Source organism: Scardinius erythrophthalmus, assembly GCF_964197995.2.
Source record: "Scardinius erythrophthalmus genome assembly, chromosome: 22".
NCBI classification, from domain to species: domain Eukaryota; kingdom Metazoa; phylum Chordata; class Actinopteri; order Cypriniformes; family Leuciscidae; genus Scardinius; species Scardinius erythrophthalmus.
In genome coordinates this window covers 1221789-1280000 of record NC_138242.1, presented here as the reverse complement: position 1 = coordinate 1280000, position 58212 = coordinate 1221789, and the positions used below count along the sequence as shown (strand labels likewise).

The window sequence follows — 58212 nt, the reverse complement described above, 5'->3', positions numbered from 1 at the left end:
ACTGATTTATGTCTTTACAGATTAAAACTAAAATTAAAAACTCACTTCAGTGTCAATGACAGGGCAAACTTGCTGCTCATAAAAGTTCCTTACTGGCCATGAAACTTTATTTGCATCACTAGAACTGTCAAATTTAGAGCATTAATCTAATGTGATTAATTATTTAAAAAACCATGAAAGCATTTAACACTTTTACCCTGGGGATTAGAGCACTGGAGCAGTTCCAGCTCGAAGGCTTTTTGTTTGTTTGCTTTTTGCACAAATGTTTCGGTTTGGTGGCTTAACAACTATTCTTTAATACTAGCACGGGTCAGACTATTGTTCTTAAATTTATTATTTAAATCGTGCCATATTTAAATTTTACAGAAGTAACAATAGTTTGATTTTTATATTTTATTTATTCATTCATTTTATGTTTGATAAAGTTACATTTTGTGTACTCTTCGTTTAAAGTTTTAGGGTCAGTGATATTTTTATTGTTTTTGTCTCTTCTGCTCACCAAAAACCTGAAATATTATTCTATGTGAATATACAGTAAAGTGTAATTTATTCCTGTGATCAAAGCTGAATGTTCAGCATCATTACTCCAGTCTTCAGTGTCACATGATCCTTCAGAAATCACTCTGATATGATGATTTGATGATCAAGAAACATTTATGATTATTATCAGTGTTGAAAACAGTTGTGCTGCTTCAGATTTCTGTGGAAACCGTCATGCATTTTATTTTTCATGATTCTCTGAGGAATCAAATTTTCAAAAGAACAGCATTTATGTAAAACAAAATCTTTTGCAACATTATACATTATAAATGCCTTTACTATTACTTTTGATCAATTTAATGCATCCTTGCTGAATAAAAATATGAATTTCTTTTACTTACTTCCTGGCCTCAAACTATTGATTGATAGTGTTTATTATATGCATATGCTTTTATAAAAAGATTAATGGTCTCTTTAAAAAATTCCACAGCTTTGTAGAACCTTTATTTAGGTTTAGTGAATTTCTGAACGGAATCATGTGAAGAACATTTTTCACGTTTTCTTTCTGCAGTGGGAGCTGGAAAGTCAAATATACATCTCCTGTTTCCTATACAAAATGATGATGATTACAAGCCGCTTTGTCCAATTTGCAGGAGAAAGTCATTCGTCTTGCTTAATCAAGATTGCATACTGAGAAAACACTGGTCTGAAGTTAATTCCTAAAGGAAAATGAGCCAGACTTGCTCATGTCAACAGTGATTGTTGTGTCTTGTAATTGTGTTCATCTGAGCCACACATGACTGAGTCTCTTCAGTTCCTGTAAACCATTAGCCGGTGCAATGTTCCCTGAAACTATATCAAGGCAAATGCATCTTATTTATTATCCTGGTGGCATCAAGTGGAACCGCAAGACCAGATGATGCTTACCAAGCTTAGTTTCTTTGGCTAGGCTTAATAAAATGCAAAAATATAATGCAGGATAACCACTCAAAACCTGCAGACCAACGGCTGCTTCACGTTTACAGCAAGCTGCCGTAATTCCAGTGCCAGTAGACAGAAACTAGCAGATGTTTAACAGTAACAGCTCCAGTGTTTAATGTAATATCTGTCGACCCACACAGAGAGAGAACGAGACGTCAGATCCCTCATTACAACAACAGGAAGGGTGTCCGAATTACAGACGAGTCACGCTTTATTGGACAAAATTGCTTTTCCAGAAGCAGCCGAAAGCAAATCGCTGTAATACTACAGAAATAACTCTGATTTAATCAATTATAAACCATAAAGAGCCTTTACCTTTCTTTTGAACCTAAAAATGACAAACACAAACCTCAAAAAACACTCTAAATATATAATAATTAGCGGTGTAATGTTCCACCAAACATTTCTAGTGCGGGTCTTTGGGTTCGGTGTGAATGTGTTTTACTGCAGATCTTCTCTGTAAGAGCGTAATGTCAAACTTCAAACTAAATCCTGAACCTCCGTGGCTTGCTGTCAGATGTGTGTGTCATTTAATGCGTTTCCTCAGGAAATAATTTTCCTCAGCGCACAACTTACATCTTACAGTTGTTACTGTACTTACTGTACTTGTAAATGGCACAACATTCATGCAAGTATTTCCATCTCACAAAAAAGATGATCCTGACAGCAAGCGGGTCTGTGTTTAACTTCACAGACTTCAGTGGAGCGCAATCATTTTAACCTAATTCTAAAATATTTTGCTAACATATTTTGCATCCAAAAGCACTTCAAATTTCTTCGTCTGATTACAACTCCATAAACCGCAGTGTGTGTCGCTGCCAGTGGCTGCAATATTTACATTCACTTTTTTCACTAAAGAAAGAAAGAAAGAAAGAAAGAAAGAAAGAAAGAAAGAAAGAAAGAAAGAAAGAAAGAAAGAAAGAAAGAAAGAAAGAAAGAAAGAAAGAAAGAAAGAAAGAGAAATAAGCACGATTTGTGTTTTTCTCCTGAAGCACGGAGTGATTTGTGTGTGCCATTACACTCCTAATAATGACAGTATAATCGAGGCCAGCGTGTCAGACTGCAGGAAGTTTTAAGATAGTTTGACACACTGTTGCCATCTTTTTTATGTTGTTTTTTAATGCTGAAAATCTCTCTTTTTATAATGCAGATGTGTAACACTGCGAGACTCAATCACTCAGCGTGAAAGTCGCCTAACAAACATCATTACTTTCTGTGGTTCAGTGTATGAATCTCATAGGGCCCTATCTTTCACCCAGTGCAATTGACTTTGTACAGCGACGCATATATCATTCCTATTTTGCACCCGCGCACAGCGTGCAAAAAATCACTTTTAAAAGTAATGCATTACAATATTGCGTTACTCCCCAAAAAAAGTAACTAATTGCGTTACTAATACGTTATAATAATTTTGCATTACCTTTCCTCCCCTGGGCTGGGCTTGCTTGTTTGTTTTTTAATAACAACAAAAAAAAATCTATTTTTGGCAAATGTTAAGGCCCTTTCACACCAAAAGAGAAGTGAATGAGCCTCAAACAAACCTTTCCCATTCTGGAATAAAGAACAACAGGAGACGGGAGAAGAAGTTCAACACTCTTATTTCTAAATCTAATCTAAAGTAAATTTTGCTTATTAGTATTGTTGAATTAGATCATTGAAGGTCAGCAGCAAAGACATTGGTTAATAAAGTGAGATTTAATACATAAAGTATATTTGTGTAATTTACTATAGTTAATTATAGGCTACAAGTTATTAGTACAATTCTGAGAATGCATTTTACTGTTTTTATTCATTTTGAGGAATACTGAATGTTTTCGTGCAAGTGAGATGAATATAAATGCATGTTCACATTTAGTCTAGAACTAAAATAATCATCATGTTTACACAGCGCGCGCACACACACACACAACACCTCTTCACTTTATTTCTCTCATCATGGGGACAAGAGAGCTGTCGGTCAATAAATGTGAAAAACTAACTAGCGTTACTTATTTAAAAAAGTAACTTAGATATTTTGTTGTAAATTGAAAAAGTAATGCGTTACTTTACTGGTTACTTGAAAAAGTAATCTGATTACGTAAGTCAAGTTACTTGTAATGAGTTTCCCCAACACTGCTCACAGGGGCTCCGGTGTCTCGTGAGGAGAACAGCACACGGTGTGAAATTACTGTTATGTAACACATTTGACAATGAAAATCCTTTGAATATTGTCTGACCTTTGACCCAGCAGGGCCGGCGGGTCCTCGGCTCCCAGAGAGTCCTGATTTACCCTGAAGAACACAGATATATCTTCAATCAACCGTATTTCTCTCATTCACTCCATCAATACTCTGACTGGTATCAGGTTGTGCATGTAGTGTTGTGAATATGGACAAACGTGTGTATTCCATGCAACAATCTTCAAGAAGAAGGCTGCATATTAATGAATAGGACAATTAATCATTGTTGCGCTGCATTTTATCATATGTGAAAACTGTGTATCTTTATAAATCTGCAAATCTGTCTGGTCAGATATCGTTTCTGTGCAAGAGCAAAGGTGTTTTGTGTTGTCATATATAACATTACACTACATTACCATTGGACCGGGCTCTCCGTGAGGTCCTCGTTCTCCTCTCTGCCCTGGCTCTCCCTGTTCAACAACACAACATTTCACATGAGCTTTATTAGCATGACTGTGTATCACAATGTTGCCAAAGCATTAACATATTTTATATGAATAATAAAACAAACAAAACATATATGTATAGATCGTCATAGCATAGTATATAAATAAATAAATACAATCCATCTTAATAAATGAATGAATAAATAAATAAATCATCTTCTCCAAGTATGAAGGGCATTTTCTCAGTGTCACTCAGTTTAATGAATGATGGAATCAGTGTTTCAGATCTGGGCAGAAGCGTTTCTCTCAGTGATATATTCAGTCCAGATGAGTGGAGCGTGTTCATCATCCTCTGTAGTTTACAGTGTCTACATCTGATGCTTAATATCACAGTGTCTACATCTGATGCTTAATATCACAGTGTCTACATCTGATGCTTAATATCACAGTGTCTACATCTGATGCTTAATATCACAGTGTCTACATCTGATGCTTAATATCACAGTGTCTACATCTGATGCTTAATATCACAGTGTCTACATCTGATGCTTAATATCACAGTGTCTACATCTGATGCTTAATATCACAGCGTCTAAATCTGATGCTTAATATCACAGCGTCTACATCTGATGCTTAATATCACAGTGTCTACATCTGATGCTTAATATCACAGTGTCTACATCTGATGCTTAATATCACAGCGTCTACATCCGATGCTTAATATCACAGTGTCTACATCTGATGCTTAATATCACAGCGTCTACATCTGATGCTTAATATCACAGTGTCTACATCTGATGCTTAATATCACAGCGTCTACATCTGATGCTTAATATCACAGTGTCTACATCTGATGCTTAATATCACAGTGTCTACATCTGATGCTTAATATCACAGCGTCTACATCCGATGCTTAATATCACAGTGTCTACATCTGATGCTTAATATCACAGCGTCTACATCTGATGCTTAATATCACAGCGTCTACATCCGATGCTTAATATCACAGCGTCTACATCCGATGCTTAATATCACAGTGTCTACATCTGATGCTTAATATCACAGTGTCTACATCTGATGCTTAATATCACAGCGTCTACATCCGATGCTTAATATCACAGTGTCTACATCTGATGCTTAATATCACAGCGTCTACATCTGATGCTTAATATCACAGTGTCTACGTCTGATGCTTAATATCACAGTGTCTACATCTGATGCTTAATATCACAGTGTCTACATCTGATGCTTAATATCACAGCGTCTACATCTGATGCTTAATATCACAGCGTCTACATCCGATGCTTAATATCACAGCGTCTACATCCGATGCTTAATATCACAGCGTCTACATCTGATGCTTAATATCACAGTGTCTACATCTGATGCTTAATATCACAGCGTCTACATCCGATGCTTAATATCACAGTGTCTACATCCGATGCTTAATATCACAGCGTCTACATCCGATGCTTAATATCACAGTGTCTACATCTGATGCTTAATATCACAGTGTCTACATCTGATGCTTAATATCACAGCGTCTACATCTGATGCTTAATATCACAGTGTCTACATCTGATGCTTAATATCACAGCGTCTACATCCGATGCTTAATATCACAGTGTCTACATCTGATGCTTAATATCACAGCGTCTACATCTGATGCTTAATATCACAGTGTCTACATCTGATGCTTAATATCACAGTGTCTACATCTGATGCTTAATATCACAGCGTCTACATCTGATGCTTAATATCACAGCGTCTACATCCGATGCTTAATATCACAGCGTCTACATCCGATGCTTAATATCACAGCGTCTACATCTGATGCTTAATATCACAGTGTCTACATCTGATGCTTAATATCACAGCGTCTACATCCGATGCTTAATATCACAGTGTCTACATCTGATGCTTAATATCACAGCGTCTACATCCGATGCTTAATATCACAGCGTCTACATCCGATGCTTAATATCACAGTGTCTACATCTGATGCTTAATATCACAGTGTCTACATCTGATGCTTAATATCACAGCGTCTACATCTGATGCTTAATATCACAGTGTCTACATCTGATGCTTAATATCACAGCGCCTACATCCGATGCTTAATATCACAGTGTCTACATCTGATGCTTAATATCACAGCGTCTACATCTGATGCTTAATATCACAGTGTCTACATCTGATGCTTAATATCACAGCGTCTACATCTGATGCTTAATATCACAGCGTCTACATCTGATGCTTAATATCACAGTGTCTACATCCGATGCTTAATATCACAGCGTCTACATCCGATTCTTAATATCACAGTGTCTACATCTGATGCTTAATATCACAGTGTCTACATCTGATGCTTAATATCACAGCGTCTACATCCGATGCTTAATATCACAGCGTCTACATCTGATGCTTAATATCACAGCGTCTACATCTGATGCTTAATATCACAGCGTCTATATCTGATGCTTAATATCACAGTGTCTACATCTGATGCTTAATATCACAAATGCTTATGACAATGAATAAGGCCTTTTAACTGCTTATTTCTTTACAGTAGTATATTTACAGTAGTATTACATTGTAATACTGTATTCCAAAAATGTAAATTTTAAATAAAATGTATTACAGTATTAACTGTAAATATTTAAAACACAGAAAAAGAAAATGACTGTAGTCTGGTGAAAAGAAAAGTAATGCAATGATTTCTTATTTAAATCAGCAAAAATTAAAAGCAAGTACAACAAATGTTTCCTCTGATCTATACACTTTACAATTTAAAAACATAATATTATTATTATTATTGAGAGAATAGCACCTTTTGTCCTGGCGGTCCGGCTGTCCCGATGATCGGTCTCGTTGCTCCCTGAAACACAAAAGCAGATTTTCTCTTGGTATTTCAGTATTTTATTCGGCTCTTATAGTTTGAGCGCAGTGTGTGTGAAACATCTCTCTGCCGTGTTCTCTCTCTCTCTCTCTCTCCCAGAGGTGGACGACGTACTAAACGGACGTACTTGAGTGAAAGGACACACACTACTGGTCAAATATTACTCCGTTACAGGTCAAAGTGGTAAAGACAGATTTTTACTTCAGTAAAAGTACAGAAGTACTCGTTTTCAAAAGTACTCAGAAGTAAAAAGTAAATGTCAATGCATTGTTTTATTATTGTTGTATTGTTGTATGTAATACTGTACATTATGCCTCTGCATCAGCCTCGTGAATACACCTACCAGTCAGTAATACTGAGGAATTAACAGCTTTTAGAATTAGGTTATAAAAAACAACTAAATTGACAACAACAATAACAAAAACACAGCCATAATCATCTTCTTTTTTATTTTTTTATTTAACACTCCTACCACCCCAACAAAAGAAGTACACATCTATGTAGTGGAGTAAAAAGTATATGTGACTTTCAAATGTAGTGAAGTTATAAACGTTTCCAGAAAAAATAATGCTCAAGTAAAGTACAGATACTCAAAAAGTGTAGTTTAGTACAGTCCTCTGCTCTCTACAGGGCCGAACACCATCTACACACTCGCGTCACACACTGAGGCTGCGTCCCAAATCACACACTATACACTATACACTTCTGCACTACACACTTCTGCACTATACACTATACACTTCTGCACTATACACTATACACTATACACTTCTGTACTATACACTATACACTATACACTTCTGCACTATACACTATACACTATACACTTCTGCACTATGCACTATACACTTCTGCACTATACACTATACACTATACACTTCTGCACTATACACTATACACTATACACTTCTGCACTATGCACTATACACTATACACTATACACTTCTGCACTATACACTATACACTATACACTTCTGCACTACACACTTCTGCACTATAAACTATACACTATACACTTCTACACTATACACTATACACTTCTGCACTATACACTATACACTATACACCTCTGCACTATACACTATACACTTCTGCACTATACACTATACACTTCTGCACTATACACTATACACTATACACTTCTGCACTATACACTATACACCTCTGCACTATACACTATACACTTCTGCACTATACACTATACACTATACACTTCTGCACTATACACTATACACTATACACCTCTGCACTATACACTATACACTTCTGCACTATACACTATACACTATACACTTCTGCACTATACACTATACACTTCTGCACTATGCACTATACACTATACACTATACACTTCTGCACTATACACTTCTGCACTATACACTATACACTATACACTATACACTTCTGCACTATACACTTCTGCACTATACACTATACACTTCTGCACTATACACTATACACTTCTGCACTATACACTTCTGCACTATACACTATACACTTCTGCTATACACTTCTGCACTATACACTATACACTTCTGCACTATACACTTCTGCACTATAGACTATACATTCCTGCACTATACACTATACACTTCTGCACTATACACTATACACTTCTGCACTATACACTTCTGCACTATACACTATACACTATACACTTCTGCACTATACACTATACACTTCTGCACTATACACTTCTGCACTATACACTATACACTATACACTATACACTTCTGCACTATGCATTATACACTATACACTATACACTTCTGCACTATACACTATACACTATACACTTCTGCGCACTATACACTATACACTATACACTTCTGCACTATACACTATACACTATACACTTCTGCACTATGCACTATACACTATACACTATACACTTCTGCACTATACACTTCTGCACTATGCACTATACACTATACACTATACACTTCTGCACTATACACTTCTGCACTATACACTATACACTTCTGCACTATACACTATACACTTCTGCACTATACACTATACACTATACACTATACACTATACACTTCTGCACTATACACTTGTGCACTATACACTATACACTATACACTTCTGCACTATACACTCCTGCACTATACACTTCTGCACTATACACTATACACTTCTGCACTATACACTTCGGCACTATACACTATACACTTCTGCACTATACACTATACACTTCTGCACTATACACTTCTGCACTATAGACTATACATTCCTGCACTATACACTTCTGCACTATACACTATACACTTCTGCACTATACACTATACACTTCTGCACTATACACTTCTGCACTATACACTATACACTTCTGCACTATACACTTCTGCACTATACACTTCTGCACTATACACTATACACTCCTGCACTATACACTATACACTTTTGCACTATACACTTCTGCACTATACACTATACACTATACACTTTTGCACTATACACTTCTGCACTATACACTATACACTCCTGCACTATACACTTCTGCACTATACACTATACACTCCTGCACTATACACTTCTGCACTATACACTATATACTTTTGCACTATACACTTCTGCACTATACACTTTTGCACTATACACTTCTGCACTATACACTTCTGCACTATACACTATACACTTCTGCACTATACACTTCTGCACTATACACTTCTGCACTATACACTATACACTATACACTTCTGCACTATACACTATACACTATACACTTCTGCACTATACACTTCTGCACTATACACTATACACTCCTGCACTATACACTATACACTTCTGCACTATACACTATACACTATACACTTCTGCACTATACACTTGTGCACTATACACTCCTGCACTATACACTTCTGCACTATACACTTCTGCACTATACACTTCGGCACTATACACTATACACTCCTGCACTATACACTATACACTTCTGCACTATACACTTCTGCACTATACACTATACACTATACACTTCTGCACTATACACTATACACTATACACTTCTGCACTATACACTATACACTTCTGCACTATACACTATACACTATACACTTCTGCACTATACACTTCTGCACTATACACTATACACTATACACTTCTGCACTATACACTTCTGCACTATACACTATACACTACTGCACTATACACTTCTGCACTATACACTTCTGCACTATGCACTATACACTATACACTATACACTTCTGCACTATACACTATACACTTCTGCACTATACACTTCTGCACTATACACTATACACTTCACTATACACTATACACTATACACTTCTGCACTATACACTATACACTTCTGCACTATACACTATACACTTCTGCACTATGCACTATACACTATACACTATACACTTCTGTGTAACACTTTATAATAACTGCACACTATTAATCAATAGTTAAGCATTAGTTAACAGTTCATTCATCATTTATAAAGCATTAATAGACATTAATTAGCAGTTTATAAATACGGCTATAAATTCTTTAATCTTGATTTATAAGCATATCTATAATGTGTTTAATAATTGTATTTTCATAATTTATTAATGATCACTTTATCATTTTTAAATTAAGTATTGCATTATTTACAAACTGGTTATTTAGGTGTTGTCATTGATTCATAAGATCACTTAGAAAGTGTAAGTAAATGTAGTAAATCCAGGTAGTTATAAAGCATTTATTAATGATCAGTTCACTATGTGTGTGAGCTCATCTAAAGTGAGGACTAGTTATGCTTTGTAAAGCGTTTACAAAGGAGATTTAAAGGCTCACTGATCTTCTAAACAGAAAAAGGAAAGAAACACAACACAGTGATACAGAACATAAAAATATTTAACAGCCTTTAAATCTCCTTTGTAAATGCTTTACAAATCATAAATAGTCCTCACTTTAGATGAGCTCACAAAAATAGTTAACTGACCACTATTAAATGCTTTATAACTCCCTGAATTAACCATGAATTACAGTAGAAATACATGTTAATAAAGCATTTATTAACACACTAAGTAACTATTACTCTATGTCTAAATAATAAGATGTATGAATGTACATTTAAATAGTTTATTAATCATTTACTTACACTTTCCAATTGATCTTATGAACCACTGACAAAACCTAAATAACTGGTTTGTAAATAATGCAATACTTCATTTAGAAATGATAAATTGATCATTAATAAAGTATGAAAATACAATTGTTAAACACATTATAGATATGCTTTTAAATCAAGAATACAGCATTTATAACTGTATTTATAAACTGCTTATTAATGTCTATTAATGCTTTATAAATGATGAATTAACTGTTTACTAATGCTTAACTAATGATTAATAGTGTGCAGTTATTATAAAGTGTTACCCACTTCTGCACTAAACACTATACACTATACACTTCTGCACTATACACTATACACTTCTGCACTATACACTATACACTATACACTTCTGCACTATGCACTATACACTATACACTATACACTTCTGCACTATACACTATACACTTCTGCACTAAACACTATACACTATACACTTCTGCACTATACACTATACACTTCTGCACTATACATTATACACTATACACTATACACTTCTGCACTAAACACTATACACTATACACTTCTGCACTATGCACTATACACTTCTGCACTATACATTATACACTTCTGCACTAAACACTATACACTATACACTTCTGCACTATGCACTATACACTATACACTATACACTTCTGCACTATACACTTCTGCACTATACAATTCTGCACTATACACTTCTGCACTATACACTATACACTTCTGCACTATACACTATACACTATACACTATACACTTCTGCACTATACACTTCTGCACTATACACTTCTGCACTATACACTATACACTTCTGCACTATACACTATACACTATACACTTCTGCACTATACACTTCTGCACTATACAATTCTGCACTATACACTTCTGCACTATACACTTCTGCACTATACAATTCTGCACTATACCCTTCTGCACTATACACTATACACTTCTGCACTATACACTATACACTATACACTTCTGCACTATACACTTCTGCACTATACACTTCTGCACTATACACTATACACTTCTGCACTATACACTATACACTATACACTTCTGCACTATACACTTCTGCACTATACAATTCTGCACTATACACTTCTGCACTATACACTATACACTTCTGCACTATACACTATACACTATACACTTCTGCACTATACACTTCTGCACTATACACTATACACTTCTGCACTATACACTCCTGCACTATACATTTCTGCTAATGTTTCTGCTTGTTGACAATACACAATCACATATTCCAGACAGGAATGGCCTTAAATGAGAAATCTTTCAAGGATTATTTTGCATATAGATGTTACATTTCAATCAAACACCAGTGCAATCTTTTGTTTGTTTATTTTATAAATATATATCTATACTTATATTTTGCTTATAGTTTCTGTAATTAGCAAAGAACATCTGTGTTAAATAGGAATACATTGTAATAATGTTAATCAAGCTGACTAAATCACACGACTGTGCAGCAGTTCCAACACACTCACAATAAAAATACAATATAATTTAAAACAAAGACAAGCTCATTATACAAAGGAAATAATATTACAGATCTAGACAAATTGGGTTGCTTATAAAAGAATGTCAAGAACAATCATTTAGGCTAGATGTATTTTTCACATTTTTGGTCACAAAATATTTTTTTTATGACACGAGTCAGTTTTGATGACTTTGCAATATTGATAAAATGTTAGAATATTAATAATGAAAAATTACGCAGTTTTAATCTCCCTTTTGGTTATTTCAATACTTAATTAACGACAGAACACGACGTACATGCTCGTAGTTTCTTTTGCGTGATACAGGGCGCGCCGCATTTGCGCTTGATATCGAAGAGTGCACGCTGTGAGCACACGGCTGATACGACAGGAAAGTTTTACTGACATATAGCAGCAAAGCAGCAGCAAAGCCAAAGCACAATGAAATAAGGCGACTTATGATTTCGGGGGTTTACATAGGCTATTGTCCAGTTTCATTTTTGTCAGTCAACTTTTCAAAAAACATTCAGGGCTACACTCAAAACATTCGGGGCTGAAGCCCCGGCAAAATCGTTAACGCATGTGCTGAGGGGGTGCTAGATCATTGACAGGGGGGGGCTGCGCAATTATATATATATATATACACTCACCTAAAGGATTATTAGGAACACCATACTAATACTGCGTTTGACCCCCTTTTGCCTTCAGAACTGCCTTAATTCTACGTGGCATTGATTCAACAAGGTGCTGAAAGCATTCTTTAGAAATGTTGGCCCATATTGATAGGATAGCATCTTGCAGTTGATGGAGATTTGTGGGATGCACATCCAGGGCACGAAGCTCCCGTTCCACCACATCCCAAAGATGCTCTATTGGGTTGAGATCTGGTGACTGTGGGGGCCATTTTAGTACAGTGAACTCATTGTCATGTTCAAGAAACCAATTTGAAATGATTCGAGCTTTGTGACATGGTGCATTATCCTGCTGGAAGTAGCCATCAGAGGATGGGTACATGGTGGTCATAAAGGGATGGACATGGTCAGAAACAATGCTCAGGTAGGCCGTGGCATTTAAACGATGCCCAATTGGCACTAAAGGGCCAAAAGTGTGCCAAGAAAACATCCCCCACACCATTACACCACCACCACCAGCCTGCACAGTGGTAACAAGGCATGATGGATCCATGTTCTCATTCTGTTTACACCAAATTCTGACTTTACCATCTGAATGTCTCAACAGAAATCGAGACTCATCAGACCAGGCAACATTTTTCCAGTCTTCAACTGTCCAATTTTGGTGAGCTCGTGCAAATTGTAGCCTCTTTTTCCTATTTGTATTGGAGATGAGTGGTACCCGGTGGGGTCTTCTGCTGTTGTAGCCCATCCGCCTCAAGGTTGTGTGTGTTGTGGCTTCACTAATGCTTTGCTGCATACCTCGGTTGTAACGAGGGGTTATTTCAGTCAAAGTTGCTCTTCTATCAGCTTGAATCAGTCGGCCCATTCTCCTCTGACCTCTAGCATCAACAAGGCATTTTCGCCCACAGGACTGCCGCATACTGGATGTTTTTCCCTTTTCACACCATTCTTTGTAAACCCTAGAAATGGTTGTGCGTGAAAATCCCAGTCACTGAGCAGATTGTGAAATACTCAGACCGGCCCGTCTGGCACCAACAACCATGCCACGCTCAAAATGGCTTAAATCACCTTTCTTTCCCATTCTGACATTTAGTTTGGAGTTCAGGAGATTGTTTTGACCAGGACCACACCCCTAAATGCATTGAAGCAACTGCCATGTGATTGGTTGATGAGATAATTGCATTAATGAGAAATTGAACACGTGTTCCTAATAATCCTTTAGGTGAGTGTATATATATATACACTATTAATAAATGAGCTAAACTTGGCCACTAAATATTTAATATTCAATTATTTTAATGATCACAATTAAAGTTTCAATTTTATTAAATTGAACAAGCGCAACATTCAGCATTCAATCAAATATTCTAAAAGATGTATTAATTAATAATAATGTTATAATATGTGTGCGTACAACAAGCAAGATGTGCATTTGTAAATCCGGTGGCCGCAATTGATTTTTATTACAGTGCCGGCTGCAAAGATGAAGTTGACGATCGCCATATTCGTAGTGAACGTGCCTATAGAGAGAAATGCACATCATGGATTACATAATCAGAGAGTAGCCTTTTTCTTTTCTTTTTGAATTATTTCGTTTAAAGACATTTCAAGCTTTGTGTATTTGATGTATTTCTCATGTCTGTGTGAGGCATACACTGAGTTTCGTTAAGTTAGGATGAGATGCGCTCCAGTTCACTTGCAATGCAAGTAACCGCGCGGGCGCCTCCATGATTATTGTCTGTTATATTTGCATCTTATTCATTAAAAACAATCAATTGGTTGATGAAAAATGTATTAAAATTAAGATACAATTTATACAAAACGAAATTCACTTTAAAGAAAGGCTTTCTACAAAACAAAACTTAATGAAGTGGTCAAAATCATATAACCCGCTCCACGTCTCTCGATATATTGCGCATTCTATCTTACTCGTGCTGTTGCACTTTTCATAATCAACATAAACGAAACAAAATAACATCATAATATTTGAACAAATGTGAAACTAAATGGCTTATTTAATGGCTACAACAGTATAGCAGGCCTACAGACTCTCTGCAAATTGCTGCACATTCATTTAATTCTGAATTTTTCACAAACAAGTTGAAAGGCATTTGATCAAATCAAGTTCACGGATAATTGTGCGTGCATTTATTAATCATTATGATACTAAAATCATAACAAAGTAGGCTATGTAAATCAGATGAGCCCAGAATATGAACGCAACGTTCAACGCAACAAATGCATACACGTTAAGCATTTTCCTCCCATAGAAAACCATTATAAGAACGCTTAATGTGGCTTAATGCAGATAAGAATGTCCCCTTATTATGGCGAAATTACGAGATATTATGTCGAAATAACGACTTTGACAGATTGACGTAATACAACAGAGTTTCTATTGGCCCAAAGTTAAAGCGAGGGGAGTGCTGATGAACACAATGCGCCTGTTTAATTGACTTTTATTCATTCATTAGCTGTGAGACGTGAAGTTAAAACCTGAGGGAAATGTTTTGGTAGATTGACGTAATGTAAAAGCCGAATGTTCATTGGTCTAACGTTACACGCACGGGAGTAATGAATGACGATGGGCCCTGCACTTTCTCCGGGTGTGTTTATATTTTATAGCGAATTTTCCACGGACCCCCAGGCAGTGCGCCACGGACCCCGACCCCACTTTGAGAACCACTGCTATACACTTCTGCACTATACACTATACACTTCTGCACTATACACTATACACTTCTGCACCATACACTATACACTTCTGCACTATACACTATACACTATACACTTCTGCACTATACACTTCTGCACTACACACTATACACTTCTGCACTATGCACTATACACTATACACTTCTGCACTATGCACTATACACTATACACTTCTGCACTATACACTATACACTATACACTTCTGCACTATGCACTATACACTATACACTTCTGCACTATACACTATACACTTCTGCACTATACACTATACACTATACACTCCTGCACTATACACTTCTGCACTATACACTATACACTCCTGCACTATACACTATACACTATACACTTCTGCACTACACACTATACACTATACACTCCTGCACTATACACTTCTGCACTATACACTTCTGCACTATACACTTCTGCACTATACACTCCTGCACTATACACTATACACTATACACTTCTGCACTATACACTTCTGCACTATACACTTCTGCACTATACACTTCTGCACTATACACTCCTGCACTATACACTTCTGCACTATACACTATACACTATACACTATACACTATACACTCCTGCACTATACACTATACACTATACACTTCTGCACTACACACTATACACTATACACTTCTGCACTACACACTATACACTATACACTCCTGCACTATACACTTCTGCACTATACACTATACACTATACACTATACACTATACACTCCTGCACTATACACTATACACTATACACTCCTGCACTATACACTATACACTATACACTTCTGCAATACACACTATACACTATACACTCCTGCACTATACACTTCTGCACTAAACACTTCTGCACTATACACTTCTACACTATACACTCCTGCACTATACACTCCTGCACTATACACTCCTGCACTATACACTATACACTATACACTCCTGCACTATACACTATACACTATACACTTCTGCACTATACACTTCTGCACTATACACTTCTGCACTATACACTTCTGCACTATACACTCCTGCACTATACACTCCTGCACTATACACTATACACTATACACTATACACTCCTGCACTATACACTTCTGCACTATACACTTCTGCACTATACACTTCTGCACTATACACTCCTGCACTATACACTATACACTATACACTTCTGCACTATGCACTATACACTATACACTTCTGCACTATACACTATACACTTCTGCACTATACACTATACACTTCTGCACTATACACTTCTGCACTATACACTTCTGCACTATACACTATACACTTCTGCACTATACACTATACACTATACACTCCTGCACTATACACTATACACTATACACTATACACTCCTGCACTATGTACTCTCTATGTCTGATAGCCCGTAGTTAAAGCGGTGACAGTCGAGTGCATGAAGTGGCCATTCGTTCCTCACTTGGGTTTTCATAAATAAGTGCATCATCCGGGTACTTGAAGTGCACTTTTTCTTTTTAGTATTTTCAGTGTGAACGCACTACTCGTATTACAGTTTTCTCCAGTTGCTAACACACACTAAAACGACACACACAGCACGATTATTTACACTGACACACACAGAGCAAAAGACTTCTCAAGTCTCCAAAAGTCTAAACACTTTTTCTGCTTTACACACATTTTGCAATTCAAAATGGCACTTTTTAAACACACTGAACTCGGTTCTCTGCATAACACACAACAATCCGACATAAAGTCATGTTTGCCATTTCAAAACACTGCCATTCAAACTGACACTCCATGATCTGATTGGCCGATACATGTGTGTGTGCCAAACACCTCAACGCTTCACTGTTAACACTTCAGTCTTCTTCAGTTTACTGTGTTTGTGAGCATATCTGTGTTCAGTCCAGTGTAAATATTTCTGCTGTGCGTATGTTGCACTGACTTGTTTGGTGAAAAATAAAATAAAAAAATGTTTCAACAGCATGTGTGTGTGTGTGTGTGTCTGCAAATATTTCTGTGCATGTGAACAATCTGAAGAAGTGTCTAGAATTTGAACTATTTTAGTATTATGGCGAAGCACACTGAAGATGAGAGTGCTCTTCATTACGCCAACAGTGTGTAGTTGGTCAGACACAAATCTGCTGATATGAATGAAGTGTGTGCCATTCCGTGCAAAAGTTTGATTTTGATAATGCTATATGTAGTTTTGGTTGCAGTGCTTCATTTTGCAGGATATATGAGGTACTGTATTCTGCAGTTTGGGTGTGTGGTTTTATGAATTGTGTGAAGTATTTTGATAAAACCAGCCTAGTTTGCAAAATTGTGTGTTACAATTGGAAAAAACTGTATTTATACTACAAAATGGCGTAGAATAGTGCACAAGTACACGGTTTGGGACGCAGCTTGAGTGTGCTTATGAAGTGAAGTTTGTAGTCAGTAAGAGCTCTTACTATTGGTCCAGGCGGGCCCGGTTCCCCTGGCAACCCTTGCTCTCCTCGCTCACCCTGCATGTGAAAGAGACCCAACATGGTTTGCAATGAGGGAAAAGCTCCCCGAATTACATCTAAACACTGTGTGTGTGTGTGTGTGTGTGTGTGTGTGTGTGTGTGTGTGTGTGTGTGTGTGTGTGTGTGTGTGTGTGTGTGTGTGTGTGTGTGTGTGTGTGTGTGTGTGTGCCGATGGGAGACTCACTTTCGCCCCCTGGAGTCCCGGATCTCCTCTCGGTCCTGATAGACCGGCGTCACCCTACGAGACAGAAGAGTAGAAACACAGCGCTGACTTCTTCAACAGATACTGTACTGCATGCTTACAAACACGGTAAAATATATATATATAAAAAAAACTGCAACAGATCTACCCTTACATTAGAATACCATTAAATGCACCTTAATTGGAAGTGATAACTAATACCTTACAAATACCAAGACAGTGAAAGACTTGCCTTGAAGAACTCATTAAGAACAAATCATCTCATACTTTACAGTGAAAATCCCCAAACTGGCGTTTCAGAAGAACTGTTTAATTGGAATAGTTCCTTCGATAACACTTTACAATAAGGTTCGTTGGTTAACATTAACATTGGTTTAGTTAGCATGAACCAATAATGAACTGCACTTATACAGTATTTATTAATCTTTGTTAATGTTAATTTCAACATTTACTAATACATTATTAAAATCGTGTTAACATTAGTTAATGCACTGTGAACTAACATGAACAAACAACGAACAGCTGTTTTTATATTAACTAACATTAACAAAGATTAATAAATACAGTAACAAATGTATTGCTCACGGTTAGTTCATGTTAGTTAATAAATCAACTAATGTTAACTAATGAACGTTACTGTAAAGATTTACCGTTTCTTCATAATTATTTTCAGATCCGTTATGTTCATTCGGGTTTCACGGTCCGTCTTATGTTGTTAAAGGAATGTTCACTGCATTATTTTAGTGTTGTGATGACGGTGTTTTGTGTTTGTGTGCTTGACACTGTCTTCATCTTCTGTATATTAATATTTACATCAGCTATAGTGATGAACTTTGATTAATCATGTCTTTCTCTTCACCATCACTGTTATTATGGTGGATGTCAGTATATTATAAAGGCATAAAACAGATTTCAATAGCAGCAGAAAAAATGTTTTTGGATTTACTGGTTCAAAATGTCTTTTTATTTAATTTTTATTCATTTGATGTTGTAAATTACATTTTTTAATTGTACAATTTTCAGGTTGTTCTGTAAATATGTTTACATTTTTACTGAATTATTCTGGTAACCGCACCTAAAATCTGCATGATTTTTGGGTTTGTTTGTTTGTTTGTTTGTTTGTTTGTTTACAGTAAATGGTCTGAAACTGTAAGAGCTTCTTACCTTTTCTCCAGGTGCACCTGGGTCTCCTGGCTCTCCTCTTGAACCTTGAGGTCCCTTTATTAAGAAAACACACACGTGTCGTTCACACTGATTGCCAGCGGCCGAAAGAAGCGTCAATATCCTGAATCTATATGTAGTTTTACTCACAGGTTTCCCGTCGGGGCCCGGAGGACCGGCTCTTCCCGTCTCCCCCCGCTCCCCCTGTAGAGATCAGACTGTAATCACCGTTTAAAGAGACAGTGTGCACTTACTCAGCAGAGAGTGAAGGAGATGAGTGTCCACCCTCGGTCCCGGAGGCCCTTCGCTGCAGTCGCACTCGTCCTCGTCTTCCTCAGCGCTGGGCTCTCGATCCAGAGGACACTGGAGGAGACACACACTCGCATCATGAAGACCTCAACCTCATCACACACACTTCAGTCCTGAGAGTGTACGGTTCACACTTACCCGTTCATCATCCTGTAAAACAAGGGGATAAAAGAGGAAGTTAGTCTGTATGAGTGAATCTTTTAGCTTACAGTAAGCCATGAACACCACTAACTGAGAGATGATTCAACACATCACAGCATTTGATTCATGTACATCCATACAGTTGTTATCTCAGAATAAACCCGACCGAGTGATCAGGATCAGGTCTTCATCAGCCTGAAGGGGTTTATTCTGATAACACACACACACACACACACATACACACACACGCACAAACACACACACACACACACACTCACACACACGCACACACGCACACACACACACACACACCTGAACGGGGTTTATTATGAGATCCCACACACACACACACACACACACACACACATACACACACACACACACACACACACACACACACACACACCTGAAAGGGGTTTATTATGAGATCCCACACACACACACACACACACACACACACATACACACACACACACACACACATACACACACACACGCACACACACACACACACCTGAAGGGGGTTTATTATGAGATCCCACACACACACACACACACACACACACACCTGAAGGGGGTTTATTATGAGATCCCACACTTACACACACACACACACACACACACACACACACACACACACACACACACACACCTGAAGGGGGTTTATTATGAGATCCCACACTTACACACACACACACACACACACACACACACCTGAAGGGGGTTTATTATGAGATCCCACACTTACACACACACACACACACACACACACACACACACACACACACACCTGAAGGGGGTTTATTCTGAGAGAACAACCCGCCCCACAACCAATCAAATTAATGCAATTCTACAGCAAAGTTTCTCCTAGTTCTCACCACAGAGTAGATTTCGCATGCGGTCTCTCTCTCGCTCTGATGTGGGTCACAGTAAAGCCTCAGCTTCTGAATCTCTGTCTGAAAAATGACAAAAACAACAACAACATTTAGGCCTCTCTAATTCAACACAACACACGACTATAACCCGTAAGCACTTCACTTTAGAAACAGCCAGACAAGAATAGTTCAAAACATAATAATAATTAATAATTTCTGAACATTGACTCTCAGTCTTTATTCACTTTTTTCTCATGGTTTCTCAATAGAATTCATAAAAGTATAGAGTAGAATATCATAGTTCTAATAGAGGCTCATTGTAACGCAGTGTGACAACATGCCCCGCCTGAGCAACTGGGGTTTAAACCCGGATAGTGTTTCTGCTGTAAGATCAGCATTAAACAACTAGATTGACTGTTAAACTACAGATTGGAGATTAAAATAATATCAGATTTGTCTAATTTTAAATAAACACAAAAAACAGACATGGAAAAATTAACATAAATAAGAAATTTACTTTTGCTATGGTTTAATAAATGCTCAGTCATATCTTCCAATTTCTGAATTTTGGCGCAGTTTTTTCTCGATATAGTGTTGTTATGGCAACTAGTAAATACACTCAGTTTGGTCATGCTATGTGTGGAAGTATTTAATACAAGTGTGTGACAACTAGCCCCGCGTTAGAGTGTGCCCCGATCACCCCAGTTTACTTTCCTATACTCACAGGGAGTGTAGCATCAGAGCCAAAGCGCTTGGAAATCTGAGTCTTCCCGTTGATGAAGATGGGCTCTGAAGTTTCCAGAGGTTCATCCTGGATCTGCTGGTCGTCCAGAAAACACGTCACATGTCTGGGTTTGACCAGAACCTTCAGCTGGTGCCAGCTTCCATCGAACAGAGCCTGCAAGAGGTTTCACAACTTAAGGTACTCTGAGAAGATCAATAAAGACTGAAGGTGTGCACAAAGATCTGCTTTTTAATTTGATGTGACTGTCAGACAAGAGTCGGACAATTTTCCAAAACAAGCTGTTCTGCATGAATGAGGGCTGTGGTGGAGGAAAGTGGAGGAAAACGGCTCGATTATGCAAAAACATGTAGGAAAACCACTCGGTTTTGGCATTAAGAGCTGAAGAAGACGTGGAACAGGAACAAGATGATGATTGCAGGAACTCAGAGAACATGAAAACCTTTCTGAAGGTTAGTGTTATGTAAGTGTCTAAGTGAGAAGCATTAGTGGGAAAAGCGTCATGGGAATTTGAACAGGATATTGCAACTGTACAAAAATATAGTTAGTCAATCATGTCAAAAAGCAGCTATTTATACATTATTCTTCCGCCTAAACGAGTGTGTGGTGCAACCTCTGTTTAAGGTCACCATGAAATTCTTATTTTTTAATGGACTATTGTAGGATTTATTGTAAACGATTCATTGGTGCACATCATCATAATTGTGTTAATAATGTTGAATCAGAATCAGTTCCACTTGCAGCATCTCTTCTCTTCTCTGATGACGAGGGCGGGGCTATAACCTGTCACTCACATGAGATCAGCCAATAGCAAACCACAACCATCCAACCAGCCAATCAACTCCCCACAGACACAATCAAGCCCCGCCCACATTTGTTCTTGTTCCTGAAGAGTTTAACTCGATATACGACACAATAGAGGAGAGAAGACCAGCTCAACTTCTCTTTCATGACGAGTTTATGTAGATCTGCTACATTAGTGTACGGATGATTCATTCACAAACTTTCTTATGCAGCTATACAAAAATATGGAATTACCTTTGTGCCAATAATAATGAATTTAACTTTTCAAGTAACTAAATAAAATATCTTTGAAACTGAAAAAAAAAAATCTCGAGCAACTTTTTTGACTTCGTTTATAATACACTGCATGTTTGAACTGTTTTCTCCTCTTTCTTTCGCTGATGCACTTCCATTTACACTTCTGAAGTTTTCATTTACGCTCCATCAGTTTTTGTTCGCCGGGGGCGGGGCTAGCAGCGGTGTGTTCTCATTGGCTACTGAGATTTTGATTGACAGCTTCTTGACCTGGAAGCGAAGACATCAGTGTGTGTTTATAGTGTGGACGTGAGAGTCTGTAAGCGTGGCATTCTCTTTCATTTTTTGAAAGCGTGCATTTTTTGTTTTTTATTTTTTTATTCAGTTTCAATTGATATTTTCATCAGTTTCTTGAAAAGTTACACTCATTATTATTATTGGCACAAAAGTAATTCCATACAAAACTCCATTAACAATTTGCCTTTGTATAACGTGAGAATGGTAGATTTCGCTCACCTCAATGCCTTGAGCATCAAATGTCGCAGTCTGTTCCTCATCCACCGTGTTTGTGGTGGTGAAGATGAGGGATTTGTCCGGTCCGTTCAGTGTGACCGCAGCCTGGATCTGTCCATCTTTAGACAGAATCCTCCACAGGTCGAGCTTCTCCCGGATCGAAGGCCCTTTCAGCCTCAGCGTCGACACAAACACATAGGAGGGAGGCAGGCCTTCGGGGAAGATTTCCCTTTAAAACAGTTTTACAGACATCTATCAGTCAGATGAATATGTGTAATACAACACACACATTTAGATTTGCGCAATAAAAACCATCAACTAAAAAATAACACATTTTTAGGACTCATTTTTAGCGCTCCAAAAAGTGATGAAAATGTTTCAGACTCGCCAATTATTAAATATTAAACACGTTTAAATCATTGTGATCAGTGTTACAAGTAACAAGCATTACTTAATCAGATGTAACAAATAACACTGATCACAATGATTTAGACGTGTTTAATATGTAATAATCAATCAATCACATTTATTTATAAAGCACATTTAAAAACAACACACGTTGGCCAAAGTGCTTTACATACAGCCCAGCACATACAATCTAAGATTATAAAACAAAGTATAAAACAATTACAAAAACTGTATTACAATCAAATGCAAGAGAGAAGAGATGAGTCTTTAAATGAGATTTAAATGCATCAAGGGTGGCACAAGATCTAACATGGAGGGGTAAATAATTGTAATTATTACAATTGGTAATAATTGATTTCAGAATCACCTATTATTACATATTAAACACGTTTAAATCATTGTGATCACTGTTAACATGCATTACGTAATCAGATGTAACAAGTAACACATTGTTTTAATACTCCACTGAACTATTGTTGATTTATTTTGTATTTTCCTTGTATTTTCTACCGTGTAAAGCACTTTGAGAAGCTCATTTAAAGGCGCTATAGAATAATAAAGTTATTATTAGAAATGTACACATTAATATTTGAATTACTTTTTTTAAAAAAGTAATGCACGTCACTAGTTGAATTAATTTTCGTAAGCATTTTATAAACTGCTGAATTAAAACTCTCTTCTCTATAACGTATAGGCACTTAGAGCAGAATACGACCCTATTCGGTCCCACTTTATATTAAGTGGCTCTAATACCTGTGAACTTGCATAGTAACTACATGATGTGCACATAGTATGTAACTACAGTGTAAGTACACACTGGTACATAGTATCTAGAGCTGTAATATTTGTAATATTTGTTATTAACTACACATATGTAACAACCCACAGAATGGTATGTGTAAGTACAAATGTGTAACAGGACATTGGTAGAACATGTATTTACCATGTAAGTTCACAAGGTATTAGGGCTAGTTAAGATAAAGTGGGACCTAATATTCTAAATGTGTTTTTAAAAGAAAATGAAAGTGTATGGATTATATGCATTACTGCATTAAACTCTTGCAAAAAAAGATCTTGTTTGAAACATTACTTTCCATCAGAAGTAACTAACGTAATAAGTAACTTTTTAGGGAGTAAATACTGTAGTGTCTAAATAAGAACGATAATGATGACACTTTATGTCTGGATGGCTTTGGAATTGCCCGGGATAATGAGTCTATGGGCAACAGCTTGACAGCGGTGTTAGTTTGTGTGTAAAGACACGCTGGTGCTCAACGATTGTCGTACGGGAGAAGGTGTGCACCCCTGACATTGAACTTCTGCCCGTATCTCTACGACCTTTTTATTTCCACAGCTTTTTTTTTAATATTGGTTTATGTTCATCCGAGAGCAAACGCTACCACAGCCATACAGCAGATTAAGAACACCTTAGACAGACGGGAATTAATATCTCCAGATCCTCCCCGATTCATTCTGGGCGATTTTAACCATTGTGTGGCAGAAACATCCTTGAAAGGTTTTCAACAGTATTGGATAAATGCTATGGCTCAATTCCAGGTGCATATAGATCTCTCGCTCTCCCGCTTGGTTCCTCTGATCACTGTATTTCTTGCACCAGCCTATTTGCCAGTTATAAGGAGGACAGAGAAGGTTGTAAAGGTTATTAAACAATGGACTAATGATAGCATTGATAGACTACAGGGATGCTTTGAAATAACTGATTGGAATTTGCTCGTAGCTCCATCATGTGATATTAATGAGCAAGGGGACATCGAGTAATCGTATATATATCTCCTTCTGTGTGGATAACATCATTCCGGTTACCATCTTTCCCAAAAATAAGCTCTGGGTAACCAAGGAACTCAAGGAAATTTGAAATAAAAAAGGGAGTTTTCTACACCGGCTCTGAGTATGAAAAAATATGGAGGGATTATTGGGTCAGATTTAAAACTAAAAGTCTAAAACTAAAAGTCTTAAACGAAAACTAAAAGTCTAAGTCGAAAATGAATTTGGTATTTAGGATTGGGCATTTGGTATTTAGGATTGGGCATTTGGTCATTTAGCCATTTAAGGATTGAGGATTGGGAATTTGGTATTTAGGATTGGGCATTTAATCATTTAGCCATTTAGGATTTAGGATTGGGGATTTAGGATTGGGAATTTGGGGATTTAGGATTGGGAATTTGGTATTTAGGATTGGGCATTTGGTATTTAGGATTGGGCATTTGGTATTTAGGATTGGGCATTTGGTCATTTAGCCATTTAAGGATTGAGGATTGGGAATTTGGTATTTAGGATTGGGCATTTAATCATTTAGCCATTTAGGATTTAGGATTGGGGATTTAGGATTGGGAATTTGGGGATTTAGGATTGGGAATTTGGTATTTAGGATTGGGCATTTGGTATTTAGGATAGGGCATTTTGTATTTAGGATTGGGCATTTGGTCATTTAGCCATTTAGGATTTAGGATTGGGCATTTAGGGATTTAGGATTGGGAATTTGGTTTTTAGGATTGGGCATTTGGTATTTAGGATTGGGCATTTGGTATTTAGGATAGGGCATTTGGTATTTAGGATAGGGCATTTGGTCATTTAGCCATTTAGGATTTAGGATTGGGCATTTAGGGATTTAGGATTGGGAATTTGGTTTTTAGGATTGGGCATTTAATCATTTAGCCATTTAGGATTTAGGATTGGGAATTTGGGGAATTTGGGGATTTAGGATTGGGCATTTGAGGATTGAGGACTGAGGAGTGTATGCAAATAAGGAGGCGTGGCTTTTAGTTTTCGTTTAAGACTTTTAGTTTTAGACTTTTAGTTTTAAATCTGACCCAATAATCCTTCCATAAAAAAGGTGGTTAACAGAGAGGATAAGCGTGCTATAAAATCTGCTAAACTGAGATATAAGAACAAGATTGAGCCATGGTTTACTCAGGGGAACCTCCATGAACCTGGCCGGGTCTCGAGAATACAGCAGTTCATATTGTTCCCGCTGCTCCTAAGCACAGTCAGGAGGCAGGTCAACATCTCTTCCCAATGACCTCCGTTCATTTTACACCAGATTTGAGACTGATAATGGCACTCAAGTGGAAACAATAATCTCTACTCTAAATTTGTTGACTTTGTTTCAGATCTCCATGGCCAGTGGTGTAGTCCCTCAACTATCTATGGAGACATTATAGTTATTCCGATACCTAGAAAGAGTTCCATAAAAGCCTTGAACGATCTGAGGCCAGTTGCTCTCACCTCTCTTGTGATAAAGGCAATGGAGAGGATTATTAAAAACTGTATTACTAAAGTAACCGACTCACAGTTGGATCCACCTATCGCACGGGTCGCTGATGCAAAGGTGTTTATCACAGACCTTCTTCATAAGCATCTTGAGTCTCCTAATATCACAGCTGGATTTTTGTTTGCTGAGTTTTCTTCAGTATTCAATACCCTACAGCCACATATTCTTGCTGAGAAACTTATCAGTCATTTTCATATGGAGGACCAACTGATTTTCTGGATAATTTTCTTTCTGACCAATAGGTCTCAGAGAGTGCTGGTCAACAATATGTATCTGACCTCCTATATCCTTCATCTGTCTCTCCCCAGCTGTGTCCTCTCTCCTCTGCTCTTCAATACTGACGATTGCAGATCCACCCAATCCATCTGTCGTCTAATTAAGTTTGCCGAAGACACCGTTTTACTGTCTCTGCTTTCAGGCCCTTCAGGAATGAGTGCTGTGACATCTCCGGTTTGGAACTTAACGTGAATAAGACTAAAGAGATGGTAGTAACCTTTTCTAATAAGCAGAGGCCGATGGCTATGGCAGTCCCTACTGTTATTCACGGAAACCCTATAGAGGTTGTCAAAGAGTACAAGTATCCAGGGACAATTTTTGACAATCTGCTGAAGTTTACTTCTAATACAGAGGAGATACTGAGGAAATGCCAGAAGCGGCAGTGCCTTTTAAAGAAGCTTGAATCATTTGGAGTTAGTAAGAGCATTCTCACTATGTTCTACCACTCCTACACTGAAAGACAAGAGTCATTACATTCTCCATCGATTCCATTAGCCTCCAAAATAGAAATAGTCTGGAGCGCACGTTTAAAGTCTGCTCAAAATTATTGGACTCCCTATTAGGGCTCTTTCTATTATAAGTGAACAGCAAACGCTGAGGTTGGCTGGAGGATTTTATGAGACACTTCACATGTCATGTTCTCTGTTTCTGAGTGGCTTCCTTCCTCCTTGTTTTTGTTTTGTTTTTGGTACACAGTTATACACATATATATTTATGTATTTATTCATTCTTATATATGGTGTGGACTTGTTTTTTAGGTATCCACTTGTAGTAGATTATAATTATAATTATTCCGTGCACATTGTGTTATTTATTTAATGTATGCTGTTTTTATGTATATTGTTTGCGTGACTCTACGTGGCCTCGTTAATTGCACCTTGGGGACAAATAAAGTGTTTTGAAATTGAAATAAGAGTAACTTTCCCCAACATTGATTGTGATGATCGGAATGCATCAGGTTTAATCCCGACCTTGTGTTTTCTGTGATGTCGGTGCTCTTGTCCAGCAGATACGCGGCCTCCGACAGCAATGAGCCCTGGATCTTCTGAGCTTTCTGATGGATCTTCATGCCCAGCATCAGCTCAAAGCCTTTCTCATCCCGGGACGCCACAGGGATTCGAGTGGGACACACAGATTCTGCAGAGGGACACAGCATTGCAAACCCATTACCACACACAAATCTGAGGATTGCATACGTTTTCAATCCACCAAATCCATTTTAGTTTTAATCCTGTCTCAATTTTCATTCAATCAATATGTAATATGATAATCATGTACAATCCAGCTGATTCCCAGGAATGGTTGAAATCATATTTTTTTAATAAATTTAAAATTGTAAAGAATATGCATAACCAGACACCTATTGACTTCCACAGTATTTTTTTCCTACTAAGTCAATCGCCACCATCAGGTTTGGAACAACTCGAGGCGGAGTAAATGATGACAAAATTTTCATTTTTGGATGAACTGTCCCTTTAAGGGAACGCTCCATTCTGCAAACATGGGAATTACTTTTGAATGTTCTCTGAATGTTCTGTAGTAACGAACATCCAACTAATATGTTTCAGTAAAAACGTTCCATGAACATCCAGTCTTTTTTCTGTGAAATGCAAAATATCTCATTGGATAATTATGAGACACTGGTGTACTATAGTACAAGAAAATGGCACACGTTAAATATAGCACCCATACTGTATGAACTATTTTTATGGCACTTTCAAACCTGATCTCATGAGAAAATGTAACTACTTTATGAGTTTTCGTATGAATTTGTATTTCGCATGAATTTGTACAATTTGATTTATACAAAAAATTTAAGATGACACCACCTTAAACATAATCTTTATTTCTATAACTCTTTGTTTCTGTACTGATTGTTTCAAAGCAGCTTCACAGAAATAAACAGGAAAATAACAGAATCAATGATGCAAACTTGAGTCAAATTCTGCTAAATTAGACTTCATTGTAGATTCAGTTCAGTTCAATAAGTGTAAAGTTCATCAATAATAAAATCGAGTTCAATTCTGCTATTAGCAGCTCTACAGAAGACGAGTGTCATTATCCAGCTCGATCTTTTTCTCATCTGAAAGTTTCAGAGCAGTCAAATCAGTGAAGTGAATTTTAAAGTCCCCCTGTGGTGTAAATCCAGCTTTTAATGTAGTTTATGTGTCTATGTGGTGTTTTTAATACGCTTTAAGACAAACCATGTGTAACTTTATAAGTCGACACCATTGCTGACTCTGAGTATTTCCTCCTTAAAACTGCAGTGAACCAAAGACAGTCTCAAAAACACGCTTTGAAATCGCTGGTGTTTCTGACGTCACAAACTGCCTTGTAACCAATCAGATCAACGTGTGATCGTCAACCAGTGGATCTCTGAGCTGAGGGAGTGAGTGGAGGCGGGGCTCATTTGCATATTCATAGAACCACGCATACTAAATGAGGCAATGAAGATTTTTTTTCAAGGAAATGTTTTTTAAATATGTCATTTTGGTGATCAAAGATGAGTTTTAAGGGATAAAATGATTGACTACAGGGGGACTTTAAGTGTCTTGCAGCCTGTTGAGTCTCAGTGTGCTGATTAGTATTCATCCTTATTATAATTTTTTTCTCTGTATTCCAAAGCATTTATGAATTACAACCATTCAAGTTCAGATGTATGCTCAGAAAGATAATGTTCCAGGTAACAGGTTAAACCCCAACTAAGCAAGCCAAAGGCAACAGCTGCAAATAAACCATCAGATGACAGAAAACATGGACAGAAAATGTTTGTAATTACTTTGGGGTGGAGAAAGCAGATTCCTGCCACTATTAACAACTACTCTCTCCATCCAAACCAGAACATGTGCCAACATCTTCAGTTCCCGGTTCCTCCCTGTCATGGCATCATGCCGCTGGTTTGGCCCGTGAGCTTGTGGCTTTCCATGTCACTGGGCATGAATGGACTGTGGTGTTTTAGTGGTTCGCTGATCTTTTAAGAACAGGAGCGTATGGTAATGCCAAAACTAGTTTAAATGTTTATGGGATTGCTCACACGCATGTGAGGCCTTGTCCACACTAATATGTTTTCATTTGAAAGCACATCTTTTTCTCTCCGTTTTGGCCTTTCGTCCACACTGAGTGGCGTTTTTACTAATGAAAACGATCTCTAAAGTGGATAATACTGAAAACGCCATTTTCACGTTGTAGTGTGGACTGTCAACACGGAGGCTTTTCAAAGCGATGGCGTAAGTTTAGTACCAATGACGAGTACCAATAAATATTCATGTTTATACTGGTATTGGGCCTGTTGTGTGCCGTTCACTTACATACAGTTGCTAATATGTTACTTCACACACTCTTCAAATCACAGATGACAGAACATCTACTCGCATTTGCTGTGGTAAAACATGAGAGCAGTTTGAGCGTTTTAGACCAAACATGTAATGTTTACTGAGAGCGACCTGGACCATCAGTGAATGCTGAGATATTCTGCTTAATAAAATGATCCTGTCAGAAGAATTGCACGATAACTTGATATTTTTCACGATTGCACTGAGATGATGCAGACGGAAAAATAAATAATAAAGTTATTTAGCAGAATATCTCAGCATTCACTGATGGTCCAGGTCGCTCTCAGTCAACATTACATGTTTGGTCTAAAACGCTCAAACTGCTCTCATGTTTTACCACAGCAAATGCGAGTAGATGTTCTGTCATCTTTGCAGGACTGTGATAGAAAGAGTGTGTGAAGTAACATATTTTAGCAACAGTGAACGGCACATCACAGGCAAAATACTGGTATGAACATGAATCTATTGGTACAATGTGAGTCACATGACTAAACTTACATCATCGTTTTTTAAATACCTCCGTGTTGGCAGTCCACACTACAACGTGAATTTATCAACTTTGTAGTGCGTTTTCAAAAACTTTGTTTTCATTAATAAAAACACCATCTCAGTGTGGACGAAAGACCAAAACGGAGAGAAAAAGATGCATTTTCAAATGAAAACGTATTATTAGTGTGGGCAAGGCCTGAATCTTAGGGTACGTTTACACGAGAACGATATGCTTAAAACTTTTCCGCATACAGACGACACCATTATCAAAACGATCCCCATTCACACGGATCCACGAAAACCATTATAAACGCTGTATTCTGCTGCCAGGCCAGTAGATGGCGATGACACACTATAGACTGAACACGTAATACGCATGAGCATGACGTCACCGTCTTCAGAGATTCGCGTTTTTGTTGTTTACACGAAGACTGTTTTTAAAAACTTGCACTTTGAAACCCGTTTTCAAAAGTTAGTATTTTCAGGCACCCAAAACGCTGTTGTCGTGTAAATGAACGGCCAAAACGCATAAAAAGTTTAATGTTTTTTGGTTAAAACGGTGTTGTGTAAACAGCCCCTTACCCTCGCACAGCTTCTGTGCCATGGCGTCCCGGATGCGCTCGATGTTGGTGTAGTCCTCGGCGTAGAGCACGTAATCCCCCTGCGGCGTGTTGGCGATGGTCACCAGCTCTGACGTGGTGATCTCCGAACCAACGCCCACCGCAAACACTGTAATCCCCTGCGCTCGCGCCTCGATGCTAGCGTCCATGACGTCGTCCTGCGACTTCCCATCAGTCACCACCACTGCAATCCGGTTCTTTACGTCACTTCGCTGCGAAGACGTGAAGACGTGGTCCACGGAGAACTTGATGGCGCGACCCGTCTGCGTGTTTCCTCCTAAATAGCTGATCTCCTCGATGGCTTTAATGAGATCTTGAGTGGTTTTGTGGAGGCCGAGAGGGATCTCCAACCGGGGCGTGTCACTGTACTGAACGACACCGACCTGAGAGTAGTGGGAACTCACGTCGAAGCCACTGGTGACATTGACCAACCAGCGCTTGGCTATTTCGAAGTCCTCGTCTCCCACGCTCCAGGAGCCGTCCATGATGTAGACCAGGTCATTAACAGCAGTGCTGCAGCCTGACGAAAGAAGAAGAGAGCTGAGATAGAGATGAATAACACACAGAGAGTCACGAACTCTAATTCATAAATATAGCGGCAAGCAGAAAGTATCAGGGCCAAGCACAGCAAAAGCAAACAACGAAGCAAGCAGCAGACCAACTGCAAAAATGAGTAAATTAAGCAAAAACAATTGTAAACAAAAAGGTTCAGATCCCATAAATACATTGAGTTGTAATGAGATTTATGGCTTATACTATAATTTCAAAACAATTTGTGACCACAAGGGGGTGCTGCCCTGAAACTTTTTTGAGTACCTTCAGTGCCGTACTGAGTTTCGTAACGATATGCCAATGCGTTCGTGTAATATAGCAATATGCAAAACCATTGCAGTTATAGATTGTTTTTGTCATTTTGTAATTTAAATGAGACAAAGACACTGCATGTACATTTTGAAGTCAATCTGTAGTTCTGTAGTCAATTTTTCATGTTTGGTTTAATTATAGCACCACCAAGAGGCACAGTCCCACCACTGTGTGTGTCCTCAGAATGCCTCCATACATAAATGTGTCAAATTTGGTGAAAATATCTCATTTCGTTATAGACTTCATTTCGGAGTTATAGACAATTATATGAGCATAATATAGAAAATGACCCACACCAGACTTTGATTGTGTTTTTGTGGGGTTTTTTTGGCACTTACAATAAAAATGTTGACATTTGGCCACTAGCATGTTGGCACCGACTTATGTTTAGGATTTTCCGACTGTGGTTTCGTCTCAGTCAGACTAACGGCTTCGAAGATATTCGCGAAAGTTGTTTAAACGCTAAATCAAAACTTCTCTTCTCTGATGACGAGGGCGGGGCTATAACCTGTCACTCACATGAGATCAGCCAATAGCAAACCACAACCATCCAACCAGCCAATCAACTCTCCACAGACACAATCAAGCCCCGCCCACATTTGTTCTTGTTCCAGAAGCGTTTCACTCGGATATACGACACAATAGAGGAGAGAAGACCAGCTCAACTTCTGTTAATGACGACTTTAAGAAAGCGACAGTGGAAAACAGATAATTGACATTGACAGAATCTGCCAATTACGTGCTTACAACTTTAATTACATCTTGGATTTGGCAAGTAGCAAATACTCTAATACCATAAAGCACACGTCACACATATTTGTAAATACTCTATTTTTAATAATACTTTTTAATCATTTATTATTAATAGATATATAATAAGAAAAAATGACATGCATGATGGTTGAATAATTTTATAATAATCACTGCAGTGCTCCACCAAAGAAAATTGTCAGTTTTGATGTAATGATGACTTTAATGACACTTCTGAATACATGTCTTAGACTGGGATCAGAAACTGGCAATACCGGCTCGGATGTCCTCGTCCTCTCCCGCTCGTGAGTAAACCAGTAAGACCAGTGCTGGGAAACACCTCCAAATCCACGACATTCCCAACTAACGCTCCGGCGCTTTGAATATAAAGAGTCAGTCTTCAGAGCCCTGTTAAATACAGAATATTAAACAGAGTCTGTTATGGATGCAGAGCAACATTGCAATCTATAATTATTCTTAATGGCTAAGAATCAGTTTGCTTACATAATTACATAAAGATGAGTGTTTCATTTGATTATACCTCTGATGTTACACACTTACTTCAGCTAATCAGATCAGTGCACACAGCTGAGAGGGTTTCTCAGAAACACACTTCTGAGATTAAACATCTACTACAGAATAATGGAAAGGTCCATTGCGTTGTATCTGCAGATGAAAGCAAAAGTGATGATCCAAAAATAAATGATAAAAATAAACATGAACTGTGAGCTAGAAAATAAACAATGACCTGGAAGAACCCAGAAACATGGCAAACATGAGGCTTGAACAGTAGTGTGTGTGAACACATGACGAAAACAGCCAATGGCAATGCCAAACCAGATAAAGGACACTGAACGTGAACCAATGAGAGAACAGAACAAGTTACAAGACAATGAACCAGTGAAAATACGATGAAATCTCAAGGCATGAGATCATGAACTATGGGTGCTTTTGAAACACACTTCCAGAAGCTTAGAAAAATAATTGTTTCGCACCAGTGATTCTGAGTGGTTCGCCGTTTTTTTTTTTTTTTTTTCATGTTTTATGAATTTGTCTAATTTTCAAGGACACATTTGTATTTTAAATAGAAAGAGTTAATAGTCTCTTATTGGCCTGATTAACCAAGCGCTCGTAAAACAAGATCTACAAATCAATCAAATAACACATATTATACAGACACTTCATTTTTAAAGGTATTATGATTTGTTAATTGAATTTAATTGATTACACTGTCATTTAAACATCTGCAGTTGTTCTTTTGTTTTTTGTAAAAGGTGTTTTAATGCATGTTTTGGCTGTTTGTATTGTTTTTCTGTTTTCTTTGTTTCTACAGATTTATGTCCAGGCGTCACCAGTGTGTTATTTTGAGCTCTTCTAAACAGGGAATCATTTTGCAAAGCAATTGGTTCCGTTGAGGATTTTTGAATTCTGAGTTTGGAAAATCTTAGTTTCTCCCATCACTACCATGAGCAAGACAGTGGGCTCTATCTCTCACCCAGCGCAATTGACTTTGTACAGTGACGCATGTGTCATTCCTGTTTCTCACCCGCGCACAGCGGACTTTTCCCTCCACAGACGCACGTCGGTAAATTAGGGAATGAACTTGCGCTCCCGGGGGCGGTTCAGCGCAAAGAGGAGGCGTGATCCGGCACAAACGTTCCCTGGTGCTATTATGCAGTTTCAGAAAACAATTCCTCCACTGACCAGGAGAAACCTCGACTAAAGTCAGCGGCGCGTTGCACATGTTATTCAGAGGCTATTTTAAGGGCGCATGCTTGGCCATAATGTAGCGAGTGCACAACACACACACACTTTACTTCTCTCATCTACACACAGACGCAGCAATTTTCATCTTTAGAAAATCATACATTATTACAAGGAACAATATTAACACACGAGGGAAATCATTGTTGTGTCCATGAAGATGTGAAAAATAGGCATAAATCTAGCTTACACATTTACCCAAATGATCATACGCCTGTTTAACCGAAGCTAATCTGGGTGTGTTTCTCCATCCCCAATGTCACTTCTCTGTGTTTTACGGCCCTGACGAGAACGTCGGTCTCCTCGGCTGTGAACGCTCCTGGCAAATCCGCCGTTATAATAGCAATCCGCCATGGAACAAGCACGCCTGCTCTTAAAGGGAATGTGAGATCTCGCTCTGATTGGTTTATTTCACGTTACGCCCAAACCACACCTATGAGTAATGAAGCGACTTCAGACCAACACATTTTAGATTTGCGTCGGGCGCAAGAGTCATTTATCCCGCCGGTATAATATCAACAGCGCCCGAGACCCGCCCACAAAGTTACTTGTGTTTCGCGCTTGATACTTGCATTTCAGATCGTTAAAATATGGCCCTGAGACACATATTAAAAGACATGACTTAAAAACAATGAAATGAAAACATTAAACGTGAAGAACAATCTAGACAGATGTGACATAATTATATTGTGAGGAGTTTGATCTATGTTCCTAAAATCAACCTATTATTGCACGTTTCTAAAGACTTCTGTTATGCCAAAAAATGAGCATCATAATCCAGCAATTAGTGCTATATCATTATTACTGTAGTGTCAGATGGACTCGGGCTCTTCTGAATCTGAATCTTGCTGGTCTTTGCACAGGCAGGAACACTCTTCAAAAATGCTCAAATTTAACACAAAACTCTAACTTTTACATTCCTCCATAAACTCCAAGTTTACATGTCAACCAGACGCACCCTATATAATATGCATAAGCAATGTGAATAAAATAACATGCAGTCTGTCTATTTTGCTAACGTTTAATTGGCCAAGCAACTCTATAACTTTACAGACTACGACAATTCCCTTTTATTCAACTCAATAAAAGTGTCTCTGGTGAGAGGGTCATTTCGCTGGGGACGAACGACATGTGGTCTTATGTTCTCGCTTTGCTTCAGTGATGTCTACAAGCTCTCATTTAGCAGAAAACGCTGGCCGACAGACCACAGCGGAAGCTAGATCACAGGAAAATAACAGCGTAAGCAAAGAAACCTGGGGAGCACAACATGGAAATAAACACGGCATGCCGGATTACGAGAAAATGCCCACAATTACAATTACACACAAACATGTACTTGTGCTGCATATAGAAACACTTCTTGTTGTTCAGCAATGCCTAAAATCATGTTGACTTTGTTTCTTTAATAAAATATAAAAAATAGAAGACTCAAGCCAGCCTTTCAAGAACGAGTCTCACCAAGCATCTGTCTACTTTACAAGGGTTATTTTGAGGTAAAGTGAGCTTGAGGGCGATGGCACACGTCAAACACAACAGAGGAATCATTCCCTGTCCCGCAAACCTGTAATGAAGCGCTGAGACGTCGAGGACACTCGTCAGTTTGACTGTGGCTTCGACAGCAATAACCCTGATGGCACATGGAGCACATGACAATCATTCAAAGACACTCCACCAGTGTGTGGACAGAGCAGAAACACGCGGTCATGGCGAGACTGGACTGAAGATTGAATAGAACAGAAGTGTGTTGAGTTCAGTGGGACAGATGATGCACTGAAGGCTTCAGGGTCACAGTTTCAGCTCAAGCATCTCACAAACACCTGCGTTTTGAAGCCAGTCATCGGAAACCGCTAGTTAATAACCCATTTCTTTCTGCAGCATCTTCCCATGTTCTCATGTTCCCATGTTCCCATGTTCTCATGTTCCCATGTTCCCATGTTCCCATGTTCCCATGTTCTCATGTTCTCATGTTCCCATGTTCCCATGTTCTCATGTTCCCATGTTCCCATGTTCTCATGTTCCCATGTTCCCATGTTCTCATGTTCCCATGTTCCCATGTTCTCATGTTCCCATGTTCCCATGTTCCCATGTTCCCATGTTCTCATGTTCTCATGTTCCCATGTTCCCATGTTCTCATGTTCCCATGTTCCCATGTTCTCATGTTCCCATGTTCCCATGTTCCCATGTTCCCATGTTCTCATGTTCCCATGTTCCCATGTTCTCATGTTCTCATGTTCCCATGTTCCCATGTTCCCATGTTCCCATGTTCTCATGTTCCCATGTTCCCATGTTCTCATGTTCCCATGTTCTCATGTTCCCATGTTCCCATGTTCCCATGTTCTCATGTTCTCATGTTCCCATGTTCTCATGTTCCCATGTTCCCATGTTCTCATGTTCCCATGTTCCCATGTTCCCATGTTCTCATGTTCCCATGTTCCCATGTTCCCATGTTCTCATGTTCCCATGTTCCCATGTTCCCATGTTCCCATGTTCTCATGTTCCCATGTTCCCATGTTCCCATGTTCTCATGTTCTCATGTTCCCATGTTCCCATGTTCTCATGTTCCCATGTTCCCATGTTCTCATGTTCCCATGTTCCCATGTTCCCATGTTCCCATGTTCTCATGTTCCCATGTTCCCATGTTCTCATGTTCCCATGTTCTCATGTTCCCATGTTCCCATGTTCCCATGTTCTCATGTTCTCATGTTCCCATGTTCTCATGTTCCCATGTTCCCATGTTCTCATGTTCCCATGTTCTCATGTTCCCATGTTCCCATGTTCCCATGTTCCCATGTTCTCATGTTCTCATGTTCCCATGTTCCCATGTTCTCATGTTCCCATGTTCTCATGTTCCCATGTTCCCATGTTCCTGAGGTCTAAGTATTCATCCTTCCTTCCCAAGCCCTAAAATTATACTTTCTTTCTTTTTTTTTACAGAATGCTTATTGTATTTCCTTTTGATAATATTTTTTCAATTTTTTTAATACAATATTTTGTAGATTGTTTGTTATTTTTAATTTTATTTACATTTAAATTACTAGATGTGTTCAATAAATAATAAATACATAGTAATTTAGTAATTTAAGCACATTCCTCACATTCTTTCAACTTAAATTCAACATAACTCACAATTTTTAATTCAGCTCTAAATATCTTATATTGGGTGTCTTTGCCGACGTCTTGTGGAAAAATAATAATAATATAAGATGATATTTGATGACTCTAGATGTCCTTATAGCTCTATATGGAGTAAACGAGCTGTTCCGCTGGGTCCTAAAGCCAGTTTAATTCAGTGTGCTCTCAGATACACATGTAGACATTATAAAATAATTGTTTGGTGAAGTTTTAGCATTTTTAGTCTGAATTTTGAGTATTTTTAGGTTTTTCTACGTGTACTGAAGCATTCCTTGCATTCCTATGGGGGTCAAACTGACCTGCGAGGGAACATTTTGTTACTATTTCAAATTTCAACCACAAAACTCCTCAAATCAATTATTTTTATTTATTTTTTGTGTATTCATGGTTCAAGTGCAACAAAAGTCCGGGGTCTTGGACCCCTTCGATGAACACTCAATTTTTTTAAAAATGTTCAGAAATATCATCCGGCCCGGAATGACCCGAGAGAGGGATGAAGGTTTCATGCACTGCAGGGAAAGCTCAGGGTTTCTCCAATGCTCTCAGTCTGTAATGTTATTCACATTCTCTCTAATTTCCCCGAACACATGAGAGGGTCAAGCAGGAGATCAGCAGAGCTCCACCGGCTGGAGAAGAGTGTGTGTTTGTGTGTATCATCGCTGAACACGCAGATGTCCTGCGGTGGATCTGAGCCTCTCTGTCTCTCAGCATCTCTGTGGTGAGGAGTGAGTGAGTGTGTGTGTGTGTGTGTGTGTGTGTGTGTGTGTGTGTGTGTGTGTGTGTGTGTGTGTGTGTGTGTGTGTGTGTGTGTGTGTTCATTCTCAAGACCATGGCCAAATTGTAATATTTTTAGTATTTTATCATTAATGTGTAAATATCTCTAATCTGTTAAAGGGATAGTTCACCCCAAAATTAACATCTACTCTCAAGTCTTTCCAATCCTTTCTTTCTTCTGCGAAAAAGAGGTTATTTTGACAGATGGCTGAATGTTATTAATGTTGTTTGTTTATTTTATTTTTATTTTTTTTATTTTTTAAATCATGGAAGTCAATGGTCACGAAAGTTGTTTGGTCACAAACATTCTTCAAAATATCTTCAATGTTCCGCAAAGGAAAGTCATAGAGGTTTGTAATGACATGAGGGCGAGTAAATGATGGGAGAATGAGCAGTTTTGGGTGAATAACAGGGTATAATGTTTGGGAGAACTACCTTTAGCAATTGTCTAATACGTTGCCTATTCATGTTTTTATGAGAATTATATAATTAAAAATGATATTCTATTGTAAGAGAAACATCTGCGATTAAGGTAATACCTCAATAAAACTTAAACTGAGAACACTTTGGGTTTTGAACGAGCTCTTAAATCCTCTTATAATAATAATGAGCTGAGATGTTCCAGGATCTACAGAAACATCAGATCCGGTCGGGATCAAGGACAGTATGCAGGAATGCTCAGATCACATGTTCTCCTCTTGTGTGTGTGTGTGTGTGAATGACTCAGATCAGAAGCTGTTCTGCACGGCCAGAGCAAGTTTTAGTGAGCAATAAACAAACCGCTTGACCACAAACTCACAGTCCCGAGGGATTATCCCGGATGTATGAGCTCAGATGCCCATATGTATCCCGGGCATCTACGGATGATTTCAGGAGAAGACCGTTCCAATCACACAGACGTTTATAAGCAGGACCGCTAGACTGACACTATTACACACGCTCCTCCTTTACATCAGCACTGATCCAGCATTCAGTCAAGCACACACACACACACACACACACACACACACATACACAGTCACAGAGGAAAAACTGTGGCAATGCAAGTGCATCGACACGAGAAGCAGATTTCAGTGCATGTATGAATAAGAACAATTCTGTTCTCATTTATTTGCACAGAGACAAGAGTGTAAAAATAAACAGGGTCAGGAGAGAGTATTAGACACTTCTGCTCGAAACACAGCGCAACACAACGACTGTGTGTAAAATTACAGACTGACACTTTCTTCGTAACAGCAGGTTTGGTTCCATCGATAAGAACGCACTGCTCTCTCTCTCTCTCACACACACACACACACACACAAACAGGCGCACATATCTTTGTGGGGACTCTCCATAGACGTAATGGTTTTTATACAGTACAAACTGTATATTCTGTCCCCTTACACTAACCCTACCCCTAACCCTACCCATCACAGAAAACTTTCTGCATTTTTACATTGTCAAAAAAATATCATTTAGAATGTTTATTAACCCATTTCCCTCATGGGGACCGCTGGCTGGTCCCCACAATGGAGGTGATCTCAGGTTTTACTATCCTTGTGGGGCCATTTGGTTCCCACAATGTAATATAAACAAAAACACACACACACACACACACACACACACACACACACACACACTGCTGCATTTCCAAAACTACTCACTCTTTCTGCTCCTTTATCAGTGCCACATGCATTACATAATAAGTATAATAATAATAATGCAAGTACTATAGTGTTGAGGAACTGACACCTGCCCTATAGAGGCCGTCTTCTGTCCATCAAACATTTTAAACATCAAGGGTAAAATTACTTTATAAATAGATTTTAAATACAGGCCTTTATTGTATATCTCAAAGCAGGTTATTTGAAAATCTATTAAACACATAGATATTAATTTAGACTAATATAGTCTCAACACTTCTAACTGAAATTAATACTAATAAAACAAAAAAGGCTAAATAGTGCTAGATTAGGTTTTCTTTGCAAATGTTAAATAGATTATCGTCATCTACCTAAAATTATTGCCCAAGTCATTTTGATGATCAAGTTAATTTAGGAAGATGACGTTATTTGTTTCAATCATGCAACATTAATTAATATTGGCTCTTACCTGCTCTTTTAAAAGTGCCTCCAGAAAAAAAAAAAAAAAAAAAAATGAATGGCTTAAATTGAAAACTGAACTTGATAAATCATTACATTACTCTCTCTGTCTCCACTGGAGGAGCCATGATGCCTGTCACTCCAGACTCCTTATACAGGCAGACCCGGTGACGTCACGGAGAGACACGCCCCCTCGGACAGACCCGGTGACGTAACGGAGAGACACGCCCCCTCATACAGACCCGGTGACGTCACTGAGAGAGACACGCCCCCTCAGACCCGCAGCTGGAAACATGCAGTGGTTTCTGCTGGGTTAGTATCATTGCTGTGTGCAGAAGTCCAAATACATTCATAGTTCTCAATACTGCAGTTTAATTGTATAGGGATGTCCCGATACCACTTTTTGCAGAACGAGTCCGATACCGATACTTTCATTTTTGGTACTCGCCGATACCGATACCGTAACCAATGCCTGAATTGTCACTGCATTTGTAATTTTTAAATGTATTAGTAGATAAACCAAAAGAATATAAATCATATTAGTTGGCTTAATTTGTTCAGCAAATATATATTTCTTTCAGTTATTTTCATGCTTAATTAAGCCTGCTAAAATGCATTGTATGAGCTTCTGTTACTGTCACTGTTCATTCTATTGCTCTATCATATTTTATTTTTAATTTAATAGCACAGCACATATTTAGAGCTGCTTCAGCAGGGCTCAGTGCTGAGGATCGGGTCAGCGGTCCAAATGTTTGTCAAAACCAGTGAAATATCAATTATTTAATCCAATTTTGATACTACAACAAAAACTACCAGACTAATTAATGTGAATTTAAAACAAGTAAGCAGTCAGTAACAAAATAAGAACAAACAATCGAATTACAAATAGGACAAATAAATACAATAGAACAAAGAAAGGCTACAAATGAAATAAACAGTGTTTTTAGAGTTTTTCGGGTAGATCTAACAGGTACAGAAATTTGAATAAAGTAAACAAATGTGAAAAAAGCATATTCATTACTGTATAGATATTTTTGTAAAGTTGAAAAGGGTAGCCTATTTAGTCAAGAGCAGTGAGTATTTCTTTGTCCTTTGTTTGATTAACATGAAAACACAGCAGCAGGTTTATAATGGTGCGTTCAAGTCCTCCTGGGAAGTTCGTACGAGGTGGGAAGTTACGACGTTCAAGTCAGTTTCGTCGGAGCAAGATGGCGGTGTACCTTCTTTTAATAGATTACACGAAAATACAGCAAGGTTTGTTAACTCCTGCTTATGGAAAATGAAGAACAAAGAATGCACATCAGGTGTGTTTTTCTTTTTATGTTTTTAATTAACTTATGAAGCCAATGTATCATTATACTTATTAATTGTTATATTACAATGATATCATATTTTGTGCAGAAAGCTTACTTTGTTATAAATGAAAAAGCCTTACAATGTCACTGCTAAATACCTGTAAGTATTGTGATATATATTTTACTATCACTTTTCTCTTAATTAAAATTTAACATCAACTACAGACGTTGCATCCATTGATTCCGCCATGTTTCTCACTGACACGCCCCCAACTCGTACAGATCGGGGCTTAAAGAAAATCCCGAGCTCCCCACTGGTATTTACGACATTGTGGGGGTGTTCAAGTGCGTTCAACTCGTAATTACGATCTATACGAGATGACTTGAACGCACCTTTAGACTGCCGCCCCTTTAAGACCGAACGCACGGACCGCATTTGAACATGGCGACGTTATGTTTAGTTGGATGAATTAGTTTTCATCCAAATAACATACGTGCTGAGTGAACGATCAGTAATCAAGAGAATTCAACAGAAGTGCTCTCTCTCTCTCTCTCTCTCTCTCTCTCTCTCTCTCTCTCTCTCTCTCTCTCTCTCTCTCTCTCTCTCTCTCTCTCTCTCTCTCTCTCTCTCTCTCTCTCCCTCTCTCTCTCTCTCTCTCTCTCTCTCTCTCTCGTCAGTTAATGTTAATAATAATCTACATGCCTGTTTTATTTTCTTTGCCATTGGCATCCGACTGAACAAACTTTCCACTGATGTCTGTTTAAAGGGATGTGCTCGCAAAATGTACGTGGTATCGGCGAATTTTTATGAGCATGAGTACGAGTATAGGACAGTATCGGTATCGGGCCATCCCTAAAATTGTACATTATTATGAATCTACACTAAATGCTGTTCATATTAGTTGTCTACTGTCAATCAATAATATACATGACATAGGGATTAAGATTAAGATGAATTCACAGCAACAGTGTAATCCAGTAGAACATGAAAGGGAAATGTTGGATCTATATTAGTGTGCTGAACTTCATCCACATCGCCCTCACTTTATAAAGAGACACTCTCCACACTCTCTTTCGCATTCACAGTCCAACACAAATCCCAAATTAACCTGTTTCTGATCAAATCTGCCACTGCAAACATCAGCGTCTGCCATGTGACTGAGGACAGCAACATCTGCATGATGGCGAGAGGCGGACAGACTGAGTTTATTATTCATGCACAGGTTTAAATATGATGACACTAATTCAAATACTCTTCTGGTCTGCAGATAATCAAGATGAGGCTTCAAACAGCTGATAAACCTGAGTGTGTTTATCTCAAAACGACCAGTAGTAGGCCTACACACACACTCACTCACACACCTGATCACTGCAGAAAGTCTCACAGTGTTTTGCTGCCATCTACAGGCACGGAGTGTAATTAGCCGGCACATGTTTATGATGCATTCGCAGACTACTGTCCAAATTAATATTAATGCAGTGAAAATATACCAACGACCATTTAATGATCCTTTAATCATCATGCAGTAAATCATTCTTCTCCTTTTAAAAACTAAGAGATGTGACAAACAACAAAGCGGAGGTCATTGATCATGTGTAATGGAGAGTTTAATAGCGCTTCTGTAGCTCCGCCCCTTCCGGTGTGTGTTTCCACAACATGAAGGAAAGATCTCTACTGACATTTATTACACACCACACATGTGGGCGGGGCTTGATTGTGTCTGTTGGGAGTTGATTGGCTGGTTGGATGGTTGTGGTTTGCTATTGGCTGATCTCATGTGAGTGACAGGTTATAGCCCCGCCCTCGTCATCAGAGAAGAGAAGAGATGCTGCAAGAGGAACTTATTCTGATTTTTTATTTTTTTTTATGTATTTAAAATTAGACAAATCTGATTATTTTAATATTATATCTGTTAGTTAATAGTTGTTTAATGCTGATCTTACAGCAGAAACACTATCCGGGTTTAAACCCCAGTTGCTCAGGCGGGGCATGTTGTCACACTGCGTTACAATGAGCCTCTATTAGAACTATGATATTCTACTCTATACTTTTATGAATTCTATTGAGAAACCATGAGAAAACGGTGAATAAAGACTGAGAGTCAATGTTCAGAAATTATTAATTAATATTATGTTTTGAAATATGGTGTATAGTTGTGTTATACAGTGTCAAAAATTTGTTTATATTTAATTATTAAAAAATGCCATTATTTTACATGAAAAAGTTAATAATTGTATTTCATTGACAGAATATTTTAGTTTATTTTGTATATATTTTTTATTAGATCAGAGAACATTTTAATCTGTCAGATGGTCATGTTATAATGAACTCCACCTATGGGGCATGTTGTCACATTTCACTTCCATTCTTTCGGGGTAAATCAAGAAAAAAGTAAACACTGTATTAATGAAACAAAACCACATAATTGTACTAGACATGTGGGAAATTAATGTGGGAAAAAATGAATACTCTGAACGCTAAGTAGCCTATAGGCTTACACAAACTGAGGAAGTCTGAAAGCGTTAGTTTGTGCCCCGCTCTCCTCTAAATGTGATTATTATTATTTTCCAGATGTTTTATTGACGTCTTTCCACGTTTAAACACTGATTGGTGGATTACTTGAGACATGATTCACTTCAGGAAGGTGTTCTGTGTCTTTCATCATTCCCTCAGATGTTCACTGGTGTGTGAGTAAAGAGATGGAGGTGTGTTGAAGAGAGTTTGCAGCTGTTCGACACAGGAGAGCTTCTAGAATGAGCGATCTGAAGCGTCCATCTTCTCACTCTCTGTTGAGTTCAGTGCATTAAAGAAACCCTGTGCTGGAAAGGTTATTCTCATAAATGATTTATTTGTGGAAGTCAAAAGCACGACACTTATCGACTGATGTTATTCTGCTGTTCATTCGCACCTCAGTCACACACTAATGTCTCTGTCCGAGGTCAGAGAGAAGCGTTCTCAGTGAAGAGAGGAGTGACTCTGAGATGTAGGCCTATATTATGCAGGAAGTGGAGCAGAAAGTCATAATTCGGTATATCGACTGTAACTGATCTATGGACAACATTTTCTGTACTGTGTTTTTAAGAGCTGAATGTTCCCAGTCTTTTTAACAAATTAATTTGCATGACTTCTTCAGTCATTCTTGGTTTACTGAATAAGAGTAATGTTTTTTTGTCTCCAAAATTTCTACCTGCGAAAATATTTTAGAGATTATATTCATTATAAAAATGCCCTGAATATTTAATTAATTTAGGGGGTGAATTATAATAACAAATTGTGTGATTTTCAGTTGTTTTAGCTTATTTCCAAGCTCATTTTGTCTTAATTTAAATCCTGTAAAGTCAGGTAAATTCATATAAATTATAAATATAAAGTCATTCAGGTTTGGAATGGTGTATCATGAAATAATGAGTTTCATTATAAAATGCCGCATCTTCCTCAGGGCACTGAGTTACTCTGGCCACTGGGTGGCGCTCTTCTCCATCAGTTAGTGCAGATTCTGTGCAGTGTGTGTGTCAGTGTGTGTCAGGAAACATGTGGTCATTTCTGGCTGATAACATCTTACAGTTGATACTGGATTAAGAGCTTTACTGTCGCTAGTTTGATTAATGGTTGTTATGCGGTTGAATCAGGCTATGGTGTCACAGAGTCAAGAGTGCCAGGTGAAGTAAACAGCTCATTAATATCTGTTATTGTGAGAGACAAGCGCGCACACACACACACACGCACGCACGCACTCACACACACACACACACACACACACACACACACACATGTCTGGTTTACTATCTTTGTGGGGACTCTCCATAGACGTAATGGTTTTTATACCGTACACACTGTATATTCTGTCGCCTTACACTAACCCTACCCCTAAACCTACCCATCACAGAAAACTTTCTGCATTTTTACATTTCCAAAAAAACTAATTCTGCATGATTTATAAGCTTGTTTACCCATGGGGACCTCAATTTAGGTCCCCACTGTAACACGAGTCCCCATGAGTCTGTGTGCATTCAGGTTGAAGTCCCCACCGGGATAGAAAAACAGGTACACACACACACACACACTCACACACTCACGCACGCACACACACACACGCACACACGCACACAAACACACACGCACACGCACACACTCACTCACACACACACACACTCACAAACAAACCATAGACTGTAAAAAAATATGGACGTAGTGTCCGTGACGTCACCCGTAGGTTTCTGAAGAGCATTTTTGAAGCCTAAAGTGGGCGGAGCCGGCCGTCGCCATCTTGGCCTTGCGTCACTCCCGGATAACAGAAAATAGACAAACAGGCGGGGCGTGAGTGGAGCTGAGGAGCCTGGCCTGGCTATCTGAAATCACCTAGCTCGACGTGATCGAGTTAGCTGATGATGTAATGCCAATTAAACGTTCCTATTTTTGCCCTTCGAAATATTATAATAGTTAAAAGACATGGCTACAAGTGAGACTGTGTATTACTTCGAGAGTGTTTGTGTGTGACAGTGATTTATGTGCATACATGTCCGTCACTCTTTCATGGTCCGTCAGCGCGGCATCGCTCAAGTTCGTAGAGAGCTTATTCAGTCCATTTTAAATTCTGATGTTGGCCGTCTCTCAAATGGGTTATGGTTTAACCGTTAAACCATAGATATATTGCCTTTGAAGTGCAAGTAAATGCGCTAGAAAATCCGCGCTCATTCATGTGCATTTATTGCACGGACGGAGAAGGCGCCGACGCCTGCATGATTTCATCTGACGGTACATAAGCATATTATAATCCATCTGTTCCGTGAGAGCAGAACGAACGAGCATTTATTGACGTTATAAATTTGAAAACCCCAAAAAGCAACGAAATTGTCAGACATCCATTAGTGCAGGTTCACGGAGGAAAACAACTGAATACAGCGCTGGTTGTTCTCTCGAACGATAACGACGGAATCCAAAGACGTGGGCTTTGTACCCAAGTATTAAATTGTATGAAATAATCCCGAAAAAAAGCACAAACACTGCAGAGATGGCAAGTTCAGCAGCTAACATTTGCTGAGGTGAAGTGACGGCTAGTAACAGCAGACAAACGGCTAGCACTGACAGCGGCAATCCATCTGTCACTCAAGTGGCCACTGGCCACATCCTTAAATTTAAATATTAATCAACTAAACGGACGAGTTATAAAATAATTCACCCCCCTCACAGTTGTTATGAAGGGCAAAATTAGCTGTATAGACCAAAGCCACATAGAGATCCAGGCTGTAAACATATTTTTTTCTGCTGTAAAGTTGGTAATTTTAACATGAGGGAGATACAGATTTGACTCACTTCTGCAGCCAGCCTCAAGCGGCCAGTCAATGAATTGCATTTTAACTCACTTCCGTGTTGGTTTCAAGAGAGAGACGGGGAGGTTGCCGCTTGTCACAAACACATACTCACTCACTCACACGCACGCACACACACACACACACACACACACACACACACACACACACACACACACACAGCTGCTGAACGTGCCTCTGAGAACATCAACACTCTTCTCTGTCCTCTAGGTGGCGCACTTACACTTGCTGTAGAAGTTACAATTATATTTCATGCTGTAAACAATATTCTCTCAAAGGTTTATGATAATCCAGAGAGTATTACAATGCACTTGAAAACATTTCATTTCATCCAGCATCTTGAATGTGAATTTACATAAAAATAAATTACAGCACAATATTCTCCAAATGTTGCCTCAAATAAGCCAATATTTAGTTTGAACAGTTTCTTGTTGGAGATTGTTGCTGATTTTTCCAGGGTTTGAGATCCCAGCATTTACAGCATGAATAAATGTGAATATTGTTGTAGACATTGTATTGCTGATTGTGTGTGTGTGTGTGTGTGTGTGTGTGTGTGTGTGTGTGTGTGTGTGTGTGTGTGTGTGGTAATTTTAAGAGCTTTTATTTTTCATTCCTGATGTGTGTCATCATTGTTGAGGTTTCTGTGCATCTATAATGTTGTTTCAGGCAATATATTTTCTTTGCCGTTTTAAAAATGTGTTGAACAAGAAATGTTTAGATTGCTGATCGAGACTTTTGCATTTAGTGAACAAATTAAATCAGCTAAATGAGTATTAATTGTATTAAGTTAAGACTAAGGGAACATGTTGCCTGGATGTTTGATATTTCTTCATTATTGCTGTCGGTTTATTGTGTGCTGTGGCAGTGTTTATTCATGCAGACTGTGTTCAGATGCTTTCTGGAGAAGAGCATAATCTGTCAAAAAAAGTGATTTAACAGTGAGATCCAGGGGAGATGAATATAAAAATCAGCCATTATAGGAGCACTAGTGCAGGTGTAGACAGCTTCACGCCAGCTTAGACTTAGACAACTTTAATGTCCCTGAGAGGCCGTTTGTTGTACAGTACAGTCACATTATCCACAACACAAACATTATCCACATGCACAATGTCATAGATAAATAAATAAAACTACTTCACATTACTTCACATATATTCTCCAGTCACACCCCTCCCCACACCTTATTTGACTGGGTTATTGCCATGGGAATGAATGAGTTTTTTGCTTGGTTGGTTCTCACCTTAGGGATCTATATCTGCGACCAGAAGGGAGAGGCTTGAACTCCACTGAGTGGATGGGTTGTATCCATGCAAACCTCGTCGGCCTTCTGTGCCAATCTCGTCAGATATAGTTGGTACAGGTCTACCTGTTGGTTACCAATGATTTTTCCACGGGCTTTAACAATCTTCTAGCCTGGGAAAACCCAGACGAACTTCCGGCAAATTTAGATTTGATCTGCAAGTCAGTCTGGCCAAGAGCACATTCAAGCCCATTTCCAATCTTTCCAAATCTTGGCATCAATCACAAACGCTGAGGCGGGCTTTACACGATGACGATCACTCTGATTGGTTTTAGGTGTATCCAATTGCGCCCAGAGGCATTTGAGCGACGACCGTTGGTGACGCCCCTTTGGAAATGGGCTGTGAATGAAGCTTCCCCAGACCCACTCTCAGTTACGACTGGGGTCTGGTGTAAACCAGGATAACAATCTTCCCCAATTTGTTCCTATGGGTGATTTTGAATGTCCATACCAGCATACAATACAGTAGGAGAGAATACTCTAAATAAAAGTTAAAATAATTAAGTTTCCTAAGAAAACAGAAACGTTGTTGGCCCTTTTTAAAAACGGCATCAGACACTGATCCCAGGATCAAGTCAAGTCAAGTCAAGTCAACTTTATTTATATAGCGCTTTTCACAATACAGATTGTATCAAAGCAGCTTCACAGTATTAAATAAAATAGTACATCAGTGTTTGTTTCTGGTGTAAAACATCCACGTTTGGTAATGCAGATCAATAGCACTGTTGAATCGATTAATCAAATTAAGTATCCCCAACTGAGCAAGCCAAAGGCAACAGTGGCAAGGAACCGAAAAACTCCATTAGGTGACCTAATGGAGAAAAAAAAACCTTGGGAGAACCCAGGCTCAGTCGGGGGCCAGTTCTCCTCTGGCGTTTATGAAGTAGAGACCGGATTTAACTGTAAGATTAAAATATTATATGAATGCCTGGCTGAAGAGATGCGTCTTTAATCTAGTTTTAAACTGGGAGAGCGAATCTGAGCAACGAACAGTATCAGGAAGGCTATTCCAGAGTTTTGGTGCTAAATGTGAAAATGCTCTCCCTCCTTTGGTGGATCTGGATATCCTAGGTATGACCAGAAGCCTCGAATTTAGTGATCTTAAAGAGCGCGATGGATTATAGGGCGATAGAAGATCCGTTAAATAAACTGGAGCTAAGCCGTTTAGGGCTTTATAAGTCAGTAGCAATACCTTGTAATTAATACGGAACTTTATAGGTAACCAATGTAGTGATGATAAAATTGGTGTTATATGGTCAAACTTTCTTGATCTAGTAAGAACTCTAGCGGCAGCATTTTGGACTAACTGTAGCTTGTTTATTGAGGATGCAGGACAACCAGCTAATAAAGCATTACAGTAATCTAGTCTCGAGGTCATGAATGCATGAACTAGCTTTTCTGCATCAGAGACAGATAGCATGTTACGTAATTTAGCAATATTTCTAAGGTGAAAAAATGCTGTTTTTGTAACATATGAAATATGATTTTCAAAAGACAAGTTACAATCTAATATAACACCCAGGTCTTTTACTGTAGAGGATAAAGTAACAGGACACCCTACTATGTTAAAGTTGTATTGTGAGAGGTTTTGTGGGCGGTTTTTTGAACCGATAAGTATTACCTCTGTCTTATCTGGATTTAATAAAAGAAAATTGTGCGTCATCCAATCTTTTATATCTTTAACACACTCTGTCAATTTGGATAATTTAGCGTTTTCATCCGGCCGTGATGAAATATATAGTTGAGTGTCATCAGCATAACAATGGAAACTAATTCCATGTTTCCTTATAATATTTCCAAGTGGCAGCATATATATTGAGAATAATAGAGGGCCTAACACAGATCCTTGCGGCACTCCATAGTTTACTGGAGTTATGATCGATTTTTCTCCGTTTAAATAGACAAAATGGTAGCGGTCAGATAGGTATGATCTGAACCAGCTTAATGCTTGTCCTTGAACACCGGTATAGTTTTGTAGCCGATCTAAGAGTATTGTGTGATCTATAGTATCGAACGCAGCACTAAGATCAAGTAAAACTAGTATTGAGATACAGCCTTGGTCAGAAGCTAAGAGTAAATCATTTGTGATTTTAACGAGCGCAGTTTCAGTGCTATGATGCGGCCTGAACCCAGACTGAAACTTTTCATAGGTGTCATTTTCTTGCAAGAAAGAGCCCAGTTGGGCAGACACAACTTTTTCTAATATTTTGGACATAAAAGGAAGATTTGAAATGGGTCTATAATTTGCTAGGTTATTTGGGTCTAATTGTGGTTTCTTAATGAGTGGTTTTATAACTGCCAATTTAAATGTTCTTGGAACATGACCTAAAGATAAAGACGAGTTAATAATATTGAGGAGAGGCTCTTCCACTATAGGTAACACTTCTTTCAATAGTTTAGTTGGTATGGGATCTAATAAACATGTTGTTGTTTTAGAGGAAATGATAAATTTATTTAACTCTTTTTGTTCTATAGTTGTAAAGCACTGTAATTGTTCTTGCGGGGTGATAATCGAGGCTGAATTATAAGGCGCGATTGAAGATTGAACGTTTACAATTGTGGATCTGATGTTTTCTATTTTCTCAGTGAAAAAATTCATGAAATCATTACTACTAAACTGTAACGGAATATTTTGTTCAGGTGACGCTTGTTTATTTGTTAGTCTAGCCACGGTGTTAAATAAGAACCTAGGATTGTTTTGGTTATTTTCTATTAGTTTGCGGAGATGCTCAGCCCTGGCCGCTTTTAGGGCCTTTTTATAGCGTGACGTACTGTCTTTCCAAGCGATTCTAAAAACCTCTAAATTAGTTTGTTTCCATTTACGCTCTAAATTACGGGTTTCTCTCTTTAGAACACGAGTAGTATTGTTGTACCATGGTGCTTTAATTTTCTCTCTGACCTTTTTTAGTCTCATAGGTGCAACAATATCCCATTTTCCAGAGAGAACGGTGCTCATAGTGCTGGTTAGTTCGTCTAGTTCATCTGTTTGGGTCAGTGACATTTTAGAATTTCAAAACAGTAAAAAAATAAAAATGAAAAGACAAATTAAATATAGCATTTTTTTGTGTAAATCTATGTTATAAAAAATAACAATATATGACATTTTAATGTGTTTCTTTGTATACAGTCCTTGAAAATGTCATACGGTAAAACAAAGTGATTTTTAGAAATAAATTAAATTTGATATTCATGACACAGTTAAATACAACCAAGAATGTAATAGTTGATCTGTAAGTATTCTATAACAAGTTGCAAAATATAAACACCTACACCACAAATACTAGATATTTTGTTTTTTAGCGACTACAGCATGTCATCTATGGACATTTGTTCTGTTTTTTGCTCGAAATTAGTAAAAAATGCCTTGAAGTTATATATATATATATATATATATATATATATATATATATATATATATATATATATATATATACATATATCATACTAGCTCTCCTCCATTATTTTCATGAACCATGTAAACAAAGTATTTATTTTTATTTATTTTAAAATTCAATGTTGTACCATATGACATATTTTGTTTTACCATATGACATAGTACAATTTCAATGTTTCATTGCTTATTTAATGTAATAAATTAATGTAGGCCAATTCAGAATGATTTCAAAGAAACACAAGGCATCTCAAGTGAACCTTTTATTAACAGTATAATATATTTCCCAACACTTGAACATTTCTTTTAGTCAACTCAACTCTCTTTCAGTACAAGGAACACATAGGACGTGCTATATGTGATACATGACAATATCAGTCAGATTTACAACAGTGAGAAAACTTGTGAAAAATTCAGTTTTTAACATTCAGTTAAAAAAGAACAGTAACATTCATGTCTGCTATCAAAAGGTTATGAACAACCTAATCTCATATAATTTACAGTAATAGCTCATATCAAAAGATTCATCACTTTTTCACGAAAAACATATAACAAATAACAGTAACATTGTGGAGACAAACAGACGAGTATATCTGAGACGAGTATATCTGAGACGAGTATATCTCAGACGAGTATGTCTGAGACGAGTACGCCAGACAATTATTTCTGAGACGAGTACATCTGAGACGAGTACATCTGAGACGAGTATATCTCAGACGAGTATTTCTGAGACGAGTACATCTGAGACGAGTATATCTGAGACGAGTATATCTGAGACGAGTATTTCTGATACGAGTATATCTGAGACGAGTATATCTGAGACGAGTATATCTCAGACGAATATTTCTGAGACGAGTACATCTGAGATGAGTACTTCTGAGACGAGTATATCTCAGACGAGTATTTCTGAGACGAGTACATCTGAGACGAGTACATCTGAGACGAGTACATCTGAGACGAGTATATCTGAGACGAGTATATCTCAGACGAGTATTTCTGAGATGAGTACATCTGAGACGAGTATTTCTGATACGAGTATATCTCAGACGAGTATTTCTGATACGAGTACGCCAGACAATTATTTCTGAGACGAGTATATCTGAGACGAGTATATCTCAGACGAGTATTTCTGAGACGAGTACATCTGAGACGAGTATTTCTGATACGAGTATATCTGAGATGAGTATATCTCAGACGAGTATTTCTGAGACGAGTACATCTGAGACGAGTACTTCTGAGACGAGTATATCTGAGATGAGTATTTCTGATACGAGTATATCTCAGACGAGTATATCTCAGACGAGTATTTCTGAGACGAGTATTTCTGAGACGAGTACATCTGAGACGAGTACATCTGAGACGAGTATATCTGATACGAGTATATCTGAGACAAGTATATCTCAGACGAGTATTTCTGAGACGAGTACATCTGAGACGAGTACTTCTGAGACGAGTATATCTGAGATGAGTATTTCTGATACGAGTATTTCTGATACGAGTATATCTGAGACGAGTACATCTGAGACGAGTACATCTGAGACGAGTATATCTGAGACGAGTATATCTCAGACGAGTATTTCTGAGACGAGTATTTCTGAGACGAGTATTTCTGAGACGAGTACATCTGAGACGAGTACATCTGAGACAAATATATCTGAGACGAGTATTTCTGATACGAGTACATCTGAGACGAGTACATCTGAGACGAGTACTTCTGAGACAAGTACATCTGAGACGAGTACATCTGAGACGAGTACATCTTAGACGAGTATTTCTGAGACGAGTATATCTGAGATGAGTATATCTCAGACGAGTATTTCTGAGACGAGTACATCTGAGACGAGTACTTCTGAGACGAGTACATCTGAGACGAGTACATCTGAGACGCGTATTTCTGATAAGAGTATTTCTGAGACGAGTACATCTGAGACGAGTACTTCTGAGACGAGTACATCTGAGACGAGTACATCTGAGACGAGTACATCTCAGACGAGTATTTCTGAGACGAGTACATCTGAGACGAGTACATCTGAGACGAGTATTTCTGATACGAGTATATCTGAGACGAGTATATCTCAGACGAGTACATCTGAGACGAATATATCTCAGACGAGTACATCTGAGACGAGTATATCTCAGACGAGTATTTCTGAGACGAGTATTTCTGAGACGAGTACATCTGAGACGAGTACATCTCAGACGAGTATTTCTCAGACGAGTATTTCTGAGACGAGTACATCTGAGACGAGTATATCTCAGACGAGTATTTCTGAGACGAGTACATCTGAGACGAGTATATCTCAGACGAGTATTTCTGAGACGAGTACATCTGAGACGAGTACATCTGAGACGAGTATTTCTGATACGAGTACATCTGAGACGAGTATATCTCAGATGAGTATTTCTGAGACGAGTACATCTGAGACGAGTATTTCTGATACGAGTATATCTGAGACGAGTACATCTGAGATGAGTATATCAGACGAGTATTTCTGAGACGAGTACATCTGAGACGAGTACTTCTGAGACGAGTATTTCTGATACAAGTATATCTCAGATGAGTATATCTCAGACGAGTATTTCTGATACGAGTATTTCTGATACGAGTATATCTCAGACGAGTATTTCTGATACGAGTATTTCTGAGACGAGTATATCTCAGACGAGTATTTCTGAGACGAGTATTTCTGAGACGAGTACATCTGAGACGAGTACATCTGAGACGAGTACATCTGAGACGAGTACATCTCAGACGAGTATTTCTGAGACGAGTATTTCTGAGACGAGTACTTCTGAGACGAGTACATCTGAGACGAGTACATCTGAGTCGAGTACATCTCAGACGAGTATATCTCAGATGAGTACATCTGAGATGAGTACATCTGAGACGAGTATATCTCAGACAATTATTTCTGATACGAGTATATCTGAGACGAGTATATCTCAGACGAGCATTTTCGAGCATGTATGCCATACAATTATTTCTGAGACAAGTACATCTGAGGTGATTATTTCTGAGACGAGTATATCTGAGACAAGTATGCAAGACAATTATTTCTGAGACGAGTATGCCAGACAATTATTTCTGAGACGAGTATTTCTGATACGAGTATATCTCAGACGAGTATGTCTGAGACGAGTATATCTGAGACGAGTATATCTGAGACGTATCATATACTCTCACAGTTATACCTTTCCCTCCTCTTGGCTAGGTTCTCCTCTCTAGCTGCAGGATCTGCCCTTAGCTTTGCACGGAAACGTGCACCCCTCTCCTTACTAGAAACAGGCATCTGTAATAATGTGAAAAAAATGCTTGAAATAGGCAGAAATATATTATAAATGTTATATATAATTTATGACAGTTTCTTGCTTTGTCATTTATAACAGGCAGTTGCTTGGCCACCTCCTTCCACCTTTACCCTTGACCTTTACTTTTAAACTTTATATTTCACCTGTAAATCAATATATTTTTTAATTTTAAATGTATTAAACCCTTTTTTGACGTTTGAACATATGACACCCAAATCTGTGACACATGGTAACACACTTGGAAAAGGTGAAATTACCTGAAATTTAGGAGCAAAATCTTAAACTTACCTTCAACTTGGCTGGTCTTCAGGGGTCCTCTGAGTGATGTCATCACATGTCACATGACTTTAATTAGTCATTAATATTCAGTTCCAAAATGGCTTCCAAACTTTAGGCTTGTTCGACTTCATGCAGCTCTGCGCAGACTTGAAGCAGTGCATGTCGGTTTGAAATTTTGTCCGACTTTATACAGCGCCGACGCCACGTGACTGTGACGTATGCCATCAAAGTACCGCAAGACCGATTCGAGAGTAGCCAGAGAACTCAGCCAGCGCAGCTTCTCAAGAGCGGCTGCACGAGGGCTGATGACGACACAGCTGTTCTACGATTGGCCAGATCCATTGCATGACAACGATCACGTGTGTTTCGTGATTATTCGAACACCTTTAGTTCCTCTAAAGCTCACAAATCAGTTTTTTATAACAGTAAACACTCTTTTCATGTAGTTGCAATGTTATATTGTGTCATGTTTATCAAATTAAAACTGTTTATCAAATTAAAACTGATTAAAAAATGTAGACTCCACTTCATTGATTGTAGCTTATGTTGAACTTTGTTCTTGTTCAAACAGATGCTGTATGAAGCAGTACATAAAGTATTGAATGAAAATGTCTCTGAACATCTGTGTATTATTTGGCAAATATTGCATTTATTTCACTTCAGCTGTGGTAAAGTATGCAAACACCACGTGAGCGGTCACTACGGGAACCAGAAAGTGTCCGACTTCACGTCTCTGTTTGCAGCTCCTCCCCGCCTGCATGCGGCTACTCTCGCCGATCGGTTACATCCAGCCGCAGCCGATGTCGAATACACCTTTTGTTTTACCATATGACATAGGGAAAATGTGTCTTTGCGGAACAATTTGTTTTAGATACTAATGACATTTCTTAAAGGTCTATCTTACTGATACTTTAATATGCTTATCTTAAGACTTGAAAAAATATGCCAAATGAAAAATTTGATAATTTTTTAAAAAATTTAATCATTTTAAATGCAATTGTCTTAAATAGCTTTAAGTGAATTCTGTTTGACCGTATGAAATTTGACCACAATAATAGTCTAAAAGTTACCTATTTTTGAAATTTTCACACAATTATGAACAGTGAGGAGGACAAATGATGTGAGATTAAAGCATATATATAATTTTAAACCTATTTTATATAAATATATAATATTTATTGCTCCTGGAAGTGCAAATCAGTGCGGCACGTCACTGACCCGTTTATGGTCAATGATAAGACCGAGATATTTGTACTCCGTCACCATCTCTATCTCCTCTCCTTTTCTCAGAGTCGGAGTGGGTGAGGGAGCCCGTGTTTAAAATCAGAGACCAACTCTTTGGGTCTTGGACGTATTCAAATGCAATCGGGAGGCTTCACACCAGTCAGCAAATTCATGCAACACTGGACCATGTTCAGTTTCATCTCGCTCCAGTAAACTAATCACAGCAGTATCATCTGCAAATTTATTTATATGACGTCCAGGGTAACTACTGCGACAACAGTCAGTGTACAATATATATAGTAGTGGTGACAAGACGCTACCTTGTGGTGTCCCAGTTGAAGTGAAGCGGACCCCAGATAATGTGTTCCCCACCCTTACTCTTTGTGGCCGCCCACTCAGGAAGTCCAAGATCCATTTAATTAGTGTTGAGTTTAGCTGGAAGTTGTCTCTTAGTCTGTTTGCTAAAATTTGTGGGTGGATTGTATTGAATGCTGATGAAAAGTCTGCAAATAAAATGCGAGCATGTGTTTTGCAACCCTCCAGGTGTGTATACAGATCATTTAAAAGCACTACAATGGCATCATCTGTCCCCCTCCCAAATCTGTAGGCAAATTGTGAGGATCAAGGGCATGTCCACAGGAGTTCATGATGTGTGTTTTAATGATCCGCTCAAGTGATTTAACTAAAAGAGAGGTGAGGGAGATGGGCCTATAATCCTTGGATGAGGATGGATGGGAGACTTTGGGAAGGAGGATCACAACTGCTGTTTTCAAGAGCAGTGGAACCACCTGGGTGTTCATTGAGCGATGAAGAGGGAACAGAAAATCCACTTAATCGGGCCACACATTGCTTCAGCACACCTCCGATGTTATCCGGCCCTGGGCTTTTCCGTACGTTAATCCTCTCAAACACACGCTGGACC

The 58212-nt window shown here is 38.3% G+C and overlaps 1 protein-coding gene across 1 annotated transcript; it reads right to left on the bottom strand.

The window, feature by feature from the left end:
- Positions 1-2954: 2954 nt before the first annotated feature.
- On the bottom strand, positions 2955-36977 carry LOC308682408 (collagen alpha-1(XXI) chain; the record flags this gene model as incomplete). The annotated part of the gene is made up of 17 exons (XM_081352118.1): positions 2955-3012; positions 3678-3731; positions 4037-4090; positions 7309-7320; positions 18339-18392; positions 18580-18633; positions 19762-19815; positions 19905-19962; positions 20013-20121; positions 20206-20217; positions 21087-21164; positions 21808-21981; positions 23380-23605; positions 28324-28489; positions 31756-32313; positions 36650-36798; positions 36961-36977. 17 exons carry the CDS (start codon positions 36975-36977, stop codon positions 2955-2957), a joined length of 1887 nt encoding a protein of 628 aa, XP_081208244.1.
- Positions 36978-58212: the final 21235 nt, after the last annotated feature.